This window comes from Amblyomma mixtum, chromosome 6 (genome assembly GCF_055824585.1).
Source record: "Amblyomma mixtum isolate Tamu chromosome 6, ASM5582458v1, whole genome shotgun sequence".
NCBI lineage: Eukaryota > Metazoa > Arthropoda > Arachnida > Ixodida > Ixodidae > Amblyomma > Amblyomma mixtum.
The window spans coordinates 122,524,159-122,589,808 of record NC_143017.1 but is presented as its reverse complement, the minus strand read 5'-3'; the positions used below and the strand labels follow the sequence as shown (position 1 = coordinate 122,589,808).

Genomic DNA, 65,650 nt, shown 5'->3' with positions numbered 1-65,650 from the left:
CATTCGAGCTCGCAAATTTTTAGAGATACTTAAGCGCGCGTGCTAAAATTTGTGCAATGGTGTCGAAGTGAAACTTTCCTGATTTTAAGATTTTAACAGAATGGTCAGCGTCGCTGTTCTCACAGACCGCCTTGCACAGTGGTGTTTGCCACTTGTTGATCACATTTGCTTTCGCGTCGAGGGATACGCGGCGGCGCGCCGCCGCTTCAACGCTCCATGTATCTCGAACCGAGCGTCGCGCCGCCGCGACGTTTTCTGCCGCGCGAATGTCGTCGGAAAAAACGTCGCATGTATCCCGGCCTTTAGACAAAGCGCAAATATCTCCAAATAAGAAAACTCATTCAGGCACATAGCTCTGATTCCGTAAACTGAATAAATCGTTTGGTTTATTGGGGTTTAACGTCCCAAAACAACTCAGGCTATGAGGGACGCTGTATAAATCGTATTACGAAACAAAGGGTACCGTTCATGGCGCTATTCTAACACGGAATGACCCCTGACAAGGCCATAAACAAGTCACGAACTGCTTTCATTCCTAAATATAGAAACTCCTAAATATAGGCCATATAGAAACATTGCCTACATCAGATTCAATATAGTGTCATGCCAGGCATGTGGTTATCACGTACCCCCTTCGCCATAAGTAACCGAGCAAAAGAGTTTGCTTCTCAGTCGTGTTTTGGAGTCATTACGGCGGTCCTGCGTACCAAAAGGTCCCGCACGGTGAGGAACATGGTTCTCCTTACCTTACACCGATTCAAAGTTTAACGGCTAACATAACTGCCCTTCTACACGGCTAAGAAGAAAACCATTTGATCGGTCACTTTTGACACAAGTGGTACTTTTTTAGCCGTTCTTCATTTTTCCATCCTTTCCTGAGAATTGGTAAGCCGACCGTCCGGAAGGTCTGGAATGCTGATATTGTGTAGCTCTTGTTCTAGAGCGCCTACGAAATCATTGGTTGTTTCTATGCTCTTATCCCCAATCGAGTGCAAGTTGTCTAGTACCGCATTGCCGCCACACGCACTTTTTCAGCACGCTGCGGCCGGAAACATCGGCTTTGTAACTTAACATTCCATGTGTTGGAGCTCGCGAGATACATATTTGCTCTTAAATGAGCGGGACCGCGGGCAGGGCAGTTTTTTTCTTATTTTTTAAGCCCAAACTAATATCTGTAACTGGCGCAGGTTGCTTATACATATAAACACAGTCGTGAGGGCGTGTTTTGGTTTGGAAAGGACCAGGCACGCATGTGCTGACTCCGAGGCATGAAGTCGGTAGCAATGGCGGATATCTGTGTCAAGTTGTTTGACGCGGCAACGCACATTAAAGCGATAACTTTTGATTTGCCAATGGTGCGCTTTTACTAGATTTGAAAACCAAAATTTTGAATGATCGGAAAATTGAAAATACCAAACAATGTTTTCTTCTCATAGCTGTGCCTCAGTATATGCATAGATCTTGCTGGAATAGATATGCGGAATAATGCAGATAATCTCTATATTTCCGGTATTATGGGACTTTCCTGGCGCAAATAGGAGAGCCGCAAGCACGAAGCAGAACTGTAAAATATCATGCATCTTTGCTTCATTGAAAGGGTTATTGCCAGAAGGCTGCGAAAGTCCGATCTAAGCGTTTTATAATCTCACCCGAAATTACCTCACGATCTCACGCGAAATTACCTTTAAATGCTTTAGAAGTACGGTGAAATTCTGGCTCGCATCAGCCAGACCTATAGAAGCCGCGCGCGAAGAAACGAACTTGTTCGTGTTCTTACCTTATACCGAAGCTAACAGCCAATAATGACTCAAGTAAAATTAGCAAGCGAGGGGGGAGACTCAGGGAGCTTACATAACGTTTCTACAATAGAACTTTACTTCGTCTGAGCGAAGGCATGAGAGACGAAGACAAGTCTTGTCTGCCCTTCCTTGTTCATTTTGTGTTAAGAAACCCATCAACCTGCCCTCTCTCTACCATAGTATCCACTTATGTAAGAAAATAAAGTATGCTGCGCATTACTCATTCAGTTTTAATGTTCAAAACAAAATGACGCAACACTTCATTGTGACTAGGGAATTACCAGAAACTAGAGGTCTTTCAGAAAAAAAATTAAAGGAAAATCGACGAAGACAGTTTGTTTTTAATTCGGGTCAAAGCTCGCCGTTTTTAGCAATTCTTTCAATTTCCGAAGATGTAAGCACACAATTGACATTGCCCACACAACTGCCACACAATTAGGGCGCTGAGATACTCCCTCAAATCTTGTTGATTTTGTTTGTGTTCACCAAATAAAAACTTTCCCTTATAAAGGTACGCATTTTACCTGACAGGACAGCTGACTACTGAGGAAAAGTACAGCGTCAACGACCTTATTCCATCTTGGCCCCGCCGCGGTGGCTCAGTGGTTACGGCGCTCGGCTGCTGACCCGAAAGACGCCGGTTCGATCCCGGCCGCGGCGGCCGAATTTCGATGGAGGCGAAATTCTGGAGGCCCGTGTGCTGTGCGATGTCAGTGTACGTTAAAGAACCCCAGGTGGACGAAATTTCCGGAGCCCTTCACTACGGCGTCCCTCATAGCCTGAGTTGCTTTAGGACGTTAAACCCCAATAAACCAATAAACCAACCATCTTGGCCCATTATAGTGCTGAAAAGTGACCTTTCTAGAAGGCATAAATAGTTCAACAGCGTTTGCGATTTTTTCATAGCAAAATTCCAAAAGCCAGATGAATTTCTCGCTCTGCTTCAAACAGAAAAATTTCGCATAATTACTGAAAAAACATTTGCGCTCGAAAAAGTTGCAGGTTTCGCTCTGCACGAATGCAAACTTGCAGTGCGAAATCGCAAAAGTGGTGTTTTCCACCTTTTGTGACTTGCGAATTTTTTCGCAGAAAGAGGCAGCGTTTCTTCGAAAACTGACCTTCATTGCTTAGCGCCAACACATCTGCCCATCCCATAAAAAGTTTAACTTGAAGTAAGAAATGGCCACGGTACCTCGATTGCAGTCCTTATCTGGACACACCCACATACAAGGTGTTTCAGTTAAGCCCGCCACCAATTTTTAAAGATCAGTTTTTCAGGTAATAAGATATCTTCTGCGGCATAGTTGAACGAATGTTGGCGGACGCGAGAGAAAAGGTTATTCATATGAACTGATAAATTGATTAGCTAAATTCTAATAGTTAACTTTTCGTATATTACAGGTAGGCATCTGGTTGCAATTCAAAATGTTCAGCTCGCCATTAGCAACAAACATGTAAACGTTTAGAATTTCGCGGCACTGCGGCTCAACAAATTTGGCAGTTTCACGCGCTGGTCTAAAATTGCGCACCGCCGGTATGCGCCCAGCGACGCCGATCTGCGGAGGTCATTCTTGGTACATGCGACCTTCTCTGCACCGCCTCGGCTTGAGAAGCCAGTAGCGACACGCACCATAGCGTGGGAAGAAAAAAGGTGGTCATACAAGGCAGCGCACTACGTCCGTAATCAAACTGAACTCGTTTCAAGGACTAGTCTCTGATAAAGTCAGCAGTAATATTCGCGCCGCCTCTCAGGCTCGACAGCGCGCGCCTAGATGCACCCCATTTCCGCCAGCCTCACTCTTTCTTATCGATGCCCAGCGTGCGTTCGCTCTTTAGCGCAAAGATGGGGGCACGCAAACGTAGCCTTACCATTTATCTCACTTCGACACCGAGAGATATCGCAGCTTGCGACCGATGAGATGGGATCGCTTATACTCCGAGCTACGCACTGTCGCCGGCAACCCGATCGTCGCCGTGATAACAGAGCCTTCGAAGGCTCGCACGGCGAGCTTCCGTTCAGACGGAAAGTTTCGGAAAGCTCGCTTCATGTTTTCTCTATGCTTCATCGCTGTACCCGGATGATGTTCGACTGAGCTCACCGAGAACTGGACCTAAAAGAATTTCATTCTTAAAATTCCACCTTATTTAACATTTAGCAATAAACATGCTTCTGGAAGCCTCGGAATTATTCTTGGTAATTTTACCATAGAAATGTAATCAACCATCACGATTACGTTAACTCTCACGAAGTGACAGAACTTAAGGGGAAGCTTGTTCGACAAGCCAATATCTAGGGGCGCCAAAATATGTCGAACTAAGAAGGTTAAGGCGGCAGAAATCAATAATATCTACTCTTTCGTTTTCATGCATTAATCGCTGTGGCCTGAATGTGCAGTGTTTCTCACTGATAAGTGGGCCCTAGTTATTTCTCACTCGGTTTCAGCAATCGCTGTAAGACACGGGGTGACACTCAGCCTTACCAACACATTACTGCTGCTTGTTTCATATTTCCCAAGAGTTTGCGGCTGACCTCTGTTGAAGGTATGGGCCCATGATAAGAGATTATGTGGTGTAGATATGGGAACCGATGACTGGTCAAACGTCAAAAAGCAAACTTGAAAGTGTGCTTACTTTTAAAGTAATGGGGAAATAACGAAACTGATCCAGACATACTGGACACAAGAAGGTGTGCAGAAGGTTGACCAGAGGAGAGAGAGAGAGAGAGAAGACACTCTTACGCAGCAAGCCCCTACCATGAATGCCTCCCCCAACTAGCCTACCTTTTGATCTCCGCTTCCCGCTTCCTGTCTTTAGGTATAATCTTTAAGGGGAATTAAATGTGCCCTGATTACCCCATGTAGTTACCACCGCCCTCATAAACCAACGACATTGGAGGAGGTGTTCCTTGGAAGGATTGCGACAAAGGCGGCCCTTTCCTCGTCGGTGACATGCCAGTGGGGCTCTCAAGAAGAAACAGTACCGATCATATGCCCAAAATTGTACGTGCCTGCCGCCGATGTAGTCGTTCGCCAACTGCTGTGGATGCGTCCCGGAACAAAGGCTTCAAGACGACTACAGGAAGTTGATCTAGCAGCTACTGTAGAGGAAGAAGTTACTCCGTGACTGATGGACGACACTAGGAGCCTGGAGCCTGGTCAGGTTTCTGGATGAAAATAGCCCCCAGGACCACACTGACAGCTCCATGTTACGCCATGTTACAAAAAGCAGTGAAAGGCAGGCTGCCTTGTAAGTTGTAGAAGACGAGAAAGAAGGCAGACCGTCTACCTGCTCCACAACGCCAGCCGCGTACAGCCCTACAGCAGCGGAGCGTCCAAGATGAATATCTCTGGAACCGGAGTGCAGCCGCAGTTAGCGCAGCAAGAGGGCGAAATTATAGTCAAGTTCACCGGGAGAAGCACTGCTGGTGAGTGTCGTTCCCTTTGTTCAAGGTCGCGCTGCAGATTCTCTGCAAATTAAAAATACAAATAGTTGGGCGGGCCACTTTGAGCTATTAGGTAATACATCAAAATTCTACTTTATTTTCTCTCTTCCGTCTGGTACTTTTAGCTTTTCTAGACTGACAAAGAACGGTAGCGATACCGATCAATAGCCGGTATCGCTATTGAAGTGAGTTTCGCAGTAAGGAAATACACACACAAAATGTGAACGCAATGAAGCAGTAGGATTTGCAGTACGAAATTTATGAGTCTCTGGTTTGCTTCATAAAGGTCCATGCTCATTATTTCAATAATGTAATGCGCTAATGCTGCCCTTAATACCGTTTGCATGGTACAGAACTTAGTTTTTAACATTGCTCGGCGCTCAAGTGACATTATTTTTTTGCAACATGTGAAAATTGTTCAGATCTATCGAACACTGCATGAGCATTATTAAGAATAAAGGTGGCAGCATATAAATAGAAGCGCCGAAGTACATGTCTAAAAAAATATCTTAATCACACACTGCAAGTGATTGCAAAATCTGGATTGAGTACCTGAAGGCTGTGTTAATGCCTTGGAAGTAGTAAAGAACATAAAAGATGTCACAAACCAAGGTGTTATTCATTTACATCCCAGCACGCCCTGTGGTTTTTAAATGTCTTTCAGAATGGCAGTTATACTTTTTACGGTTTGTTCATTCTTGTTTACCATTGTTTAGTGTTTGGTCCTTCTTTTTTTACTATTCTTTACTATTTGTTCATTCTCGCTTCTCAGTGGCATGCAAAAAACATGGACGCACCGGCAGTTACTGATTGTAGCTAATCGGTCTTTGACAACCATACATCAGCAACGCTGCGTTGGCGCCTCTCATTATACTTTTTTTTCCCAAAATACAGGCCAAGATGCATTCGCAGAAATTCACAATAATCTTAGCGCTTTTGTGGATACTGATAATATTCACTCAGAGCCGAACGTTGGCAAAGTGTGCCTTCCACAATGAGAGGCCGGAATGTGGAAATTCAACGATTGGATAAGTCCCATGTCAACATTAAGAATAACTTTACTGTCGATAGCGTCGTTAAAGCGACCACCGAGACCAATAACTTTTCTCTCTACCATTAAATTACGCTCGTCGATGCAGTTAAGCTAACGACCAGGTAAACTGCCCAGTGCCAGTTCATGGTATGAGTTCCTGGCTCAATTTCAGCTAGAGCAGAACGCAGGTCGTTTCGTTCATTTTATTCCTTCACAATAACAAGCAAGAAAAACGATTCAAGGTGGTCGCCATCAATCTGCGGCCTTCCACTGCGATGTGACTCTTGCTTTGATGGAGAAAAGCATTGAGAACGCCATATATGAGCCGTTCGACAGCAAAAGCGAATATTTGCTCTTACAAAGAGGCAATACGGAACGAGCGTCATCCTGTGAAGTTTTCACTGCTTCTCTTCGTTTTTCGAACTGCGCGTGCCACTGTGCCCAGAGGCTGACCTCGGCGAGTTGATCGAGCGGTACTGGTACGACGTGCGCTTCGAGTTCTTCATTGAGGGCCGCAAGTCGACCACGTACTGCATCAGCGCCGAGCAGGCGCCCACCGTCCGCCTTCAGCAGCTCAGGCTCGTCGACATCACCAGGGGGCACTACGAGGTACGTGTGGTCAGTACTGACACTCCGAGAGTGATGCGTGCCTGAAGCGATATACGAGCAAGCGATGAAAATAAACTTCTCAACATAATATTAAATTGAAATAGTTTAGTTTGATTCACAAGCTCATTTCGTGTGGAATGCGCTGCGTGTACTAAACAGATTCATTTCCATACTGTTGCCATCAAATATACTGACACTTGCTTGAGAGAGAGAGAGAGAACAACTTTTATTTAGAAAGCCTGCAGAGTCTAAATAAAAGTTGTTCTCTCTCTCTCTCTCTCTCTCTCTCTCTCTCTCAAGCAAGTGTCAGTATATTTGATGGCAACAGTATGGAAATGAATCTGTTTAGTACACGCAGCGCATTCCACACGAATTGAGATAGTTTATCCTGCCGTAAAGCCAGCAGTCGTGACGATGCAGCATGAGAACTGAGCAGCTGCCACTTAACAAAAACAAAATAAATACGTTCTGTTTTTCGGTTGTAGTACTGTGTCGTATTTTCAGCCGCATGTATCATTCAATTCTAAAGAGGCTGGTCGGCGTAAAGGTGAAAGACTATCCCATCGGTAAATGACGTTACTACCAGCGTCCTAATATTTTGTAGCGGGAAACTCCCGCTTTCACTTACTGCACCGAACGCGCTGTTGCCCAGGTGTTAACGTGGCACAAGGAATATGTGTACTGTCACGTGCTCTTCGGTCACGCGCTCGTAGGCAGGGGCTCTGTGAGCTCATAATGGTTAGCGGGGTTAGCAAAAGCTGACTCGCCTTATGAGCAGCCCCTGCCTCGAGGAAATTAATCTCTGAGTCAACAGTTTCATCCGGAGCCCTCCACTACGGCGTCTCATAGCCTGAGTCGCTTTGGGACGTTAAACCCCATAAACCAAACCAAACTAAACCAAACCAGTTTCATCTTCTCAATTTAGTAGACTCAGAACTCGAATTTCTTCCTGTTTCTGGTGAAAAGGCCAACATGCGCAATCCTGCCAGTTCCATCTTAATAGCGTACTTTACCACACGATGATAAACTTGAAGCGTCGCTATTTATGCTTACAATTCATTCCTACGTCAATTTCTTGCAATCTGACATTTAAACCCATACGCAGGCCTCGCTCCTAATCCTGGTGACCAGTGACCTACCGGAGCTCCAGCTGGAGTCGTGCGAGCAACCCAGGATCTTCCTTACCGTCAAGCTCAGCTGCGTCGCCCGGAGCTGGAGGACACCGCCGCAGAGGATTCGCAAGGGCATCACCTGCATAGGCTACGTCGTCGAAGAGGACGAAGAGCTGCACTACGGCGATATGGAATGACCACCGAGTGCCACGTCAAGAAGTCCATCCGGTGTCGACGATCCATGGTCTACTGTGTTTTCTGCTCAGGAGCTTTTCCAATAAACTGGTGGGGTGTACCGCGTAAGCGTCTACAGGAAAAAATAAGAAGAGATATTTCGTGTCAACTGATTGTTCGGTTTTCAGAAACGTACTTTGTGTAAAAAGGATAAACGCACTGCGACGCAGAACGAAGTCACTAGTTAATCGACCCGGCTGCTGTGAGGAATGTTCGACTCTGTCCCGCTCTTGGTGGGTCCGGTTAATATGCCTGACGACCACTCTAAATGTCAAAATGAATGCAGAAATAAGACAACTCCCCCATTCTGTATGGCAGACGCATTCGCGCTAAGGAATACGCGAAATGCGTCTCGCTAGCGTAACACCGACATCGTTGCGGCGCTCGCATTAAAGAATACGGGCTTAGTTCCATTGTGCATTTTTATACATCTACATAGAAGCATGGCTACAAGCTGGTTTGAGAAACTCTGAAGGTGAAATTCAACTTTTCAATCGCGGATTCTACGCCGCAAACTACACGCACTTTATCTGCAACCCTAGGGAGGCCTTTTGTTTCATAAGTGCCAATTATATTTGCGATGTGGTTAAATTACCCTGGCACTGTGCATAATCATGACGTTTAACCATCGACCTTGTGATAAACGATACCTCCCGCCCTTCGCAGTGTAAGAGCTAGTAGCAATATCCGCCACCGAAGCGCGGCCAGAGTTGAGTTTTGGGCCTTTGTCCACCCTGCAAACGGGGATGATGTATTTTCCAACCTGCCTGATTTAACCTTCGCAGCCGTGGCCGATTTGGAGAAACGTGTTCACAGAGCCTGTGGTTGAGCACCTGCAGCTCTCTAGAACAGTGCAGGCTTCGTGATAGCAAAAACAGCCCAGTGTAACTTTCTGAGCGAAGTTGTCAGGACTTACAGGCATAGAAGTGCGGGCTGGAGGTTTTTCTCGGTAACAGAGCAGCGCAGAGGAGAAATGCCAAAAACATAATGGACTACTTCAGCACTGTGTGCATTCAGTGTGTTCTGCATCCATCATTGCTGCTGTTCTGTTACCGTGGAGAGGGCTTCTTCACATCTGTTTGGTGAAGCTAGCCTACTGTGCCTGCTGATCAGATCCTGTAGGTGGGTAGTGCTGTATCCCTGGCCAATATACGGCGCTATTTTTTACGTTCTGATCTCCGAGACAGCGAGTAAATCGCGGTGGCTGTTTTTGTGCGCCGCTTAGCCTTCGAGGAGTTGCGGCGTGCCTTAAAAAAGTGCGACAAATGGCGAGAGTTGAAGTGTACACCTCAGCTGATTTCCTCCAAGGAGATACGAAGCAGTGGACACCGACATCAGAAGCTTGCTGTTTTCCGGCTTCCCGGCAGTAACTGGCAGCGGATACAGCCGCTTCGCTTATTTCAGCACGAGACATCTCTCTTCCTACGCCTCGGAGCAACTCGCTAGCGACACTTCTCGAAAGCACTGGTAATTTTCACGAAATTGGCGCCATGATGCGGCGCTGGCGTGAAATAGTCTGATCCCGAAGAAACAGCTTTGGCTGATCCAACTGGGCAATAGCAATCAAGGAAGCAAACAATGCCTTGGAATGATGGCAGCAGCCTGACATGGCGTCACAAACCACTAAGACCAACAAAGTTTCTCAGCGTCATCACCTAAGAAAGGTCGGCGCATGCAACCACAACATTTCCTCCGTTGCGTGATTGGTTCGTCTGCACATTCAGACGTTGTTGTTATCTGAGTCTTCAGGTAAATATATATCTTAAAGGCCGCCCTGTTACGGGGATGTTTCCATGCTGACTAGATTGAAGAGGCGGTAAGTGTTCTTGAGCGTGTTTTCTGGGGCCGTATTCTATAAAATGTACATCTTGGCGTTGTTTATTTTGCGTTCATTCAGTCCTCTGTCAGCAGGAGGCGACCGGATCTGACCACTGGCTGCCATTGGCTGCGATATGCGGCCAATGGTGACATCCGGTCACCAACCACCCAATGGCCGTGTCGCTTGCCACAGACGCTTGAAAGCCGCGGGTATATCTGAATGACCACTGACAGAGGACCTAATGGACGCGAAATGAACAACGGAAAATGGACAGCTTACAAAATACGGCTTCTGGTGCCAGCAATACAGAGGGGGCATAGGGACAGAATGTTTGCGCGTTGTGTTGCGGAGTGCTTGCGGGACCATGACAGCGCAGCGCAAGGGATTATCTACGTGGACCCATGTAAATACGAAGAGCCCTTCCATAACAACCATAGCTCAGCACAAGCGACTAAGACAAGCGCGAGGGCTTTTATGCGTGAATGTCCCTGTAATGGTAGGCGTTATGGCGTGCGTGTATGGTGATTTGTTATGACCGGAATAGAAATGGGGGGGGGGGGGGGGGGAATGGGGCGGTGATATTGATTTACTAAATAATAATGCCTTTATTCATGCGACATATTAAATACACGGCACTAGAGGCCAGCTGTCATTAATGACAGCTTGACAGGGCCGCAGGCCCCCATGCACTGGACAATGTCGCAGCGGATTTTTTTTTTAAAGCATATCATACGTGATCATAAACGGAATTTCATTTTCCGATAGTAGATATGACATAGAATTATGGGCGAGTGAAGCAAAAAGAAACAATCACAATTACAAGTTCTCTCGTTCAATATAAATAACAAATACATATGCAATGATAATGAAGTCAGGAAAAAAATGGGATAAAGCAAACATTGTGGCTTGACGCAAAGGAAGACGGTATTAACAGAACTGAGGAAAGACAGTTAAAAACAGTAACAAGCAGCAGACAAGTAATATCATTATGGAATATCAGAGACAACGAAATGATAACAAATGATCCTCCGGACATGTAATATTTCTGACCTCTTCAAACGTATAGTTTTCTAGCATACGTTCTCCTTTTAGATTATGTAATAATCTCGACAACTGATTTTGGCGTGTTAGTAGACCATAAGTCGTGCGGTATGTTTCTGTAGTACACTATTCACTTGAACGGGGGATATGGCTCGGAACGTTTTTTTAGGTGGGTTAACCTTCTCAAGAATGTACTACGAACATTGATTCCCTGTTTAAAAGCCGGTAATAATATATTGTCATTATAGGCTCCGAGGTGTATTTTAAAAATAATTTACGTGAGTGAAAATGACTAAATTTTTTATGGTAGAGAGAGGGTGTGGTAGATGGTCCTTGGCGATCACAAAATGAACAAGGGCTGGCTGAAGATGGCTCGTAGAAACCTCTTCTGCGGTATGTGAAGTTTTTATACATTTTCCTTGCTTCTAGACGCCCAGACTTACTGACAGTAGTTTAACCTTGAGGAAAACAGGACGACATAGATAACCATCATAAACTTTCGTGGCAGAATATTTTGACTGCGCTATATGCCGTCGATTACCTGGGAGAGTTCTGTTGTCAGGAAGTTTACATCGCGATCACATGATAGTGTTTCATAAAAATAACACTAAAGTTTTAAAATTAGAAACAATTTAGTTCAGGACAAAGGTTAAGGTTATATTTATCACCTTTGCTCGGAATAAAATACATTTATTCCGGGATACATTGACAGCTAGGCGATTTTTTCTAGTCTATTTTTCAAGACCTAAAAGTGTGGATTCAACGGAGTCAAATAATTCTTCGATATTCATTGCTGCCAACAAGACGCTTAGAGTCGTTGGCATATATAGCGAATTGTACAAAAGGGGCAATGTTCATATCGTTTGCAAGCACATTAAACTGATAAAGACATAATCGGTACTCCTTCCTGCTTCTGTTCTTTGGCTGTGTACCGTTGCGCTGAAAAACTATGAGTGTAAATCGAGAATACCAACTAGCCCAAGAACTAACTCTACTGAAGTACATAACCCCGTTTTTCCTCAAGTCAAGACAGAGATTTATATTCAAGATCACAGTAGCACACCGTATTGCTAGAGGATCTCGTGTGCGGACAGGAAAAGATAAAAGATAATGTCGAGACTTACCCAATGCCAAAAGTACGAGACTGCAACCAGTCGTCTCTGATAGCTCTCTGAAACATCGCCCTTGATTATTTTTCGCCGAAAATTGCCCTGCATAGTTTCGGCAACTAATAGACTTTTTTTGTCCCATTTTCCCGCTAGTTGAAGCTAGCAGTGGTGGCAGAAATGTGAGCGTACAATGATCCACAGGCTCAGCGTTTTAATCTCTGCGAGCGCCTGTGTTTGAACGTGGCGCGTTCCGTCTGCAGCGCACGTATGCGATGGTGGTGAAAAGTTGTGCGGTGTGTAGCGCCCTCTAAGGATGGCGCTGAAAAGTGAGCTGGTTCGAATCGAAAGGGCGGCACTGAAGGCGGGAGGTTTGAGAATAGTGCCAGTGAAGCATGCTAGCTAATGCGTATCGTACGCTCGTTTCCATACTTGTCAAGCCACCTGGTTCAATGCAAGAACATGTATCGGACGCCTAGTGACACTTCTAACACTTAAAAACTTTTAAGGAATGAGGAAGAATGACCTCCTTGTGGTACTCACGCTCTTGAGATTCACAGCATAAAGGTTCTTGTACCACCTACTAGGATGGCCTGAAGGATGTATTTGCGAGCGAGAAATTTTGCATGGGAAAATCACACTGAGCTCCAGTTTTCTTTTTGCATGAAAGCGCAACAAACTCATTCTTTTTTTTTTCCTTTTAAACGCTTTCGTCGCGTTAAACAAGCTCCCTTCGTAATAGTAGGCAACTACCTAAAATTCTCTTTCCAATTGGCCGGTTGTACTCATCTAGCTTTTAACTACGCTATTGCGTCATCACTTGCTTTTACTTTTTAATGGTGATTGCTGCTGTAGATGTGAAAAGAGTAATTTTCCTAGTTTTATCTTCCAGACTTATTCGTCTTATGCTGAAACTCAGGCCTGAGGTAGAGGCAGCCACGCCGTGTAAGATTATCCGATTAAGATTATTATAATTAAGATTATTATATAATTAAGATTATATAATTAAGATATATAATTAAGATTATTATAATTAAGATTAAGATTATTATAATTTATAAGTTCCCAAAACTTTTTAACAGCCGAATCCGTGCAGCTTTTTCCGCAGTGTCCTGGAGCATAAAAAAAATACATCAATGCTTAAAGTAATGCTGTAATTAATATTTACTACTAAACTGTTTACAGCAAATTATGCTAATTATGCTTTGATTTTATGCAAAAACCTTGAATGCCTAGGAAAGACGCAGTAATTGCGGTTTCGCCAAGAATATATTGTTTTCAGCCCGGATAGTTTCACGCAAAGAAAACCTACGTGAGCGACCCTCTTGTTTTACTTGATAGAGACAGATATCTTTCACAAACTTTGTGAACTGGGTAGTTTTATTTTATAACTCCATGGGAGGGCTTAGAGGATGTTAATGAGTCATTCTTTCCTTGATCCTGCATAAATTAGAAGGCTGTGAATTGAACAGAAAATGGTAGAGAAACGGGTGGCTCGTTATAACGTAGCACATTGGAAGGAAGCCAACAGGAGGGTGGCTTCACTCTCCAGGTGAGGGTATACGCAGCGCAAATACATTCTAAACATGTTGCACAGCGCCAACATAGCTCAGCGCTATAGCGCAGCCACTAACTGACTACTTTGCGAATAATCCCTGTATATAGCTCGCTCCTGTGCATAAACGCGTGCAATAACTACCATACCATAACTAGCTTACTGGCAACATTGTAAGGAAATTTCCCCGCCGCGGTTGCAAACTGCTCGTGTTTCGGACAATCCTGGACATCAGACTTCAAAGAATCGTCACCCTGAATTGTTTGAAAGTCACTGTTTTGCCGAAATTGTACACACGTATCCCCAGTCATGATAACGACCGCATTTTTGAAAGTATTGGCCATCGTTTCGTGTGCTCTGCCTGCAGTAAGGGCAGCCATGTCCAACACTGACTTCAATAACTTTTCTCTAGAAAGTGCAATGCTTTGGAAATTAATAATAGCAGACGCTGAACAGTCTTTCGTTTTGAATACGCTGAGGGAGGACTTGCTTGGCAAGAAACAGGACTTCCCCAACCAACAGAGAAAAAGCAGTCTAGCATCAGGCAGACGGCAGTTAGCCGATTAGCCCCTGCTTAATCCTCCTGCGATAAACCGGTATTATTTACCTTGTTCCTACCTACGTGAAGCTCACCGTTCGTGTCGCGATGCAAACAAGCGTTACCACAATACAAGGAGGAGCTTCTTCTATCGACGACGGCACGGCTGCTCTTGGCGGGTACGATTTCGGTGAGCTCCTTCTTGTAGGCTTCCCGCGTTGTCTGTCTCGCGGAGAACGAATTACCTATACGGATTATATTTACGGAGTTGAGAACGAAAACTACTCTGCGTGATCCTGTATTTTCATGATCGATGAGCTTCAAAAGTTCTAGGACCATGTGCAGCAGATTTTAAAAACTGACCAAAATCAGCAGTTCCTCAGAGACCCACGCCAACTAGGTGATTCACAGACACTTCAGTGCATTCGCCTTCATGCGCCACTTCAGAACACCAGATGTTAGTGTGAACGACAGTACGGGAGTAGCTAAGGGCAGTCATATTCGAACGCTAAGCAATGGTGGAGGAAAAAAAGCCAGGAGACTAACCAGTGACAACCACTAACAATGCAGATGTGGAACAAGTTCCTAAACGGAAGAGTGATGGCTATGGGCCAGTATCGAGGACTGAAAAAAAAAAAAAAAGGAATCAGAAAGGTAAGTTTCGTGACAAAGCATCATACTTATTGTGCCCGAGGCTTTGAACAACCAACCAACGTGAACAACATGACCTCGGGGAGCAACATGAGCACGGCACCTTGATTCACACACCTTGCGTCGGCGGGAATTTCAGTTTCAATGTATTCATCCAATTTCCAAGGGGTGATAGTGACAGCAGGCACTCTTTGAACTCCTTGAAGGCTTCGATCCCTGGTGCTCTCCATCAGAACGGAACGTCTAGTTTCTTCTGGTTTGTCCGGGGCTGAGAACTTTTCTGAACGCCCTTCACAAGCCACCGATAATAACAGCCCAAACCTAAAAATGGTGGGAAAACTTGCTTATCGACAAGCTCCGGAAATCGTGCGATAGTACGTATCTTCTGTTACTCGAGTCGCCGGCGTCCGCGCTAAGGACGTGGTCCATAAATAAGAACTCCTTGCAGGCTACGCGGTTTTTCTTCGACTTGAAGGTGAGTCCAAATTACTTCGATGCTTCGACAACTGTATCAAGGGTTTTTAGTCAGGCGTCGAAGTTTTCGACGAAAGTGACGACGTCTTTAAGGTAGACATGACGGGCATGTACCTCCAGGTTTGCCAACACTGTGCCCTTAGACAAAAGTGGCATTACTTTGAACTCGAACAAGTAGTAAAGTTGATGACAACAGCATTTTCTTGGTCTCTTCTATTCATTTTATTTTTTTAATAATCACACCTGAGTTAAATCAATGAGAAGTTCTTCGCATAGCGAATTAAGTCAGTCCACAGTTTAATCGAGAGGCTTTTTTCGTCATGCCATTCGATCAGCGATCCTGAACTTAAGCAGAGCAAGGTGCCGTCTCTGTTCGCCACCAGGGCAGCTGGTGCCAGGTGATAACGGCTTGGTGATGACATTGCGCATAATTTTTTTTTCTGATTGATCCTGATTGATTCTGATTAATGCAGTCCTGGCGTCCACTTCCGCTTTACGCTTGGGGCAAACAGGTACGTCCCATTCATCGGTTATTATGCGCAATCAGTGATGGCTTTTTTCCGAAATCTGGCGACGAAGTAAACCATTCCTGGTATTGACGAAGGCACTGGAGCTCACCTTGCCCTTGGCATGACCATGGAGGCTCAGTATTGAACTTGACCTAAATATTTCTCAGATAATTCAGAAAGGCCAAAGACATTCCTTACTTCAGCGGTTTCTGAAAAGAAGGCGACGGTTTTGCCTTTGTTGATGTCCCTGTATTCTGTGCATAAGCTCATTACTTGCTGAAAGCTGTGCTTGACCCCTTTCCAGATGTGCAGCTCCGCGCACTATGCAGCTTTGCCATTCAGTTAATAAATTTGTGTTGGCTTTTTTAACGCCTTGCATGTCGGATGTCATACAGGAATGGATGGGACAGAAAGGACCATTTGCGAGAGAAATGAGAAACAGATTAATGGAAAGGCAGGGAGGTCAACTAGCTAATGCCCCGTTTCCTGCCCTATACGTAGAGGGGGGAGGAGTGGGTGGAATAAACGGAGAGAATGATGAAAGTAAGATCAATGGAAGATCAGAGCACAGTATTAAAGGTGTCTCTGGGGACCATTACTCTATGATAACAAACAACGCTCACTGAAAGCCTTTAGTGTGGAGCTCAAGCTTGTGTACCTTGGGTATTTGAAGAGCTTTTTTTTGTCTTTCTTCTCAAAAAAAGGTTAGGGCCAAGTCCCCACGATTTTGGCTTCCGTTAGAGGGTGACTATCCAATCGGCGGAGCATTGCATCTAGGGACACTCGTTCACGATCAATCCGAGAGTAGCCACAAGTACGTGAGCATTGGGCTCTTCGCAGCCCCATTCCTCACATGCTGGAGAGTTTGCCATTGCGATAAGGTGGGAGTAAGCATCTGCAAATACCACTGCTAGCCACAGGTGACACATATTCGCTGCATGTATGTTGCATGATGGCTTGTCGACCCTCCGAGCATATCGCATGCAGCCACTGTCGTGTTGTGGACATTAACTCGTAGGTGCCTTCCAGTGTCAGCTCTTATCAGTGGAACTGGGGCAAAGAGAGAGGAGAAACCTTCTTGGTCTTCCGGGATGAAAACGATCATTGGTTGGGCGATCACTGGGGTCACTAATGGTTTCTTGGCTCGTCGAAACATGCCAGCCTTCAAAGTCAGGTGAAAATGTCATGCTCAGTAGAAAGCCGATGCAGAGCTTACCGCCGCGGAGACACCTATGCAGCACGACCAACATCACAGAGTACATGTTTTTGCTGTGCGAATTTGTACACCGTACGTAATGGTCATCGCTTCCTCGAGATAACTTGAAGATTACAGATAATCGCATTCCCGGTTACCCACTTCAGCGCCAGTGGCTCTGGTCCTCGTGTCGCACGTTGGTTACAGCTCCATCAGGCATTCGAGTCGTTGAAGGCACGCACTGGTATTCAGTTGCTGGTCGTCGTGGTCGTGGCGTTGCTGAGTTGTGTCATTAGCCTGAAGTTGCGTGGCGTCGCCGTCGAGTTCTTCTGAGTTCTGCGTGCTTAGGAGGGAGGTGGCGTCGGTGAAAGGTATTTGTCATTTAGCCGCAAAACAAACCCGCTCCCAAAAGTTTCTCCTGACTGTGCTGGGAGACCTCGCATGACCCTCACGTGACGCGAAGCGTTAGGCTGACGGCGATGGTGACAAATCCCGCTTGAGGCAGGTGGTCCACTGTGTCCTGCAGTCGTTGTCGTAGGCGTGGTAGCAGCGCGTCGATGGGGAAACAAGGAAGAGCCATCCGTTTATATGGTAGCATGCATGGAAGGATGTGGGCGGCCACGCCGCAGGAAATCGCACAAGACAGCTGTGAAGAAGTCTTCATGCGTCGCATAACCTGGGGCCTGCGCTGCGCACCTACATGTGCAAGGGTGGGCTGGTGGTGTTCGAGGACGGCAGATTAATTTCAGTGAGGGCTTTGGACTCCGCGTCAAGGCACAGGAATGCGTTTTGAGGCAAAGCAATGACCTCTGCTTTTTAGGTTGGAGTCATCGATGCGAAGGGGGCCAAGTGTATTTTGGGATTTTTCGCGGAAGACGTCCGTGAGTGTTGTTATTCCATTCCCAGGTGGCAATTTGAATGTCGACGAAGCTGCTCACGGAAAATCTTACGAAAGACCGTCCACAAGTTATCGCTGCCGGTAGTTATGGCATGTAGAAAGTTAGCTGAGAACGCTTGTAATGGTCTCTCCTGTCATGTTGGTCTCGCGTGTGCGGGTCATCTCAATCTCGGGCGCTTTGTTCATGGATTGAGCCGCAATACTTGGTGGGCTGCGTATAAGACCGGCAAAATGTTTTTTGGTTTGGTTTTTGTGGGGTTTAACGTCCCAAAGCGACTAAGGCTATGAGAGACGCCGTAGTGAAGGGCTCCGGAAATTTCGACCACCTGGGGTTCTTTAACGTGCACTGACATCGCACAGTACACGGGCCTCGAGAATTTCTCCTCCAAAGAAATTCTAGCCGCCGCGGCCGGGATCGAACCCGCGTCTTTTGGGCCAGCAGCCGAGCACCATAGCCACTGAGCCACCGCGGCGGCTACCGGCAAAATGTGGTTATTTAACTTATCATATCAAAAAGTTATTTTTTTCTGAGCCACATCAGGGTCGATGCACCGGACAGGCGTTTAAATTCTCCCATGAAAGCAGTCACTCGCTAATTCGGGTTTTAGATATTTGAGCTCATGCGCAGTTCAGTTCTATTCTGGCGACGTGGGACGCATTCAGATGGAGCTATTGAGTATCTTCATAAGCGTAATTTACAAGTGGTTCTTCCTGCACAGTCATGTGGGTGACTTGAACAGGTAGGAGTATATCGGCTCGATGAAGCTCAGCACGTCTCCTTCGCACTGTAAAGCCCTGCATGGACGTGGTACAAGAACTACGAAAAATATAAAGTGCATGGGATGAATTCAGATGCATCTGCTGACTCTTTACTAGCGCAATGCATTTTCATTGTTCTCGCCCTATATCCGTGCGAGGCATTAAAGCGCAAAGTAAGCGTGAATGAAGTTATTTCATTTACCGAAGTTACGTACACGATCTCACTGCTCGAGTGATTTTTCTGTGTCTCCTCCAACGGAATAACGAATTTTTTGAGGGACTCACGCCCACTGCAGGCTAACCGCTGGTGTTACGGCAGGGTATGTGAGAGTTTAAAGCTTCTGGCTTTCGGCATTTCTTATCTGGCCAAGGCCCAAATTCAGAGTCGCCGCACTGCCGGCAGCGGGTGGCTCGACAGAACGGCGCAATCTTTTCTGCAGTCGAACTGACCAAGCATGGACTGACCAGGGACATGCGTTGTATGGGCGGCTACCAACCACTTTCAACAAATGCCACGTTGCGCTGGCAAAGATCACATACACAGAGTGGAAAGCAAATGAAGGCGCCTGTCCTGTGGTATCTTCTCTGTGTTTTGTTTGTTCGAGCCCACAAATTCCATCATGAAATGATCAAAGTTTCCGAAGCAAACTCCTTATTAAACGAACTTAAGGACTCAAAGTAAACGAAGCTTGGCGGCAGTTATCATTGCAAGTGACCGACCATGGCAACCATCGGGTGACAATGACCATGGTCGCTCGCAATGCTCTGTTTAAGCATGGCGCTGACCTTTAAAGATAACGCAGTTAAAACGTCGCGAGTAGTCCCTAACGCTGTATGCGTAAATTCATCAGAGCTTGTTCGTCTCCTGCACATGCAGTCTAGTCCACATCCACAAAACATGACCAGTATAATAGCACGTCCCGTACGGCATAACCAGAAACTTATAAGGCCGCTTGGCGGATGTGGTAAACAAAGACCAGTCCTTAAAAAGTTTGGTTTATGGTTTGGTTTATAGGGGCTTAACATTCCAAAGCGACTCAGGCTATGAGGGACGGCGTAGTGAAGGGCTTAGGAAATTTCGACCACTTGGGGTTCTTTAACGAGCACTGCCATCGCACAGTACATGGGTCAATTTCACCTCCATCGAAATTCGACCACCGCGGCCGGGATCGAACCCGCGTATTTCCGGTCAGCAGCCGAGCGCCATAAACACTGAGCCACCGCGGCGGCCCAGTCGTTAAGAAGTAAGAAGTAAACGTAACAAAACGCGACCACAATATCAAGCGTCATTGATGGCAGCCTCCTCAAAAGATCTTGTTATGAACTGTTTAATTGTTGATATGCATAATAAAACTTTGCTCCTACACTTTTCTAATATATTTTCTTGTTTACAGTACTACAGGTCTTTCTTCTCCTTGCCCTATTCTTGAGAAATTAGCAGCTATTTCTGCTGTAGCAACAACAGGTGTTCAGCTCCTCACCCGAAGATCATCGCTGGGTCGCTACTGCTTTATAGGAATAAGCATTGTTCATGCCAGTGCGGTTACTCGGGCTAATGGGAAGCCCGTGTGAACATTACTCGCGCAACAAACACACGCGGACGTAGAAGAGAATACAAGTGAAACAGAGGTGCTTGTGCACTTTTGTATTCTTTTAGCCACTTCCGCGTGTGTTTGTTCACATTGTTCATGCGGCTTCTTCTCGTTAAGATCAGTTAGTTTCTCACGAAAGCATTGATATCAGTAAGATAGATAGTCAAGTCAGCAGACTCTGAGTGACCGTGACAGTGACCGCTAAAACATCGAGCCTCGCCAGAGGAGCGGCGAAGGCCGGTACACGCTCTTGGCCGATAATACTGGGAGCTAAAAGAGAAAAAGGAAAAAAAAAACGTTTTCGCGCGTGCTCTTAAGTATGTTATTTTGTAATTTTGTTTTTAATACGAAGGAGAGAGAGAGAGAAAGAGAGAACACTTTCACTGGCTACCCTGAGATTCAGGTCATGTATACTGAGAAGGAGACGCACTGAGCCAATCTCAAGGGTAGCGCGCGTATATATAGGAACTAACCTAGATAGCTCTTCGCTTTTTTTTTTTTTTCGGCCAGCCGCGTGGCCGGGCGACCGCACTGGCGGCCCATAGGTATGCGCGCGTCGTCCTTGAACGGGCCTCGAGGGACGCTCTTTTCTCTCAGAGGGACCACAGGTGAGCCATAGTGCCCACTCGTCCTCATTAGCGTCGTCGTCATGATCACCATGACCGCGATCATCTTCCATGTTAGGTTCACTACAGGATAAACGCCAATATCGATGACCTGCAGGTGATCTGGTTTCCATGAGCCGTAGGAGCTACGGTGTTCGAGCAGAATTGCAGAGCTCGTCACTTCATCTGACGCTCTGTCATTGCTGACTACGCTTTCATTTGTTTGGCGTTCACTTTGACATTTGGTGTTTGGTTTCCACTCGATCATTTTTTGCAACTGCATATCCTGCCCATTTCCTAGTCCTATTTTCCCTCAATATATCCTCAACTCGAGCCAGCTCTATAACCTGCGATGCCTCTTATAACTGGCGCGTTGGCACATCTCATAAAGGACGTTAAAGTCGATTTCCCACAACTTCCATTTGCTGCTAAGAGCAAGTTTTGGCGGTCTCCAGACCATGCTGACTGCTTTTCTATCACTTTTAAACGCATTTTTGCACCGGGGTTTCAGTGAATTTATCTATATTTCCTGCTCTTTCAAGAGCAACTTTTGACGTCATTCGTGACCTCAATAGTTTAGTTCTGATTGGAGATTTTGCTGAAGTCGCCAGGAGCTCCGCGATACTTTTTAAGGCCCGTTCGGCTAATAGAGGACGCAACTCGTTGAAGAAGAAGATACTGAGGTGTAGTCAGCACATGTAATGCTCGCTAATCAAGTACATTCATACTTCGCCATGATGTGTCGGTATATTCACTGTTTTTTTACAGCATGCTTGCGATGTGGTCTTTCCTTTCTTTCAAAAGAAACCAGCCAACGGTGGAATTATTTTTAAAGGAACAGTAGCGAAAAACACACTCTGGCTTATATCGGTAGGGCACCGCGTTGTAATAAAAAAGAGACCCCTTACCGAGAACGGAGCCTTTTCAGCTACAAAAGACCAAAACCATAATACAGGTGTTTCAGAGTCGGCCGATTTCACACGTGAAATCGGCCGATGATGGAACCACGTGAAATGCGTGCGTCGGCATCCATTTTGACTCGGATCTCAGAGGCTGCGCTACACAGCCGTTCACTTCAAAATGCAGGCAATCACTCCTTTTCGGTAAAGAAGTCACGAGTTTGAATAGACTGGCGGGTCTAAATCCGTTTTTGGCGGCGATAAATGCGTTTTTTTTTTTTGCCAGCCGGGCAAACTTCAATATAGTCAGAAAGAGCCAGACGACCAATTTTTACTGAGAACAATCATTGAATAAAATTTTTCTGAGTGCATCTTTACTTTATAAAAGAGGAAATGCGTCCCTGGCAAAACGTACGGCACATTAGATAACAATAGATTGAAAAAAAGAAACAGGCGGACAGGAATGCTTCGGAAGTTCTTATTGTGTACAGATCACATGAACCCGTTGAAACTTAGGAAAGGTTTGTAAAATACGCTAATATGCAATATGAAACTGCTGCACATGGTTTACAGCTCTGCGCAAAAAAGCGAGCATACATAAGCTTTATTTGGAAGTGTACTGAAGTTTCGAATGAATGAATGAATGAATGAATGAATGAATGAATGAATGAATGAATGAATGAATGAATGAATGAATGAATGAATGAATGAATGAATGAATGAATGAATGAATTTTTTTAATCAATTTGAAAGATTGGCAGAGAATTACGCCGGCGTTTTACACCATTCAGTTGTTAAATTAATGTTAAAAAACATGAGCGGTAATTATGCCCTCAATTTAGCAACACAAGCAGGCAGGTAGATAGAAAACACCCGCTTAGTTATACATGCGCGGACATACGAAGGTCTAAAGATACGCGTCACTTATATGGAATATTTCAAGGGCTATATAATCGAAACGAACGCTTGCAAGGAAGGATGTAAGAAAAATAGGTGCTACTGAATCAAAAAATGACTCATATGTGTTTCAAATCTAAACGAACGCTTGCAAAGAAGGATACAAGAAAAATAGGTGCAAGGAATCAAAGAATGACACTAAGAAATATATTTGTGCTTCCATTTCAGATTTTCTCGTCGCCATGGGCAAGGTTGCTGTATTGCTACTTCTGTATCCGGTCTTCTCTTCTTGTGTGCGTCAAGAACAGCCATCTGAAGACGTGCTGGCCTACACGAAGTCGGGCATCCTGCGTGGAAGCACACAGATGGTCATGGGTAGACCTATCGACACCTTCTTCGGAATACCGTTCGCCGAGCCCCCCGTGGGAGAGCTGCGTTTTAAAAAGCCTGTCCCTGTAAAACCATGGAACGGAGTCCGGAACGCGACCCAGCTTCCGCCACCGTGCCTACAGTCGGAACTACCTTTTCCGGTATCTTGGGCCGAAAGCAAGCGGCCAGCGTCCGAGGACTGCCTCTACGTGAACGTGTGGACACCACCCTGCTCTCAGGAGGATTGTAACTGCTCTCTGAAGAACATTATGATAAACATCTACGGAGGCGGATACAGTGTGGGTTCCAGCGACTGGGACGTCTACGATGGCGCTGTCATTGCATCCCGCGGTGACCTGGTCTACGCGAGCATGAACTACAGGGTTGGCGCGTTCGGCTTCTTCAACGGGAAGGTGCCCGATGCTCCAGGTAACCAGGGGCTTCACGACACTCTCCTCGCCGTCAAGTGGATCAAGGAGAACGCCATGGCATTCGGCGGAGACCCCGACAAGATTACGCTCTTCGGCGAGAGCGCCGGTGCGGTGTCCGTGGGCTACTTCCTCGTGTCGCCACTCGCCAGAGGCATCGCAAGCAGAGTTATCATGCAGAGCGGCAGTCCGTACTGGAGAATCGGTGACAACACCGACAGCGGACCCCAGAAGATAGTGGACATAGCGAAGCAAGTCGGCTGCACCGAACCAACGTGGAACTTCCAGCAGGACTATAAGGTTATCTTGCAATGCTTACGAAACAACGTTTCCGGAGAGGCGATTTTGGAAGTTGTTCAACAAATCTATGGCAAGAAGCACACAACCATGTTCTTTCCCAGCTACGGCGATGAATTTCTGCCCCAGGACCCCGTCAAAAACTTCGAGAGCGGTGATTTTGACAGCATCACGCCAGTGCTGGTGGGCACCAACAGGGACGAGGGCTCCATCTTTCTCAGCACCACACTCCCTGAGATATTCCCGCACGGTGGAGTCGCAGAGATGTCGAAGGATGAAGCCAGCTTCTACCTCATCTTCATGTTTCAGCACCTCATGGGCAAGGCACCAACGGAAGTGAGGGGTTTTTATTTTAACCACCTGCAAAACCCGAACACATCGGTAGTGTTGACAACGGCGTCGGACGCCGTCGGTGACTATGCTTTCACCTGCCCCGTGAACTACTTCGCCAAGGCCGTGTCTCGCAGGGGTGGAGATGTTTTCCACTACTACTTCACGTTCCGCTCCGCTCGCAGTACCATGGGGCAGTGGATGGGCGTAGCCCATTTCGAGGAGTTCCCATTTGTTGTGGGCCTGCCGTTCTGGTGCGACTACCACTACCCCAGTGAAGAAATCAACTTCAGCAAGCAGGTGATGGACATCTGGATAACGTTCGCCAAAAACGGGTGAGCCATAGAATGATGTATTTCGACTTTGCACCACGATGACACATTTAGTGGACCTTCAAAGAATATCCATTCACCCCGATTTCGATTCGGGTTTGGAAGCTACATTGTTTATTTAGGTTATTAGATATTCTTTTCTGAGAGTAACTTCATGCTAGATGTTCCAGCAGGTCCTCGATACCCCCATAAGCTCATGAAAGGACTTCTGCCTTTTTATTTAATTCAGTGACAGCCCAGCGGAATGTACTAAACAGAAGAAAATGATAGGAACGAAAGGCTGTTACGGTAATATGACGCATAAGTATTGCAGATGAACTGCTATTAAAGAAGAGAGTTTGCCTCTGGCCTTCATAGCCACGCCTTCCGACATGAGACTGGCCCGCATCGAAAATCAAGGCTTCCACACCTACTTCCTCACCAATAACAGCTCAAAAACATACTAAAATAGGGGAACGCACAGTGAAGTGTCGTTGACAACGACAAGCACGCTCTTTCCTTTGTTCTGCCCTTGCCAACAGTGTGAGGTGTTGAACCTCTTGCAGTCCCGTCTTTAGGATAGGCGCCTCCTTTAGAAACTTCTGTTGCGTTACTGCACGAAACGTCACACTACGGATTTGAACGCGATAGCGTCAGAGGCCTCGTTGTCCAGATAATCCGGTGTCGGCGTTGTTGGCGTCGGCGTTGTGAGCGAAAAATGATGAGCATGTCTCTGGCAGGTGGTGCCCAGACAGAACCTAGGAAGCAGGTTGGCCAGCTAGGTCACGTGAACTTGAGGCGTCATCTCAGCCTTCCGCCAGATAGTGAGCAAATTGCCCACCGTGGCAGGTGGCAGTTAAATTAATGATTGGTCGCTCGGAAAGAGCAACCTGGGCCGCAAAAGCCCACCGCTGAGAGCACCTGCCATCGCAGGGCAGTAGCGCATCACTTAACCGCGCCAGGAGGGTAGGACTCCCAGGGATCTATGAATGTAATGTAGAGAATGGAATTCTGCATATATGGAAATTAACCTATTACGCTATCGTGTCATACCCTTAAGGCGGAGCCTAAGTGCCCCCTCCAATTTTTTTCCCTCTATCTCTGCCTATCACTGCCAGGAGAGAGAGGGAGATAAAAACTTTCATTATAAACAGATGTTGGAGAGGGGCCTAGAGCATGGAACTTTTTCCAGGACCCCATTAGAGTGGAAACTTTAGTTCCTAAATCCTCAGTCTCTACATGCCGGTATTCTCTACGGGCCGGCAAACATCTCTGCCCTTCAGTGAAGAGCTTAGTGCCTCCTTCTCTCTACCCTTCTGTCTCGCTCGGATTGCTACCGGCTCAGGGTGAAGGGACGCATTTTTACCAACAAAGTCCAAATTTTGTGCGCCCCTTGATTTCAAGCACAAGAAAAATTAACCAAAAAACTGCCCTGAAATGTAAGTGAATTTTGCATATTTAAATATGCAATTTTTTTTAATAATATGTAAAAAAAAACGGAGACTTGTGCCGTGTTGGTGAAAATAACCAAACTCAAAGAAACCTGGGAATCGAACTTAAAATTAATACGCGCCAACGGATAACATTCCTATGCGCAACATCGCCCTTCTTTTTTTCTCTTAACATAATAGCGCCCGGTCACGCCTCCTGCGTGACCGAGAACAGTGGGGCACTAATTCTGCATCTCCCTCCTTCTTGCATAATAGCAAGAAAGATGTCCAAGAATCGTCTGCGCAGAAAACTGCTAGCGCCCCAGACGTCCCAACGCTGCAGAGGTCGAGCGTATCGATGGGCTGTGCCTGTGCCGGCGCCAATGGCAACACAAACCGACATGAACCATCCTCTTCCTTTGCACCGTAATTGTTAATAAGCGGCTGATAAACGAAAACTAGACCGCTTTCCCATATTATAGGGTCTTCATTTCGTTAAAAACTTATGGCTAACTTAAAATTATTGTGCGCAGAACTGGGGCCGTATTCTGTAACGATCCATTGCGATTCCATTCCATACGGTCTTTGCCATCGGTCGACGCTCCCACTTGCGTAGGGCGACAGAGAAGACGTCACGCTGGTGGCCACAGAAACACTCCCATGATGCCGCCTGCTTGGATAAACAGGTCTCCAGCCCGCCTCCCACACGCAAAGCAGCGCCTACGAATGACAGAGTTAGACGGCGAGTTTGGCGTTTGGCATGCCTTACGAGATTTATCGCTTCTAACACAATCGCAGCAAAGAAACGGCGTCGTTTGTGCGCTGAATTGGCTGCGTGTGGTTCGTGCGGCTCAACCTGACTGGACAATGCCAGAGGAGACTGGCTAACTGCGGCGCCGCGACCAAGGCGGCTGCGTCTCTTTTTGACTGGCCGTTAGCTTTCCTACATGTTGGTGCTTTGGTCGCATTGACGTCACGGTTAAATGGAAAGAAAAATGGAATGGATAATTACAGGATGTGGTCCCTGATCGATATTTTCTTCTCTTTATGACAGAAAACGGTTCGATGCTATCGAAATTATGAAACGAAGTCTAAGTATTTCGCTTATTTTTTCCGTGCATCTGCCAAAACGTAAAATGGGAGGCGTGAAATGTCGCGACTTCCGTCGACATCTGCACGTTTGCGCGGTTAGCAATTAGAGGCATTACAGGACGTTTAAGTCTGTGTTAGCGCGCGATTTTCTCGTAGCTGCTCTTTGTTCCTTTAAACGCAGCTTAATCTACTACCTTCGAAATTGCCCAGTTTGAGTTTTAGCGAATCGCACTAGCGCGACAAGTCGAAGCGTGCACACCAGCCACGTTCGAGCGATATCAGCGTTCCCTGTCCCAACAGTTCCCGGGCCGCTCAGCGAATATTTTGCAAACTTTCCCCGCGGCAATTGTGGAGCAGGTTGGGCGCTATCTGCGAGCGCTCCACGCGTGCCGTGGCGTCGATGACACGTAGTACCGCGATCACCTGCGACGCCCCATTCCGTTCGTTGCGTCGACGCCTTCCCGTCGGTGACGCAAACACGTGTTTCGACAGAGTGCGCACTTGTTGGGACACATAGACGCATGGGTGGTCTCGATTCTCGGTTTCCGACTTTTTCCGTCTGTTCCGGGACGATAACTGTCGTGATGTGGATATTGCGCAGTGTTTTTTTTTATTTTTTTTACGGAGACAGCGTTAAAGCGGACGTAAGGAAGTAAAGCCCCGCACGCTGTAGCACTGATTCAGGAGTGGTCGAGATGGCTGTGACGTCGCACGTCAAGTTGGGGATTAAAATCGAGTAAATAAAACGAGAGTTAAATTGTGTCTGTGAGGTAGTCGCGCGACCGAAATGTCCTTACAGTACATAAGGATGCGAAGTAAAGTTGTTACCCTGAAAAGAAAGTTAGGATAATTAGTTGGGAATCCAACCCAAGACCCCTTGTTGCCCGTGAAACGCGCTACCCCTACGCCCCTGAAGCAAGTTAGTATTGATTAAAGGGAGACATTGGGTGTCTTGTGGCGTATCACGTGGTTTAGTATGCATCCTGTGTGTGTGTGTGTGTGAGTGTGCGCGTGTGCGCGTGAGCGCGCGCGCGCGCGTGTGTGTGTGTGTGTGTGTGTGTGTGTGTGTGTGTGTGTGTGTGTGTGTGTGTGTGTGTGTGTGTGTGAGCGCGCGCGCGCGCGTGTGTGTGTGTGTGTGTGTGTGTGTGTGTGTGTGTGTGTGCGTGTGTGTGTGTGTGTGTGTGTGTGCGTGTGCGTGTGCGTGTGCGTGTGCGTGTGCGTGTGCGTGTGTGTGTGTGTGTGTGTGTGTGTGTGCGTGTGCGTGTGCGTGTGCGTGTGTGTGTGTGTGTGTGTGTGTGTGTGTGTGTGTGTGTGTGTGTGTGTGTGCGCGCGTGCGCGCGCGCGCGCGTGTGTGCGCGCGCGCGTGTGTGTGTGTGTGTGTGTGTGTGTGTGTGTGTGTGTGTGTGTGTGTGTAATTCGAATGAGGTACTAATTAAGGAAAAAAGTAGCAAATAACCATCAACGTTGTCGTGTCATACTCTTAAGTGCCCCTTCAGCTTTTCACGTCTACGGCGGTGATGATACGAGATAGAGGAAAGACATGACTTCTGCTGAAAGTGTCAACGGATTTTTACGCGTGCGCTCGTTATCGTTTTCATTTTCGCAATCAACAAATAGGTGTACTTTTTGTTCCGTCACAGGTCCACGAACAGATTGAACTAGGCATGAGGATAACATAGCAGTATGAACCCTAATAGTACGTTACCAAGCGACGGATGTTACACACATCCAGCGATGAAGTTTGCCCTGTCGTCTGCAGGGCCGTGAGAGCCTGGTGAGAGGAGCACGCATTTTTCATACAGAACTGTAGTAGGTTAACTAGAAGTTTTGCCGCTGCACTAACCCGTAGCACTCGCAATGCTTTTCCACGACATCTGTCGGCGTGTATAGGCATGAGCTTCCGCGATCTGCCGAAGCCACGTGCGTCAACTAACTGGGTTGCGTCGATAGTATGATAGTACTCACGCAAGGAATGGTATCGGTCACACGCGCGCCTTTACTATCTCAGACTGTGATCTCGCGTCTGTCGCGGCCCAAGCGGCTGACGGGAGCAGTTTTTAGGCGCATATTGGAAAAATTGTAGCGCTGCCTGGACACTTTCCGAATAGCGCCGCTAGTGGAAAAGGCAAAGAAATGGAAGTGGTAAAGAAACGCTCAGCAAAACTGGTAATGTTCCTCGTGTCCGTTTGTTTGAAATCTAGTTTTTGCCGAGCATCAGAACGCAGAATTCCAAGCAATTGTTACTTACGCAGTCCATAATACTGGTCGTTGTTGAAGTTACAAAGATGATGATGACGATGAATTTTTATGGCGTGAGGGCATCCGTGGCCAAAGAGCGCCATAGCACAAGGTGTTTTTGTCTTCTCAAGGTGGGATCAGAGACTCATTTCCCAAGCATTTCACCCTAAAGAAGCCGAGCACTAGGCAGGGGAAAGCTTGTACCCATTGTATCACTGGTAGGTACCCGACGGCACAGGGTATCGAACTCCGCTCCTAAGTTACAAAAAAATGTCAAAGCAGATTTTTGGGCACCCATGGCCATTCGTCTGGGTACGTTATTCTCGCCCAAGCATCAGTACATAGAATAATGAGCGACAGTTTTCGCATTGCAGAGGGTCAGACTTTGTTTCTACCCATGATTGAAAGGAAGTCAGAGACAAAATACGCAGTTTTAAACTCCTCAAAATGAGTTTTTCTCGGTCTGAAATAGACCTGTTTATGGTCGTGCACTGGCTGCGCTTACACTGCGTCTCTAAGGGTTCCTTAGGTATCCGAGGGACGTGGTGCTGAAAGGTGACGCAATATCCATAATCTCCATCCTGTGCCGCTTCGTTGCTTCTCAGATGTGTGGCAATACGGCTTGTCGCATCACATAAAGTATACACGACCGAGCCAGCCAGGCGTTTCTAAGCAATGGCTATAAACCCAACAACTACTGCGTAATGCCTACCGATTCATGCGACTACGCCGTAACGTTGTTACGTAAGTCTCAGCGTTTCTGAAAGCCACTATGCGATCATGCAACCCATACTGGAAAGCGTTTCCGCTAAGATACGCTTCAATTTTCTTGTTTTTTAATCGTATCTATTTTTTATTAATATTGGAAGTACCTGCCATCTACTGCTTAATCTGACTTTCAAGGGAGCCTCGAAGCAACGTCTTGCTAAAGAGTTCGCATTCGCTTTATAAGAATCAGCGTGCCGGTGTTTCCAATGCTGCACATGACAGCATTCGGCTTTTTTTTTTTTTCCTCTCTATTCTGCAGAAGCCCGCCAAGTGTGAACGGCACGGCGTGGCCCAAGTATTCGGAAGGAGCCCCGTTCTACATGGAGCTGAACCCGAGACACTACCGGATCGGCAAGGGCATCCACGAGCACAGCTGTCGGTACTGGAGAAAGCACATCATCCGCGACGGGCAACAACAAAAATAAAGCTAAAACAGAACGGCCCGCTCACGCGTCTTTATGCTCGTGAAATATAATTAGTGCCTTCCAAACTTTTACTGTGACTCTTTCAAGAATGCTAGTTTTGAAGCACGACTGTCCCACTACAGTGCAACCGATGAAAGCGATATGAGAACCGCTTGGCATAAAAAGGACACACTTAGTACTTGTTTTCTTTTGTTTATGAAACGTGACATATTTCAGAAGTTCAACAAAGCAATTAGCAACTCTGGACATCAAGCAGACAGAGCGATCGGTAATGCGATGGCGTAGATACCAAATATTCTTACGGAATATACTGTTTTTAGCCTCTTACGCTAGAATATAAAAACAGCCTACTTTTCTCCGTATAGGCAGTCTGAGCGCTGTACACTGCACAACCGATCATTAGTTGGTGATTCCTCATCGCAGCCCTAGGTATATTTGCATTGCGTAAATGGAAACGTCCCCTTCTTAGCTCAGCCATCAAGTGCTAGCCAGCAATGCAATATTCAACACCAAAAACTAAAACCAATGAAATATTGCATTGCTGGCTAACTCTTGAAGGAGGAGCTGAAGAGGAAGTATTTCCGTTAACGCAATGCAAATCCTTTTTCTCTTTGCAGAAATCAAAGCAACCCCCTTCCCCCTCTTTCCATGCCAATGACGATAGCGTCAAAAGCCAAAAAAAAAGGAAACTGGGCTCTTCATTATTACTAACCTTATTAAAAACGAAAAGGTTAGCCAAAGCGTCAGCTCATGTCCTGTTTGCTTCCCTCAAACCGTTTCGCTGAAAAAGCACCTTATGATTAGCATAATTATTATTGTATTAAGTATAAAATTGCGAACCTGTCGTGCCTTTTTTTTAAGCGATATTTTATCAGCGATAAGACCTATTTCTCAATGTTCTTATGAAAGGATGAGTGCCGAAGATTTTGCAGTGTACAACACTGAACTTGCTCCTCACAGACGAGATTATCTCAGCTCTATACATTATATGAATTAACTAATGCGATCGTTGAGTGCTCCAGATCTGGTCTACATAGCTACAAACCTGGCAAGAGGCATTCTAGCCTAGGCTTTCTAGAAGTATTCAAAGGAGCATAGGCCAAAAACCAATATTTAACACATTTCCTATCAAACAACAAACTGATATGTCTTCATACAATTGCGCACTCCATGGTGGACGCTTGCTCCTGACAACGAAAAACACCATGAATATATATTTGCGCCTCGCTTTTCTTTCTCCATTAAAGAAAAGCGCTACTTTCTTTTCTTATCCTTTTTTTTTCCATAAATATACCTCTGTTTCAGCACGTGTTTTAGCAATCTCAGATCAGTTCACTCAAGTCATTAACTTCAAATGCACCGAACCCCCCCCCCCCCCCCCCCCCCCCTTGTTTATTACCGTCACTTATGCGCAGTACATTATCTTCTTTCCTTTTTCTCCCCTTTGAATGCTTCATCCAAGGACAACTAGGATACTTCACCAAAACGCCTCGTTTCCTTGACTCTTCCGCCCGAATGTCGGCGCAATATGCCTGCCCAACAAGAGTCATCAAACTGCCGCTACGGGATCGTCTGCAGAAAGAAACGCGGACGGACCTGCCTATATATAGCAGCAAAACAACCTTTCGAGTGCACTTACGGCGCGAAGGTGGCATGCGAGGCACAAATGCGCTGCCCTCGCAACTTCACGGTCGCGCTTAAGGAAAAACTGCGCCACCTCTATCGTGTACACTTTGTGCCTCCGCGTTTCCTCTGTCCTCCTCGCTGCTTCACACGCCCACTGCTTCCTTTCAGGAGGAACGCAATGCTCGTTGTGGGGCACAGCCTCGTCTACGAGGCGAGCAAGACAATGCAATCTGACCACTCCTTCTCATAGTCTGCAGAGATGACCATCGCGACAAATCCAAAGCATACACAGGCTCATTAACAATGCATTCACTGCCTGCCAGAAACGTACTATGAGACGGCCTCCAAATTGCGCGCGCACTTTTTGCCCGGATGTTTGTCGGCGTGCGAAAACTTTTTTCCTCTAAGTCTACTTCAGCAGATAGACACGCAAAAAAAGAGATCTCCTTGCCAGCAGAAACAAAAAAAAAGGCCTACTGAAGTCCCAAGGACCTTGGTTGCATGCGGGCTAATTTTTGGCGTTGGTTACGTAGCCGGCAATTCAAGGCCGTCCGCTACGATGCGGTAGTTAATTTATGCAGATCAAAAGTACAAGCGGATACCCCATGACACTGGCTGCTCCAGCTGTCCTTACCTGAGTAGAAGACCGATGCAAGAATTTATGCGCGAGCGCTTGTAACGTGCTAACATCAAACGTGTCTTGAGTTGTATTTTGTGTTTAGCATGAAGATTAATATTTGCCATCCGCGAGTGGCGATGCTCTGAACTAATCGTTTCGAAACCGGTTCGAAAAGTACTTCCAAATGTTCTCTGGGCACTCAAGGTGCTGAAGCCTGCTCTTTGACGCCACCTGCAAGACATATGAGTACGCCAAAGAAACGAGGTTGTGGCGCCCTTCTTTGCGGCATGCATTACTTACACGTGATTTATTTGGAGAGAAAAGTTCTGACTCTTGACAGTGCAGTGTTGTCGTTTAAGCTGCTGCAGTCGTGAGCGAACGAGTGAGTGAGTAGCGAGTGAGCGAGCGAATAAGTAGGGGAAGGAGGGAGACAGTCATCAAGAGAGTCACTGGATGGGGGAGTGAGCGAGTGAGGTGTCCCCATATAAAAGTAGTTTTACCGTCTTCATTTACTTCCACGGAATTAGCATGGTATTGATGCTTCAGTACTGAAACTCGCTCGGTTTTAAATAAATATTTGCTCTCTCCTGTAGACTGCACGCTTTCTTGCTGCCACCTTCGGCAGTGTAAAAAAGGTGAAGAAATAAAAAGCCGACTAGAAAAAGCAAACCTACTGGGCGGAGTACAGAAAAAGAAATAACAAAATGCAATTGCTCGCGCGTCTCGAGGTCTGCTCAGCAAATAAAGCGAAAGAAAAACGTGCCACTTCGTGACCGCAGAGTGTATAGGTGAAAGGCGTTTCGAAATAACAGTACCGCTGACCGCTGCAAAGTTGCTGGGAATGCGCGTAGCCAGAAAACTTGCTTCTTGTCCCGCCTTACTCTGGGTGCAATAGAGAGCGCTTGTCTTTAAGCGCACCGCCAAGGAAACGAGCCGTTAACCCTGCCCTAATTGTCAAGATCTGTTTTTATTTCCTTGGACGACCTCGGCAGCAACGCACCGCCGATTCCATCGAGCCAGTCGATACAGGTGTGCATTCCGATAAAACAACGGCAAGGGCGCTCGGCTGTCTGCTCTTGATAAGCGAGGCGAAGTTGCGTATAGGGGCCCCTATATCTGACTGCTGTCAGACGCGAACGGGGCGTTGCGCTCAAACCTGTACGTCACGCAGCGCGCTGTATAGGCTGATATATGCACGACGCTTCGTCACAGGTTCTTCGGATATCGCTCCGTTTCTACCCGCGATCTCTTTGCGAAGGACGATTCGCGCATTTGACGCGAAGATTTCAGAATACTGAAGAAAAGCTTTTTACCGGCACATTCAGCCGCGTCTGCTCGCGAGGTGAATACGTAATGCCTAGACGAAAAAAAGTAGTCTGAAAAGGCTCCGCTGTGTCTCGCTAATATAGCGAATCATAATGAAAACCATGGGACCTGGATAGCTAACGCTAACGCTGGATAGCTAGCGCTGGATAGCTAACGCTGGATAGCTAACGCTGGATAGCTAAAGCTATCCAGGTAGCCTGCTGCACTAACCTGTCTGTTTGCAAAATCGCTTCATGACTGGTCTCCGCCAGTCTGTTGACTAATCACAATATACGCAGATAAGATGCAGTCACAGCGCTGGTCAATGGCGAAGCATTCTTAAGGGCGAGTTCCTTTCTAAATCTAATCGTCCATTAGCTGACGCCAACTCCAAACATCCATAACACAGCATGGCGTCAATGTACAGTTTGAAGTAGGCGGGGCTTTTTAACACCATTTTTGCTGCGAGAAAAGCAGTTGGTTAAGGCAGAGTATTAAACCCTAACTACTTTTCTTGCATCTTTAAAAGTAAAACTTCATGAACTCAAGAGATTGTGCGAATTTTCTACACAAGTACAGTGATTCTTTCGTGTTTTTTCATACATCGCTGATTGAAACTTGTCGAGAATTTTTGGTGCTATCAACTTGTTATCGCACTCACCTGTGCCTCAACTGTTGACACTTCTGGTCAAGAACGTTTTCAAAGGGCAGCCACCGGGCTGGAGTCCTACCGGAACGTGGTCGCCGTTGTACAAAGGACGCTATCCTAGGAGCGGACGCAACGTTCAAAAGACGAGCCGCGCAGTACGCTCTCTCTCCCACTCCCGTGTGTGTATAGCTGTATGATACAATGGTGAAAGCTGGAGATTCCACGTCAATGCCCCTAACTTCCTCTCTACCGCTGCTTCTTATAAAACAGGCGTCTACTGGTGCCGGTAAGTGCGCGAGAGGGCGGGAGCGCTTCGGCTTTGAGAAAAAACCATGCTAGCGTACAATGACTTTTCTGGCCAATGTACGTACATCAGTTTCCGCAGTGAAAGCAAAGACAGGCTCTACCTACGGCCAATCTTAGTTTCGTTCGCTCGGTGTTCAATAGGAAATCGTTAAACTTAGCATTCCCTGTTTTTCACACTGTCCCGGTCACCTAGATGAGTAAAACTTACTCTACCCTGTTCAGCTTCTCAGTTACCTGTTTGAAAGACGCGAAAACGTAATTTCGTCAATATCTGCCTTTCTAACGCTCATGGTAAAAACCAAGAAAGATTGCTGCTGGCCGAGTTTTGTAAGAACTTCCTTTGTCACTCACTCATTTCCTTCCCAGCGTTAGTTTCTACCACTTCTGACTTTAAGGCTCAAAGCTGGAAAGAAACATCACCGGCATTACTGTCAAATGCAGCATTGCCAAATAAGTGACGCGTGCACGCCAGTTAATGAATAATAAGACAATTGTTGCATAACGGGCTTCCGGTTGTAAATCTTTCCCCGATACTTCTCCCGACACTAATAAGCCTCGGACCATTCTTGTTGAGAACAGATTCATTTCTGCAGCTGTTTTCTTCGGAAACAAATAGGACTAACGGGGCTATGCCTAGCGGCTAACCTTTGCCGCAGAGAGCCTTCAAGCCAACTTCTTTCAGCGAATTCCTATTTAATAAGATTCAAAGCGGTAACGCGGAAAAAGAAAATGTATGCCTGGGCGATTTCACGCAAAAAAATCGCGCTAACCCCCGTGACCGCCGGCAAAAAGGCAGAGTTCCAACTTCCGTACCTGCCGTTGCGAATTCTAGCTGGTTGGTTAAATCTTGAATGTATATTCATGCGCTATGTAGTCAAGCATAATGTAACACTTAAAAAAGTGTTGCTATGCAGCGCATCAGTATGCAGCTAGTATTCGACGAGGGAGTCTAAACGTGTTGTTCGCCCCTTCCTAACCTTTGCGGTAGATGTGCTACTATGCAGCGCACGAACATACGTCCATCCTTTGCGAGAGCAAGTGAAATTTCGCGTTTGTCACACAGCGCGGAGAGATCATCTAGGCGGTGATGAGTTGGCGATTAGATGGTGTTGCACTTAAAGCGCAACGCTACGAGTTTGCCAACCGGGCTTTTTACATGATCAGACCACCGTGTCCGTGAATGTCGAATGATTGCAAATTCAAGACGAAAAAGCTGTCCAACCAGGAAGTGCTTACGGGACACAGCTTTCGCTTGGTACAGATAAAGAGACCTTGTAGCCTTGATAGTCTCGCTTCACGAACTTGCACTAGCAAGAATTGTTACCAGGCAGGAACATGTGATGGTTAAAGAGCGCGAGTTAATATTTGCTTGTTCTCAGGAGAGTGGCGCCAAATTACTGTATGATCTGCAACCTACCGACAGCGACTTCGGTGCGATTCGAGCTTCACGGGAATTTAATTCGTCATGGTACCAATATCAGAAAGCTACACCCCTTCGATTCGGAGCTCCATGCTTAAACTGTGAATACCGCCAGGCTCCCGTTTTCTCGCCGGTTTGTAGAGGAGTTCTTACTAATTCTTGTTTGTTGAAAGTGATACCGAGTGCGACTGCGAGTCCTCAGAAGAGCCGTGCATGCCGACTTATAACAGTGATTCACACGAACAGCAGTGGCGCCTTAAGCTAGATGCGGGACAAGCTGAAATGGGAGGGTTGAAGGAACATAGAGTGCGCTTCTATTGCTTCACCGCTTTAAAGCAACAATACCTCGTTTAACGCTTTCTGTCATCCTATTCATCATATGTAAACATAGTCAAGTGAGAACAGTCAGGCGTCCTGTCCGCTTCCAATTGTACAGAGGGTTCCGGGCCTCGCTACGTGCACGTACATTTTAGCCTACGCGCAACACGATTGAAGAGCGAAAACCGATGGGGCCGAAATATGGTATTGTAGGATGAGTACCGAGTGGGCGATGAAAGGCGCAAAATAGCGCACGTTCCAATACGACTGACTACGTTAAAGAGAAAACTAACGCTTAAAACGACGACACCATTTTATAATCGTTACGTCAGTCTCCAAGACGCCTCGCTCCTAAAAAGTTTTTCCTTTGTTGTTTTCTATAGTTTGAATGCGCCATAGTTTCCTCCGGGTAAAAGCTACTTTTCACGCTTTTCCTATAGAGCAGTTTCGCTGCCCGAGAACAAAATTCTGCAGTACTCGCTTGAAAGAAACAGCTTTGTGGTGTGCCGGAATGAAACGGGCGCTTACACTGGCAAAACGAGCGCCCCTATTGGCACGGCGCTCTACAAACGCCACACACGCATGACTAATGTGCCCAGCCGCCGCCACAATTACCGCGGTCCCATTCTTTGTCTTCGTTCTAAACACATATCCTGCTTTCACTTCGTGACGCCGTCGCTTACGACTTGAATCGCGATCCGACCTTACTTATGTGCAGCGCTTGTGGCTCACCGCCTAAGAATTATCTTTTTTTTTCTGTACTGTGATGCACTGCATGCTTAGTACAGAGCATGATGCACAGAACAAAGCGACGCGCAGTGCGTAGCTTGTGGTAATTAGCTGCGCAGATACTGGTTACAAATTGCTCTTCGTCACCGCGAATTGTCGCGTCATACTGTTCTTCACTCTCAACACTTTTTTAAAAATTCTTTTCTCTTAATTTGCTAGCGATATTGTGCTCCTGTCTAAAACAAACTATTCGTGTACATGATAATCTACTCACGGTGAAACCACCTTTTCTATTAATATATATTGCAAACAACAGAGCAGCTGATTGATTGATTGATTGATTGATTGATTGATTGATTGATTGATTGATTGATTGATTGATTGATTGATTGATTGATTGATTGATTGATTGATTGATTGATTGATTGATTGATTGATTGATTGATTGATTGATTGATTGATTGATTGATTGATTGATTGATTGATTGATTTGGCGCACAAGGAGAGGTAGGAGTAATGCATGAGGCAGTATCCTGTAGCGGTTTCACTTCCTATTCATTCTTTGAAGTCTTTAATGGCTGCCGCTTCTGATATTCGAGGCGGCTGCACTGCTAATGGTGTTGAGGTTCGAAATCAACAGAAAAAGTAAATGTTAGAAAATACACGTCTCTATGGTTGCTAACATCGGTTGTTTCACAGACGCCAACCCAAGCGTAGATAGGTAGCATGAGTTTTACCTGCCGAAAAAAATTATGCAGCCCCAAAATTTGTCTGCCACAAGACAAAGCAGAAAACGAACACTACAACAGACAGAAACTGTAGACACGCAACTTACTCCGAGCATCTGGTTCATTCGATGCGTTCCATGACGTGAGCAAGAAAATCGAAGAGGCTGCTCATTTTTCTTCTCTCTGTGAGTTCTATTTTCGTTTCAATTTTTGTTTCTACATTACTCAATTTGTAAAGGCAATCGATACTATTGCCTCGCAGCAGTGATGAACTCCTCCCCACACGCCTCCCAGAGCGTCCCTAGCTAACTATGTGCATTCCCCAGCGCTCAGAGCGTCTCACCTCAGCTCCTTTCTCCCCACTGCTCAATTAGACCTCCGCCTAACAGTCCGCAAGGAGTGACGCAATCGGAGGGCGTGTACCACAAGACAGCATGCACCCTTGTCTTTAATCCGCCCCTACTGACGGCATATAAGGCAAGCCAGACCAGCCTCAGGGCACGGAACGAAAGCCGGGGGAGATGTAAGAGGGGGGGGGGGGGGGGGGGGTCAGTGTTGCCATCACACGGGTATATTCGCATCGGCAGCGACTGCGAAAGCGTTACACACCAACACACGCACGGATTCGATGAGAAAGAGGAGGGTGGGGGAGACGCGTTCCACTTTCACCATCGGTGTCGCACTCCTCAGTGCTCGCTCTCACTTTCTCTGCACTCGGTGGCGACGGCGACGCCGGTTTGTAGAAGAGAGGGCAAAACGCGGAAAGAAAAGAAGAAAGTTGAGGAGGGCCGCAATAAGGGTAGCGGCGGAAAGTGCGCGCGCGGTTGCGTCGGAACAGTGCCCGCTAGGAGCGAGCGAATCCGGAAGCGGTGGCGGCTGCCTTTGCGTCGGCTTCGCCACCATCGGCCTCGAAACAGAGCAGCACTGCGCGTTGGTGGTGGTGGTGGTGGAAGAGGCCAGTCGGAGGCCACAGCATCGAGGAGTCCCGTACACTGAATCGATCAGACTGGCTCCCCGCAGGCGCAAGGATCGCACTGCAGGGGTCGACACAGGCTCGTCAGTCTGCCCACGTTCTGAGTGCGGACGGTGGTTAGCCGGTCGTGCAGCCGGCTCTCGCTGACTGGGGCAGCCGGCACAGTTGAGCAGCCGAGCCCTGACTGTGGACTGTTTTGTGTGCGACGGTATCCGCACGTAGCCGTGTTCTCTCTCCAACGTCATCTCCTGCTCATCACTCCAGAAAAGCAACAGAAGTGACAGGTGAGTGGCATCTTGTTCGCAGGCAGCCAGCCAGTCAAGTGCCGGAAAGAGACAGACGAGCGCCCTATAATCCTTTCCCTGTGCTAGCATCGCCCACTTTATCTTTACTTTTTGGATATGATTATGCATCTAGACCAAACAAAACTGAGCAAATGAAAGCGCTCTTGAGCCGGTTACCACTGCATTTGTAGAGCACATTCATTTAACGGCGCAGGGCTCCTACGAAGCACGAATTTGGACCGCTGATGAAGGCACGCCTGTGGCATTTCATGAAGATTGTTTGTAGAGTAATAGGTTCATGTATTTACAGTTTATATCCTAAGAAAAAGCACTGAGAGATAGGCTGCGTACTCCTCGCTTTCAACGATAGGACAGCTTACCCACGAAAGCCAACAAGAACGGTTCCCCAGGCAGCCAATTACTAACTGCGCCTGCGTAAAGTGTGTTCCGTGTATATTACAGATATTCATATTTTCTGCAAGCAGGAATATTGCGGCAATTACTCGCATCATCAAGGAGCCACAATTAGCTGAAAGGCGCAGTACACAAACGTAACCAAGTCAAGCAAACGTAGTACGAAGTAATCATGGCCATAAAAGCTTTCACCCTCTGACATCAATAGCAGTTCAGCCACGCAAAACTAAAACAGCTGGAGTTGGAAAAAAAAAAAAAAAAGATACAGCCAGCTCTGTCCTCGAAACAGCAGAAGGCCAAATGAAGGGGAATTTGAATGCCTTCGCTCTAGCCTTCAGCTCGACAGTTCATTAGAAGACTGAAAAAAAGGACTTTTTGTGTTTTTTTTACTTACGAAGAGTAAGAGCTAGCAAGAGAGAAAAGAAACACGGTGATGGGACACTGAAGGGCGCCTGTCCTTTTTGTGCAGCCATGTTAAATAAAGGTCGGCCCTTAGCGTTGCGAGCAGCGCGTGTGCTCCAGCGTTGTACGAGTAACAGTGAGAATTATACTTTTGCTGATCGCGGAGCTTCGGTATTCCGTGACATACTTCACGTTACCGACAGGAACATGAGATAGCTATCCTGCGTGTATTGCTTCATCGCCCAAACATTCGTATTTCTTTTCCTTTTTCCTTGCATCAGCATATTTTCTTTTCTCTATTTAATTTCCGGCTGGCGCGATAAGTGGTTACAAGGTGTTACTAGTTTTGCAAGGCCATCAATCGCGGAAGCCTTCGGTGTAGTGTCGGGTCGCCAGCTGCATCGTGTGCGCTATTTTGTTTCACCTCTTTTTTGCACGCGCGGTACTGAACTTGCACCGCTATTCCCATTCCACTCGGACTTCAAATACTCAGTATGCTACGTGCGACGTGTTGCGCGGAAGAAACACGTTTAGAAAGGAAGCATTGATTATTTACGACTGAATCAATCCTCGATTGCATTGCGCACGAAGCTGCCGGTTGAAAGTCCATCCTTCGAAGGGAGGGGGAGCGAACGTGCTCTTGTGATTGTACCATATGCCGTTCTCTTAAATGTTGAAAGAACCTGCTCACATGGTAGATGTGGTTTCACATGAATCAGCCCTGCCAGAATGCAATCATCGAGAGAAGTAAGCTGCAGGTCTTTTAGATGGCATCGTTCAGAACACATTTCGAATTACAAATCGTATAACTACCCCGATTCGGTGCTTATTTCGCATAGCTGCTTGGTAAACACAGCAAGCATGGCCTCTCATACGTCACACTTTCGTGAATTCATCCAGCTTTTTAAAGGCCTCCGTAAATAAGGCTCCTCTGGAGACATGCCCCTATTCACTCTGCCCGATGCGTGCGAGATGAATCTATTGTATCATACGCTTTTTATCCCCCATGCGGTGGGTGCCGTTATTTAACAGCTTCACGGCAGCAAGCAGGCAAATTCAGCAACAGTCGGAGCCATACTAGGTACACCAAGCGGGGTCTCTGCTGAAAGTTCTTGTTGCTGAGCGTCGCTGCCCGAACCCAGGCACAGTGGTTTGCGATAAGCGCGACCAAAGACGTTGCTTTTCCCAGGGGTCTCCAATCTGAGAACAGCGGAGTCACTTATCTGTTTGTATACATTATACGCCTACGCCAGATGCAAATTTGCTTTTGCGGAGATACGGGCCGGGTGTTTGCATAGCGAGTGTTAATACTCGCTTGAATTATTAAAACGGACGTACCCCGCCTACTGGCGTTACCTTTCTTGTCTTCTGCTCAGACAGTGTGGGCCCATAAAGCAAGGTGTTCTGTCCATGGTCGGCCCTTTGACATTAATGTTCCTCGCTTGGCGTTCGGCATACACTAACATTTAAGATCACTACGCCCTTTGCACCAAAAAGGAAAAACAGGTGCGTGTTGTTCCTGAAACAACCAGTCCATCGGGGCGAGCGTATCTAGCAAAACATAGCTTTTGTTTGTTTTTTTCTCTTGTTCTATCTTTTCTTCACGCGCAGGCACCTCGAGCGTCATGCGGTTAGCTGCTTTCCTGGGCGTCGCTGCTGGTCTAGCTGCCGTCGCCTCTGCGGCGAAGATATACCGCCCTGCCGTGTACACAAGCTCCGGAAAGCTCGTGGGGCTGAAAAAAGAGGCATTCGGCCGGCCTATCGACGTCTTCTACGGGATACCCTACGCCCAGCCACCTCTGGACGAGCTTCGTTTCCAGAAGCCTCTGCCAGTGACGCCCTGGAAGGGACTTCGCGATGCTTCGACGCCACCGTTCCCGTGCAAGCAGCCGGACTTTTTCGTCCACCAAAACTACACTATACTGACACGAAACTCCACTGAAGATTGCCTCTACCTGAACGTGTGGACGCCCGCGAGGTACTGTCGAGATGTCAAGACCTGTGGTCCGAAGGCCGTCATGGTCTTCATCTACGGCGGGGCGTTCACGTACGGCAGCAGCAGCTGGTCCTTCTACGACGGCATCCACTTCGCCGCCGCTGGAGATGTGGTCGTGGTCACGCTTAACTACCGGGTCGGGCCATTCGGCTTCTTCAGCTCAGGACTGGATGGCCTCAACGGGAACCAGGGAATGTACGACCAGATCCTCGCGCTCACCTGGGTCAAGTCCAACATCAAGCATTTCGGTGGCGACTCCGAGTTGATCACCGTGTTCGGCCAAAGTGCGGGAGCCATCTCAGTAGGCTACCTGCTAGTGTCGCCGCTGAGTCGAGGTCTATTCCGGAGAGCCATCATGGAGAGCGGCAGCCCCTTCTGGATGCTGCACGACAGCCGAGACACTGCACTTCAGAAAAGCTACTCTCTCGCTAATGCCTTGGGCTGCACCAAGGGATTCGACAAGAGCATCGAGGACCCGCAGGTGATGTCCTGTCTCCGCTCAAAGGACGCCAACGAGATCGTGAGCGTCGCCACGGAAGTCCTAGGAACTCAAGCTGAAACTTTTTTTCCCAGCCGTGACGGCGAGCTCTTCCCTGATGACGCCAATGTTCTCATGGATGCCATGAAGACTTCTGGCGTGGAACTGCTCATAGGAAACAACAAGAACGAAGGCACCTACTTTGTCTACAACTTCCTCGCCAAGGGGCTCAAATTCCACAACCTGGGGCATATCACAAAAGATGAGCTAGGTTTCTACATGGTGCTGTTCTTTAGGACTATGCTGCAGACTGGAGTGAACGAAATCCGCGAGTTCTATCTGGGCAAATTGAACAGCACCGACCCCAATGTGGTGCTGCAGCGCGGATCGGATGCTGTGGGTGATTTCCTGATTACCTGCCCCAGTCGCTATTTCGCGGAGAAGTACCAGCGAAAGGGACAACCGGTGTACTACTATCAGTTCTCGCATCGACCCAGCTTCAGCGTGTGGCCCACGTGGATGGGCGCGACGCACTTCGACGAGTTCCCCTTCGTGTTTGCGCACGCCATGGCCTTCCCCGAGATCGTGACTCCTGAAGAAGTCACGCTCAGCAGGCAAATGGTGGACATCTGGACAACGTTCGCCAAATTCGGGTGAGTAAGGACGGCCGTAGTAGATCGCACATTCTTCATTTTGAGGAGAAATGCGATACACCATTGGTCTTTGGGAAGCGCTTACTTACTTTGCTTTTTTTATTATGTTAAATAATCTGCCGTACAGAGCCCAAGGTATACATCGTGCTTATGCTACTCCGTTTCTCCGTGCATATTCGGCATTCCCGCTCAGCGTTCGGCGCTTGCAGCTTTGCGTGAAAGTACAAGCTTTACGGTCCTCTCTCTCCTTCTCCAGGCGCACACGCAAACGCGAGTGCAACCTTAACTGAAATTACATATGCGCGTGCGCACACAAAGAATGTTCCTAAAAACAAAGTAATTCTCAGCAGGCACTACAGGGAAGTTTAGAGTCCTGTTCATATTGTTACGTAAAAACAATGCCCCATTCAGCGTCGTTTCACCTCGAATCACACATGGCCCCGGCATTCTTCAACCTTTCTTTTGTGTCTAACGGACTTACAGCTTTAGTAACTAAAGCGCTTTTGTGTGGGGCGCAAGGCCGTGGTTTACATTACGGGCGAGACCGAGGTGCCAAGGCCAGCCGTGCAGTCAACTACCTTGGGTTCTATACAGCCTCCAGCCGCGCACTTAGTTAATCTAGATTCCTCCTCCGCATCATTTTTTATTGTCGTTATGTTGCTTTGGAAAGCTGAACCATATGGGCGAGGGCTGTTAATATTGATGTCGATGTACATATCCTATGCGTCCAACGCGTTGGAGGTAGTAATCTTTCACTCGGAGCCAGACACGGCCACCGAAAGAAATGCATCTGTTCTCCTGCACTCGCCTACACCTCGACCTCATTTTCTTTTTGCGTCAGTTCATTGGCTTTCTTCTGCCTGCACCCTTTCTCGCTTAGGATATTAATCTGTTCCCTTACATCTATTGTATTCTACCTTTTGCTTAGAGAAACATGTCGTTATATGCTTTAAGTTCCTAAAAATATGCAGCGCTTCATAAGTTACAGGTTGTCATCGGGTAGTCAGCCACCCACTCCACAGGGCGAATCTTTCGCGTGAAGAAAAAATATTGCTTTATTGCTGTAGTGTAGGTTTGGAGTACTGGTTATAGCGCATACAGGTGGTGTAAACACACAGCAGACTGACTGTAGTCCGCTGGTCATCAACTATTGCCTGCTAGAAACAGCTATGTGGATCCGGCCCTTGACTGGCTGACAGCTTCCACAACACTGCGTGGTATTAGTGTGGCACAGTAACTCAGCGCCACCGATTGAGCCAAGCGGTTCGCAGCTCTAGGCCCTTTCTCCCCGGCATCATTGCAGTCAACAACTCCGCGTTCCTAACTCGCCCTAACAAGCATGCCTCGAACGTGAGCTGTTTCAGAGAGAGTGGGCCGGCGTGGTGAACTTCATTTCTCCGCGCATACAGACGAGGTACTTCACCATGTTGGCGATTCGTGCCGTTCGTGTCGTACACCTTGCCCCGAAGAAAACGCTGCTTTCTCGCCCCGCTACCTGCTTACATAAACGAGGGACCTTATCCATTTGCTCTCGTTTACAGCGCGCAGGCTTGTGGAGAGATAACTGAAAAAGAAAGCGGGCGAAGCGGTATCGCCTAATTTTTCGATCTCGCTGGGAGAGGTTTTTGTTCTTCGCGTGATGCTTCAGTTGAAGCGGGAGTAGAGTGAAGGCCCTATCCAACGTCTCTGACGCAATCCAGCGCAGCAACGCCGTATATTATCTTCACTCTGTGAGGGCTATACGGTGTGCTGAATGCGACCGAAGTCGGGCAGGATGTTTCGCAAAGGAACAATTCCATGCACTCAAAACGATCAGTTTCGGCTTCTCCTCGAACCAGGAGTGTGCTCCGAAGATACCCGCGCGCAGCGCAGATGCGGTATCCAATTTTATTGTGGTTCCCAGCCATTCAGCACCTGCAAGAGTGCCGAAGCCGGCTTCAAAAGTAGCGCTCATTGCGTCTTGAAAATTATACAGATCTCGACTACCGTTTTGTTTGTTCCACTAATGGCACGATAGCTGCGAATGATGTGCCCTCCGCCTCCGTCGCTTTGGACGAGGTGTTATATTACACCGTTGTGAATGCATTTGATTATTTATTTATCATATCTTACTTATCTTCGCTGCAGATGAACGAACTACATGAAATATAGAATTAATTAGAAACTACCGCCGCAAAGTGGCACTTTGGTCATTCGCAATTTCTGCTTTAGGTTTTATTATCTGAAGCTCCAGGACAAGCACCTTTAATGTGCGAATGAGATGAACCCTCACCTTTCGTAGAAACGTTGTTTGCAATATATCCTGTGGACGATCAAGAGCTCCTAACACTGCCGTAATCGCAGCTCGGACCGGAGCTGCCAGCAAAGGTTATGCGCTGTCTCTCTTCCTATCTGCACAATCGTGTTCACGTAGTATAAATATAAACAAAAACGGGTTGCAGTGACGTCACGGCTCATTCAGCCACGTATTTAAGCACACCCCCGTTTTGTCGGGCCCTAGACCGGGCGTCACCTTTACCCCAATATCGGCAGAGTTTGCTCAATGCATAAAGGAGAGGATCTACCGCTCTCAGACGGCAGCCCCTAACCCTTGCGCCGGCAGAGACCTCCGGTGCTCCTGAGAAAACCATCGCATAAAGTACTCTCTATAGGTTACCGACTAAGCACAGTCTGGACTACGAGTATCAAAGGTCGAGAACCGCGCCTTTTCGTAGATAGCCCGACGTATGCGAGTGCAGGCCTGGCAGCGACGGCGAGATTTGTCGAGACATGAGACTGGCAATTATGGGTGAGCCGAACATAGGCAAGGTTCACTGAGTGAGTGAATGGCGGCCGGGTCGGCTGATGACAGCAAGTTTCAAGGATGCGCACGCACAGTTCGTGCCTCCGGCACCCAGTAATTTCGTTCGGGGTTCAGAGCTGCATTGAGAGCTGTTATACTCTAACCGGAGCGGCGCCCCAGGCAGTTACTCTGAAGTATTGAGAACAGAGACAAAGCTGTTGTTCTTTGTCTACGAGCGTCAGCGTTCCCCGAAGCGACAACGCACCAACGTTCGCCGGAGAAGATCGCAATGCGTCATGAGCAATAAGAAACGGAGGACAAAAAACGGGGGCATATATAAGAAATTTATTTTTGGACTGAAAGTTTCGCTGGCAGCCCATAAACTTAAGAAAAGCCGGCCTATGACCTGCGCGTCCACTTCATTTTCCCTTCACTGACTGCACGGTCAGCTGACACGCTCGCCCTCTCAGCACACACATCGGCTACAGTAAAATTGGACAGTTTACGAATACTCCGCGTTTCGCAGGGTATTTCACGAGTTGTTCCACTAGTGAATTTTAGGCATAGACTTGTTCCTGTCACTGAGTGCGTTCAGTGGCGATTTCCGCAGGCTGAATGCCTTCTTACGAGCGATGTTAGGCAGGCCTCTCTAAAGAATGCAGAATTTCATATTCCTTGCCCTTCCCCTTTCGCTTTTTTAGTGCACTACTTAACACAACCCAACCAAGAATCTTGTGTGAAGCGTTGGAGTAAGTCGGGTAAGTTCGGGTTAATTCGGAGGAGCGTTACGCGAGCTGCAGCCAATGGAGGAAGCTCGGGTAAGTTTAAAGGAGCACCGCGCCAGCTGTACACAACGAGAGATCTGCTTAAACTGGATCAGAGCTTAACCTAATTTTAATATTGCCGCCGGACGTGCTGAAGACCCAGCAAAGCAAAACCATGAGCCAACCAGGCTAAACACATGCTTGGGCACGTCTACTCGGTTTAACTACGTTAAAGTCCTACCAGCTTTTTTTTTTAGTCATTAATATTTCCATTCCTTTTCACGAAAAGTTTGGTATTAGATACGTAAATAATCCATTTTTGTAGAAAACCGCCGCCAGCTATTAGTGAAAAGAACGCACTTCAAATCATGTCTCTCTCTCTCTCTCTCTCTCTCCTCTCTCTCTCTCTCTTGCACGCTGCTAGTTCTTGCTGCAGCATAGATTTAGACGTAAGGCTTCTTCAGAACCACCATGGTCAAGAACAGGCACTTATGTATATGTAGTATTCCATGGCTCAATGCTCGTTAGTTTGCCACATATTAAAGACGTGTATTGTTCTCAAAGTGTAACCCTGTGGACACCGGATGCCCTTACTGCAAGAGTTGAATATTTGTGCCCTTGGCTGCAGAAACCACAACATGTCTGGTGTGGCATCGACGATTCTGAGTTAGCAAAGTAGTGGCTTTCAAGGAAAAGAAGATTAGTTGTGTCAAATCATCTATGCACATCTCAAATTAGGAATCAACTGTGCCTCAGTATTGAGAGAAAAGCCACATTGGATTTTTTGCGCAAGAACTACCGTCATTGCGCCTTCGAACCTCCGGCTTCTGACAGAAGGTGAACTCTTCAAGGCCAGTAAGTTGCGCAGCTATACACAGATCTAGACACGCGAGTGCTCACGTTTACGCGGGCGGCAACCGCTTTGGCAAGTTGTCAAGACTGCCGCAGGCTGCTTCGGTGTCCAACTGAAGCAGCTGAATGGACAGGTTTTTAGCATACTATGAAGTGGCTTCTTCCGTCGGGTAGAGCACCGGGGTTACGCGGTTGCAACATCATACGTGGACTGACATTTACCTTGGAACATTACTTTCGTGAGATGGTGACGCGATTGGCGTTTATGGTGCGTGACAGAAGTATTCGCTACGTGATATTGCCGCTACCCGGAACTGCAATAACTTCGGTGGAAGTCAGTCAGCCGGAGCCAGGGCGTCAAGATGCCGTCACGGGCCACTGCATATGTGTCGAGCTATCCTTTGCTCGTTTCCGTGTAGGAGTTCCAGCGCTGTGAGACGATGCTAGTAACGAGGAATAAAACACGTGACAACGGGAGAGTGACGTCCTTCTTCGCATAGCCTTAGCACCAATTCAGCAAGCAGGAAAGCGTACACCGTGGTTAGGTGTGGCGCTGGTTAGCCCTAGGCAAGGCTACAAGCTTAAACAGTAGGCGGACGAATTCTACAGCTCATTTGGGGAGCACTCTGTGCGGCGAGCGGAGGCCTTGAGTTTACAGTCGGCACCAGCAGTACATCTTTTTTCTACTTTTTTAAATTTTAGTTTCTACAAGGAACAAATTTCTACCGAAGACAGGTTACAGTTTTCACTTCTAACGGCAGTTTGAATTTAAATTGTACAATTCACTCGTGCTTTTTAAATTTCCGCATTCCACATTCCGTTCGTAAATAATTGTGATTCCTTCTGTATTTTAGGATATCACGATCTAAAATCTACAAATGGCACCGGTTTGAAAGTGAGCGCTTTATCAGAAGGCAGTCGATGATTACTACCGAGTCATGGTCGTAAATAGCAAATTTCAATTTTTTTCCTCAGTGTATTTCTTCATGGCGCAGAATTTTCTTAATACCTTTTCAAAGTCAACGCTTAATAAAAATAAGGCAGGATCACCGGAGTAAATAAATATTCCCTTTTTTATTGCTTATTCCCGAACTAATGTGGCAGTGGTCTTATTGTTCTTTCTTAAATACACTCAGAAAGTGGCCTTTTACTGGTCTCCTCGTAGAGGATTCGCACGATGGGTATGTCAGGGCTAGCATGTTACACTACTGCATTTAGAGAGATATAACTATAGGCAAATGGACAAGAACACGAGACAGAGATGGTGAAGAATACTTGGTAAAAGACGAAACAGTGGAGAAACGAACTTCCAGTGCTCGTGGGCGTCTTTTCACAGCGCTCGTAATCATTTCTGTGCGCTGAATTTTCCGTCAGAAAACAAGCATTAAGTCACCAGAAATTATTTTGCTTCGTGTCTTATAGTGGCTCTAAAACAACTATCGGCGATGCCCCGTTATTTCGGCATGCCATTGCGATGGTCATGCATGCACAAAGTCGTCGTTCAATGAAGCATCAATCCCCAGTTTCTGTTTCTGTCTTTATTTCTAAAATTATGCTCGAAAACGTGCTACGCTGTCTTCTCGTCAAACAGGGCACTTCATTTTGGTAAAGCACCACAGCAGTTCTGGTAGTATATAAAAGGCTCAAGATTGCTGCCGACTGGAAGAAACACAGTCGTAATCACTCTGGGAGTTAAATGCCTCCAGCGATACTTCTGTACATAGCCGATATTTTTATTTTACCTGCCAGTCTTTAAAGTAATGAATGGTAACCGTTGAGCGCGTTCGAACTCTCTCCTCTGCAATTTTTTTTTCCCCCAGGCGCATGACAACGCTGGGAAAGATAGCGTGGCCTCGGTACTCGGCGGCGGGACCCTACATGGTGGACATCGCACTGAAAAGCCTCACGATCAAGAAGGGACCTCAGGAGGAGAACTGCAACTTCTGGAGGCGCTATTTCTCCCTCGACGGCTGAGGATCGCTGCCTGCCCCGTTGCAGACTGCACAAGTGCCAAAGTAGAGCGCACAAGACATCGAAATCCAGTGCGTGCGGCCGCCTGTAGAAAGAGGCCCGCATCTCATAAGAGTGACAGTCCGTGCATCGCTTTTGCGACACGCGTAAGGTGACGAAGTGAAAAACCACTGCAATAAGTGGAGAATCCTGTACCACGGCTAACGACAGATAGCTAGGAAGTGACACCTTGAGAGTCCTCACTAAGCAATCGAGGTGTATCTGACGATATTGCGCTGTTCTTCAGTCGCATTGTTCAGCGCCGTCTTTGTGTCACTTTTTGCTCGTTGTCCTCGTTGTGTAGTGCTGTTGCAAAAATTATGAATCAGTACCAACTCGCCCAGACTTCCATTCTTCTGCATTGTTCGCCCCTCATTACGTCGAGAGGCAGTTTATTTAGACTATTGCTGGTATAAAAAGATCCTAAGCTAATGTAATTTCTTATCTTTACAAATTCTCAAGTAAACTAAAGTAGCTGGGTCTTACGTTCGCGCACTCACGAGAGGCTACTGTTACTGTTGCGATTGTTGCCGCCAAACTCTGTTCGCAGTCAGAATAACCTCAGACAGCTCGTAGCAGTTTCAAAACGCAGAATAAGTATGTAAGTTCCCTTAATGTTATGCGCCCGCACAATCGGAATGAACACGTTTTTATTTTTTTAATTGGGGCCCTCGCTCTTTACCGAAGGGCATGTTTAGCCTCCCGTCAATGCAGGCACAGTTCGACACTGCCTCGAAGGTGTGTGTGTGTGTGTGTGCATGATTCTTTAGTGAACATTTGTAAACATTTAAGAGTACTAATGGCACGCAATACGACATAAACTAAATGTTTACTGTAAAAAATTAATTCAGAAGCGTTCGAGAACCACTGCACCCTCATTGTTCCGAGTAAGGAGTCTGCAGCCATATACCACATCACTTCATTTTCTGCATCTAACACGTAAAGAAAGCGCTTAATTGATCCTCATCTCATTCTGAAATAAAAACGCCTTCCCCAGTCGGGGAAACTGAGCAGCAGAGAATCACGGCTCGCTTCCCTGCACCGGGGGAGGGGGGATGGAAGGAGGATAATAGGAGAAAGAGAAGCGCGAAGTAAGAATGAATTAAATACAAAAATGCCGCACTCGAAAAGCCTGCGGCATTGTTGCAGCCTGTCGCGCGAGCACGACGCTCTCAGGAAGCTTAGTAGTGCATAGGAAGACTTCAGGGACGATGACCGCTGTTCAGGACACGGCTTGAGTGGCCTATTGGGCGTCCCTTTGTTGAAACGCAGGCACCTAACTGAACAGTCAACTCCTTTCTTCGTCTTGTCATTAGTCTGAGAATTCGTGTCCCCGTGTCCCCCCCCCCCCCCCCTTTCGAGTAACTTTACAGCCTAAGCAACTTTAGGGTAGGGTTCACGGTGGCTGCCTGCGACAATTTTATCCACACTGCCAACACGCTGAAACAAAGCCCTGTTTTCAGCAGTGAGTCGAGTCTGTCTCGGCGCGCAGGTGCCTTGCTGAATCCCTAGTCGTCTATCGCGCTAGAATCACGAATCAGCTTATGTGTATTGAGTGTACTAATTGTTGTGTGAGTATTTGTTGCGACCATTTTGTTCACTGCGCAATGTTGTCATTTGGAATAAAGCGCGAAAGATGTTGCACTTACAGATGCGCAACTGTTGTGTCGTTCATCTAGCATTTCCTTGCTTCTGCCGGCAAGTATATCGCCTTTCTGCACAAAAGCGTAGCAGGAAAGCGTTCGGTATCTGGTCGAACATAAGGCAGGTGCATCTGCCGTTTTAAGACGTGGTTAGCTGCGGCTCCACAGACCCAGGCACAAGTGGCTGGAACTGGACCGCGAACGCGCTACACCGTGAGTGGCATTTACCGGCATTTTTTTATCTCTCCTACTCTCCAACTTTTCACCCCCTTCCCTTACGATGCGGGGGTTCTGGTATGTATACGCACTGAGACTGTTATCGCGCCTTTTCTTTCTTTATAAGCTTCACCTCCTCCTCTAAATATGAGTAAGAAGTGAGCGAGTGTTCAGAACAGGCACTCCTTTGGTAGCTGTTTCCCCTGCTCACTTGCACCAGATGCACGATTTGTCAGCTGAGAAAGCATTTAGTAATCGGACAAAGATAACTAACTTGAAGTGGATAATAACTGCATAGGTTATTTACAGCACTACTTCTAGATCCGTGTACCAGCTGAGAAAGAATTTAGGAATCGGGTAAAGCTCACTAGTTTAAAGTGGATAATAACCCTCTACAAGCGCATATTTTATTTATAGCACTACTTGTAGCAAGAAATTTCGAACCCTTTTAAGTAAATAATGGTCTGAAATAAATGCGAGATTCTCCTCTAGAAGCTACGAAATATTTTCCATGCCTAATAGCAATTTTAATTGAAATAGAAAGGAAAAGTAACTGAGAATCTTTTCATAAGAAGTAGAGTTAGTTCATGACTGTTGTTCTAAGTTGCATTGTCCTGAAGTTCGGCAAGTGAAAACTTCGAAATATGAGAGAAATGGCAAAGTCCAGTTTATGCGACTGAAGCTCGATGAAAGCTCATCACTCAAGTCTACGTCACGGACCTCTTACATTCACGTGGAGTGCAGATCGTATTCAGTGTTTTTAATCCCGTTGAACGTTAAAAAGTGTATTATTCCGCGGTTAGACTCCATTCTTACTGCTAGTCACTGTCTCCTTTCAAAAAAGAAGTTCTTAACGGGCCCTCATCACAGGAAGGAGCCCTAGCACATTCGCACGTCTTGTGAGGCGGCTTTGATCTCGGCCCGAAAACGAGGGGGATGATGCCCTCGTACCTCTCGTCAGGACACGAGTACAAACTCCCCATACAAGCACAAGTTGTCCATAAGGTATAAATATTCGCACAGCCTTAACTACGGTCAGGAAAAGCCGGTCGCTTCATACTTCAGCCATCCGCATGCAAACGGCGCAGAAATCATCTGTCGGTTTATATCATTTAATCATACAGTGTTCGAATATTTAAAAATGTCGTCCAGGTACACGAAAGGTTCAAAAATAAATACATCTGATTTTACTGAGGATCACCATGTTAATACGCCATCATTGCGTGCGATGGAAATCGTTGTTTGTCATTTAAATTGAATGTGCAAACTAGGGTAGTTTTTGCGGATTGCGAAATTATTCTCGACCGATGCCCTTACAGGCAAGTTGCGCTCGTTATAAGAGAATGCTGACTAAAATGTGCAGTGGCCATGCCCATTATTAATCAAGGCGCCGGCGCTAGAACTGACGTTAAAAGATATTCAGCCAGTTCCACTTAAAAGCCATATCCCAATAATCCACAAGGCCCTCGTTGATTCACTATTGGCCAATGCATTCACCAATTAAAATTTCATATTGCATTCAAAAACTTAGTAACTACAGCCCTTTACATTGAAAATGTGGTTCGTAGGGAATGTGAAGAGGAAGATTTTGCGCGCGCCGTGAAACAAGCCAGATGAAGAAGCTGTGAAGAAGAAAGAAGCTGTCGTTTTTCATGAATACATTTTTCAAAATTCACGTTTGGCTCCGATATTTTGTCGTAATCCTATGAAAATTTCCTTATGTATACCACTATGCCTTGGCCAATCCCCTCACGTGGGTATGTGCCATTATAAAGAGGTGAAGAAGAAGAAGAAGAAGAGAGAGCGGTTCCAACACATATCAGCCAGGTTACGCGATCCCCTACTAAATACTGCTGATTATCAGCACTTAGCGTATAAATGGAACGTCCGTTCGTGTAAAACCAGGCAGTGTGAGGTAGCAATGACGTGACTGCGGTGCAGGATTCCCAGTTTAAATTTATACCTATGCAGATGTGGGTGGTCTCCGACAAACCTATGTGACTCATGCGGGGACGTTGAATCTGTGGACCATTTCCTGCTCTACTGTCCAAAGTTCGCACTTCAGAGAAAGATTTACCTGGAGGTCCCTCTCTCCAGGTTAGGGCTCCCGTTATCTATGCCAGTGTTGTTATCGTTCGGAGCGAGCGCCAAAGGATTTGCATTGAGTTCAATTTGTGGGAATCTCCATGATTACATAATTGCAACTGGTAGGTTGATTTGCTAACTCCTTTAAAAGTCTCGGAGTTTTTTTTTTTAATTACTATTATTCTCGCCAAAATGTTCTTTGTTATTTCACTTCAAATATTCTTCTGTCGTTTTTCATGAATACATTTTTCAAAATTCACGTTTGGCTCCGATATTTTGTCGTAATCCTATGAAAATTTCCTTATGTATACCACTATACCTTGGCCAATCCTCCCACGTGGGTATGTGCCATTATAAAGAGGTGAAGAAGAAGAAGAAAGAAGCACAGGCCCGCTCTTATGGCATTTACCTCGGACACGGTCGCCCCAGTTTTTCTGATGGTCCTCTACGGGTCCGTGTTGGTCGTGGCCATTCGAGCCAAGAACAAATCTAGCCGTGGCCGAACCGCCGACCCTGCTGGCGGTGCGGCTGATGACGATAGCCAAGTCGGAACGGCTCAGTTCATGATCGCCGACCGCGACGTTGGATTGTACACCTGCACTTGCTCCATGACAGGTCTGTCCCCGTTTTTCGAACATCTTTGAACCATCGGCAGGCGGTAATAGGCTGCTTCTCTCGGCGGTAATGGCTTAGCCGCTCAGAGGTGTATGCGTTGTCAGGCGTGACGCCGTGAAACGAATCCGTTCCACCGCGGTTCGAAGAGCCATGCGGACACTTTAATAGCAGGTTCGGCTCTGTATGGTACCCGTTGCACAAATCGAACCCAATTAACTTCGCGCAGGTGACCTCAGGAGTGTTTTGGACATCAAAGGCATGTCCACTGAACTGGAAAAGAGCGCAATGACGTCTGCTCTTTTCCCTTAATTATACATTGAATCATAATTAAAACCTTTTCTCTTACTCATGCTGCAAATATAAATTACGCTGATCAACGTAATGGTCATAGACGTCATGGTCCCATCAGCATGCTGCCTTCGTGTACCAGTACGTTTGATAACTAAGCCGAATCGCAATAACAAAAGGGCCTTCACCGAACCTTCGCAAACATCCCCGTTCAGTATGTTTATAATTTCTAGTCCTCTCCAAAGCATCTCTGACCCCGCGTTTTATTGGTGTTGTGAAAACGGCATAAATAAATTATTCAGAGCACTGAACTAGCAGTAGCTTCACATCGAGAGCACCCCACGTAGCGTGGGCCAGTAATTTAAGGAGTACTAGGACGTGTCAGTGTGGTACTGAAGCAATAATCTTGGCTGCCGCCAAGCACAGACAGACGTTTTCCCGCTTCATATCTAAAGTATTTAGGTTTCTAAACTACCAGTGGTCTGTGAAGGTATCAACCAACCTTAGCTGTACAGCTCAAACAAAGCGATAACAAAATGGTGGAAACATTGAAACGACGGCTTTTCCTTGGAGGTGCTCTTCACGCTCTTAGCCCAGCATGACAAATCCCGAAAGCGCATAAGATTCGGTTTGTCGTTCTTTATGACGACAACAACGGTTGGACCTACCCCTTACAGAACTGTAAGGAGTAAAACTGATCTAGTACCTGAAAACTTGAAATTGCTTCTCACCATTTCTTATGACTGACAGCATTTTTGAGTACGCAAAATATAGCGTTGCCGCGAACAGCCTCAAGCATATATCCTTCTAAATAAATTACCTCAAAAACACCTGTAAGCGGGGAACACGGCGCGTTCGCGCAGTTTCATTTTTGTTTTTCTCTTGCTGAGCCAGATGGCGTTTCACTTATGACTGTTTGTTGTTTTTATCGGATCATTTCATCCTCCTAAACTGCCACGTTCGTTGCAGCGACATGGGTAGGCGGCTCGTACTTGAACGCCACCACGGAGGCCGCCTTCAAGTACGGACTTCTCGGATGCCAGGCGCCGCTCTGCTACGCTTGTAGTCTTCTCGTCGGTAAGCAACACGCTCGGCGATGCAGGCACCTTAGAACTATCGAAGCACCGAAGATGGTATGGTATGGTATGGTATGGTATGGTATGGTATGGTATGGTATGGTATGGTATGGTATGGTATGGTATGGTATGGTATGGTATGGTATGGTATGGTATGGTATGGTATGGTATGGTAAGGCGCGGCGCGGCACGGCACGGCACGGCACGCCATGACATGGCATGACATGACATGGCATGGTACGGTATGGTATGGTAAGGTATGGTACGGTATGGTACGGTATGGTACGGTATGGCATAGCATGACATGACATTTCATAACATGGTATGAAACCGTATATGGGGTTTAACATCACAAAACAACACGGGTTATGAAGGACGCCGCAATGGAGAGCTCCGGATTAATTTCGATCCCTTAGGGTTCTTTATATGCACTGACATCGCACTCGGGCGCCTTGCGCTTCACCTCGATCGAAACACGGCCGTCCCGACCGGGATCGAACCCGCGTCCTGGAGCTTAACACCCGGCCTCCCTAACCTCTGACCCACAGCGGCGGGGTGGGAAGCACCGAAGAGTGCTTTGGCAACTCTGGTACCTAAATACACATTTTTTCTATAAGATACGAAATGTTTTATTCTTTGAACGCAACGAATGTCGTCTATGTCAAGTGCTAGGCTTCTCGACGAGAGCAACTTGTCCTTTCCCGCAGACGTTAAACAGAGACGCCGTGGATCTAAAGCTTCCTGTAAAGATACGATAGTAACAGAAGAGATTGTCGCCACGTATATGCTACGCACCTTACGCAGCAAGTAGGCGGTGCACCTAAGCACGTTTCTGTGCACACATCCTAACATTTACGGCTCCTTCTATAAAATGCACTCTAGCTTGCAAAACTGACAACCAAGCTTTTTTCCTAGCACACCCGATTACACTTTGCTAGAACCTGTCCGCAAAACTTAGATCTTTGTAATTTCGTCAGTGTTGACTACGTACTGAGCGGAATTGTGCTTTGAGAAAGCAAGCGCGGTGCGTGAACGAGGACTACTCCCCCTTCTTGCCGCAGGAGGTCGACTGTTTGCGGCCAAGATGCGTTCTGCCGGCTACAGGACCATGCTGGACCCGTTCCAGGAGCACTTCAGCCCATTCGTGGGGGCGTTGCTATTCCTGCCGGCATTCTTCGCAGAAGTACTATGGATGACCGTCGTCTGCTCGGCGCTACGTGAGCCTCAGTCTCGCACTCAGTCTCACAATATGCGACACACTGAACTGAAAGCTATAGTCATCAACTCAGGAGCGCAATTCGCGAAGTGGTTCGTGCGTTATGAGTCTACGAACGATTGGCGCCTTGATAAGCTGGATTGCCACAGCTGCTGAAATAAAAGGCTTGCACCAGCCATGAACAGTCGTAGTGTGCGCAGTGTTTTAAGCATTCGGCCTCTGATTTGGCGCCGTCAACTGTGAACATTCCACTTCAATGCGAGCAAACTCTGGGGCGTAGAGGACATCTTCGGACGCCCGGAGAACTACGAATACATCCTACTTTGCAGCTTTGTAATTCAAATATAGCTGCGAGTGTTCCAAAAAACAAGAAAAAAATGCTCAACACAATAATTTAACGTCACTAATGTAGCAAAAAGGATGGTAAAAGACCACGACTCATTGGCAGTTATTCTAATCTGCTATTTTTGTCTGTTCCGGTAGAACTGGTACTTCGACTGAATACACCCAGGAAAGATTACATATTTAAAAAGATATAAACCTGCAAGACTGTCCGGGAGGTAAATGGAAGAATGGTGGCAAAGTTTACCCCTTTCCTCGCGTTTATTTGACTGTTTGGATTCTCAAAACATGGTTTGGTAAGTCATGATAGTACAGGGCGCGCGTTGGGAAGAAACAGATTATGGCATTCACGACGGAAATTTCACAATTATTTGTTTCGACCACAATGAAAACACGCTATGAGGGCAGTGCGCTACTTTGACATTAATATTTTCCTCCACGTAGTACCAAACAACCAGCTGGGGAACACCAACGCAAGTTGTGACAAAAAAAAAAAAAAAACTCTTAGGACAGTTACCAACTGTGTAATGCAAGATTTAGTGACAGCTGTTTTCAGTGGCGAATATGACAACGTTTATTCGTTATTAGTATCTCTCTTCTCTGGCAGAGTGCGTCTGATGCCATATTATCCTGTCACTCGTGACGACACTGTGTTCAGACCACTCAACGTGGAGCGTTGTCATGGCGCGTTGCAGGGACGCCATTTATGACGTCACTGCATGCGGGCTAATAAGCGTGGCACGTTGCGTTGACGTCACGCGTGACGCCGTTACATTTTCTGGCCAATCAGCGTGCGCGGTGTAGTGCAGACGACGTCAATACTGCAAAACCGGGAACTCTCTTGGCAGCTGTCGCTGTAAAAAAAAAAAAAGTCAGTCTATTAAAAACAATCAACAGAGAGAGAGAGAGAGAGAGAGGGAAAACTTCGGCAGCAGTCCCAGGTCTGGATCGATTTTTCAGGTGGGTGGGTGACGTTGAAGTTCGGCGTGGTATGTTGGCCCCCCAATCACATAGGTGATACGGACCCCCGGGAGCGGTCATGGTGTTAGTTGGAGTGCAAGAGTGGTTTGGTTTATTGGGTTTAACGTCCCAAAGCGACTCACGCTATGAGGGACACCGTAGTGAAGGGCTTCGGAAATTTCGACCACCTGGGGTTCTTTAACGTGCACTGAAATCGCACAGTACACGGGCCTCTAGAATTTCGCCTCCGTCTAAATTCGGCCGCCGCGGCTGGGATTGAACCCGCGTACCTGTATTTCGGGCCAGCAGCCGAGCGCCGTAACCACTGAGCCACCGCGGCGGGGCGGAGTGCAAGAGTAGAAGCGTGTCAGGTAGCCCATGCAAAGGGAACGTACGAGTGACCGTGGAGAATATCTGACCGAAACAGTCTAACTGCTCGCAGCTTTTAGAGAAGTAAGTGGACACCACAGTTTAAGTATTATTTTAGCTGCCTTCATTTCCAGTGTCATTAGCAGCAGAGTGACGAAACGATCAAGTAGAACCGCCTGTTAGCACAAGGTTTTCTCTCTGATACTAACTGGTATAAGGAAAGACCACTGTGCGAGCTTCTACGGGGCCTTGTCATCATTGCAGGGTCCGCTGCCGAGGTGTTACTGCGGGTCTCCGGCAGCGACGCCATCATGGGCCCAGCCTTTCTGCTCATGTTCACCACCTTCATGGGCGGCCTCACCGCGATGATCCACGCCGACGCTGTCCAGCTCACCGTTATGTTCCTCGGCATGGTGGGGCTTTTCTGTTATCATTAGAAAACCGTAATAGGTCACAAAGTTACCAATGTCCGCATCTAACAGTAAATGTTCGTAGCTAGGTAGTTGTCACTATGCAACGCAATACAGTGACAGCCTGCTCTGGCTTGTCTGCTTTGCTTTTTGCAGTGGTTTTGCGTTCCATTCGTGTACTTCAATCAGCACGTGGTAACGGCGACTTACTCGACCGGAGTTTGGCTGGGCAGCTTCACCACGGCGGAGCTTTCTGTATCCTACTTGGACAACCTGCTCGCGCTGGTCTTTGGAGGTGTGCCTTGGCAGGTAGTGCAAATACCAGCTCTTTCTGCGGAATAATAGGGGCACCATGGTTTACTGTGAAAGTGTTCAGTGTTGCCGTTAATCACATGATCGGCAGTGGCCTTTGTGTGTTTTCGAGACTGCAGTATTTTGTAAATGTTCCTGGAGCCACCAACAAATTTTCATGTATTCCAAAGTTAAGAAGTAAATTGAAGTTGGCAGAAAGCTTCGAGGATTTTCTTTTCAACAGCCGAGTGTACTAAGGCCTCTGAGGGCAAATACGTCAATGTGCCCCTTAGAACAGATTGTTCTAGCTCATTTTCCCAGGCCTGACTGTGACTAGAAGCTGAATGTCTAAAAAGCAGGGTAAGAACAACAATAAATTATACACGTTGTCCACTAAAAGCAGAAAACTCCACTAACTGCTGAAAATCACGCAAAATCACTTTGAAGCAAAAACTAAATTCTAACTTCACGTCCGCTCCAGCGTCAAATTGGCAGGGAGAGGTCAACCGCACGTACAGGCCCCTCAAACATGAAATGAAACTACCAGGTAGCGCAAAAATGGCGAATTTCTTGGTTATTTCTGTACTAAAGTGTAAAATGACGTATGGATTTTATACGCCAAGAGGAAAGCTAATTAAAAAACCGCAAAAAGTGTGCTTGTCACACAACAACATGAATTGATCACTACCTCAATGCTCAAGTTTTTTTCCCTTTCATATTGAAGGTACCTGCACCATCAGGTACAGCTACGTCCAAGCTCACAATCGTCACAGGTGCATAGAACGCCCATTCTCGACCCCCAGAGAGAGAGGTGTTCCGTACGCCTCAGACGTACAACTTTTGCCTCAGGCGTGGTACATTCAACACTGGCACTGCCTTACCCCATAGGAGGTCAAGAAATTTGGGAGTTTCGCTCCAAATCTCCGCGAATCAAACGGTAAACGTGTGTTCGAGCCGATCGACCGGCCGTGTGGCGCCGTTTGCAAAGTTCCCTTGCTCCTTCAAATGGCGTCGAGCAGAACGGTCCTTTCCCGATGACATGAACCTTGCTTGACGCTCAGCTTTTGAGATCATTGGGAATGGGTCTGCTAAACACACGGCAGTTATTTGGTCACGGCTTATTTGATCAAATTCGTTTATCTAAGAGTTAAAGTCTTCGGCAGAGTGTAAGTCAAGAAAGGCATCTCATTCGTCTGATCATGCATTGCTTTTTTCTTTCCTGTGGGCGGGTCGATCTACACGTTTGTAGGTCTACTTTCAGCGGGTGCTAGCTTGCCGAATGCCCCAAGAGGCAGAGCAAGCCTCCTACATAACTGCACTGGGCTGCATCCTTGCGGCGATACCTGCGATAATCATCGGTGCCGTCGCCAAAGCTGCAGGTGAGTTAGCAGTTCCTCCCCTGCGTCAAGCGAATGATGGGTGATGTCACAAGCAAAGTCATCATGCACCTTTCCACATTACATTATTCAGATTTCAAGAAATTCAGAATTCCTTTTTTTTTTGTTATCTTTGTCATCTTTACTCAATGATTTGTCGCAGCGGCTCAATAGGGACGCCTCTAGTGACCATTCGCGAACTAATATGCGCAAGGCGCACGGCGGTAAACAATGGGCAGTGAACGCATCTCGATACGTTATTACCTTACTGCAGTATAAATGAATCACAGGTGCAACTCGACGCTGCGAAATTGTCAAATGTGTACAAAGAATTTTGACGGGCTTCTCGCACGCTCACAGAATCATCCATGAGAGGCAACGAGACCCAGGCGCTCCTCTTTCAAAACAAAAGCATCTCAATGCTCCTCCCGCTGACGCTGCGGTACATGAGTCCACCAGCCGTCTCTGCCGTGGGACTCACGGCTGTGTCGGCTGCCGCAATGTCGACCGTCGGTTCCTCCACTCTGAGTGTGGCCTCCATGTTCGCTTGGAACGTATACAAGGTCTTCAGGAACACGGTTAGTATCGTCGTTCATGCGAGGGTCTTACGAGAATGACAGGTGTGGTCACTACACCTGTTGGATTCACACTCCCTTTCTCTCGTCGATTCGTTATGTTCGAGAATACTGCGGAGCTGTCTCCCTCTGTTCATAAAAACTAAACTAGCATCCTTATTAAATCGCTGTAATTACGGTTGAAAAGGCTCGGAATTAGTCTCCAAGCGGCCTACACGATCAGTTTAAGCCCCCTGCAACGTATCTACAATGAGCTGACTGTAAGCCGACGAAACAACTACGGAACTGCCGGTACTTTGTAGTCTGAGCAGGCGAACTGCAGAGAGCAAGTACTGCAACAGGACCAACTCGTGTCTAATTCCTGCAGCCTCGTCACGTAGTCATGGACAACGAATATTCTACGCATCGTTCAGCACGTGTACCGAAAATGCGTACCCAAAAAGTGATCAAACATGCTTTCGCTAGGAAGACTTATTACGCCTGTTGTCAGCTCGGTTCCAGCACATCCTAAGAACGCAACAGATGCGTGAAGAGTATGAGGAACGCTTTTTTTCTCACCTTCTCTTGCGCGTTAAGGTGGCCTGAAATCGTACCAAAATAACTCTTAAAACTCGCTACTTTTGTAACTCAGCAAGTTGTTAGGTCGCTGGCCTCCATGTCAAGATTTTACTTCACGGGCCAGCGGTTATGTTGTGACGTCTTGCTCTCAAACCTGGTTTCTCAAACAGGCCTCCGACTACGAGGTGGACTTCGTAATGCGCCTGAGCGTAGTGGTGGTCGGCATAAGCGCCGTATACCTGGCCAGCGCCGATGCCACCGCATTGCGCGCGCTGTGGTCTCTGTCGGCCGACATGGTTTACGTGGTCCTCTTCCCGCACCTGCTATCGGTCTTCTACTTGCGTGACCACTGCAACACCTACGGAGCCCTGACTGGATACGTCGTCGGAGTCGCACTCAGGGCAAACAGCTTCGACAGCAGCTGGACGTCGGATCCACTCAGGTATATGAACTAATCCATTGTACCGAACCATCCATAGCACCTTCGTTGGCTCTTTATTCCTTCACCCCCTGGCTGCATCAGATGAACACCTATATGGCTCCCTTTGGGTAAGGCACTTGTACAGAAAAAAGTGGCGGAAAGAGATCAGTCTTCTAACCGAGTACATTACCCACCTCTCTATTTCACTACTTCTATCAGTCGTAGGTGAGTATGGTGGACTCAATGTGCACTGTCCGTGTCCTTCCTCGACAAAAAAAAAATCCCTGAACTATAGCGTCGTTTATTTTCTCCAAATGGTTCTTTGAGAAAATCAGGTCTCAGTAGTGCTTTAAAATATAGGAAATCCAGATTGCATTCCTTTATTATAGGGTAAACTGTTCTTCGCTCGTTCCTCAAAAATGTGCCGTCGGCGACACCGTCCGCACATCTCTTCGGGGACCTTGGGTAGCACCCTTCCCGGAGGTGCAGAGTGCTCCTTAACCACCCGCAACCATACTGTGACTTTTTTCCTTTTTTTTTTTCAGCGACAACAGGCAGGTGCTCCCTCTAGAGATGGCAGGACAACGCTACCCTGTTCGGACTATGGCCATGATGACCTGCTTTGCTACTATCATCGGAACTTCTCTCTTCTCCAAGTGGCTCTTCGCTTACGTGGTAAACAAACGTGTACACGCCCATACATTACTATTTAATCTATTGATTCAGGAAGCAGTAAACAAAGCATCCGTGCGCCTGGCAGCTCAGGAAAAGTTTGAAAACTCAGAAAAAAAAAGTAACAGACTTCGTGATCTCACGTGGGCCTGAGAAGATACAAAGATAGATGCCCAATATATCTGCTCCTTTCCACCATATGGGCTCACAAGGAACATTTTTCATGTAGTTTTCACTATGCGAAAGGAAAGTTCACGCTGAGCAGTAAGGAGACTAAACTGATCTGGTATTGCCTCTACGTGCCCAGCGGATTCCTCCCAAGTACGACATCTTCGACTGCTTCTCGGCCTCGAGATCTGCCCCGGTTCGACACCGGCCGAGCGACTACACTGTCCGGGTCTCCTCAGGAGCTTCGTTCCTGCCATACTGGGCGCCTCGGTTGCTGCGCGATAGCGAAAGGAAGGCACGAGGCAGTCCGGAAGTGCGACCGCTCTTTGAAGCCGGCCGTGACCACGCCTCCGATTGTGCAGAGCCAGGTCAGTGCGCCTTGGCCTGCTGGCCTTCGTGCCCACGTTTCTTCCATCTTTTCTTCCAGTGACACTTGCAAAAAAAAAAAAATACTATACAGTACGCTGTATACGGGTTATACTGCAGTACGGCTTCCGTCATCACTTCCTTGCCACGAAGGAAAGACAGAAAGTTTAAGGGTTTCTCCTTCCGCCTTTTATTTTTTTATTAACCAAATTCACACTTATCTCATGACGAGGACAAAGAATTCTGAATGACTGCGAGATGACGCGCTAGAAGTGCCAGGAAAACTTCGCGATGTCAATCGTAGATCAGTCACGCAGCATATCTGCTGCTTGCTGTTCAAAATTAAACTGAATTTTGTGTAATACGTGGGAATAGTTGCGCTAAGTATCATTTTCAGAAAGCGAAGTACCTCACCTGAATCGTCTGTCGCAGCCCTCGACGGAACCTTGTCCCTGGCCCGCGAAGGTGACGGATTCCGTGAGCGCCGTTACTACAGCGCTCCAGAGCTGACGGTGCCGTCGATGCGCCAGTGGGACGTCGGTCAGGAGGCTGACCCGTCTATTATGGCGCTCAGAAGAGAAGTCGATGAAGGTGCAGTACCTCCCGACATTATCCCACCCCACAAAATTGTCGTGCCTTGCGAACTATGTAGATTACAACTCATACTGGTCGTAGGAGTTAAATAAAACAGGTTACTGCAGGACATTAAAAGATAAGACTGCGTGAATAAGACAAGGACAGTATACTATACTCTCCTTGTCTTATTCGCGCAGTCCTACCCTTTTAACGAAATGAACCATATATAGCCCGCAAGAATGTGTTTTACTACTGCAGGACATTCCGATATCCCAACAGTTGAGTTTCCCCTTCAGGTGGTAACGAGAGGAAACACTTGATGATGATGAATTGATGGCTCGGAGTCGCAAACAGTCACGTTACTCGATGGCGAGACAAGAAGGTTAACTATTTATTAACAATTGAATAAACGAGAAGAAACAAGCAAGGAGAAAACTATTTACAACATGACTGAACCATTGATTACACGAAATCAGCGCCACTTAACTGGGAGCGTTCCATTTTAAGCCTTCTGTCTCCGCTGTTGGCGGGGACAGCAACTAATTATAAAAAAGGCGACACTTCTCCCCAATCGACGCCCACGGAAAGGACAACAAAGCCTCCGTCAGCCAATCAAATACCTCGGAAAGGAGAGGTTCCGAGCATCAGAAGCTCACATACCCATCGGCGCCGCATCGCGCACCGATCGCCCACCGTAGACCCGCGTCCTCATAGTAATCGGCAGGGACGCGAGAAGGTTAAAAAAAAGCATCCATTGGCCACAAACACGACGACCACAGGCATACAAAACACTCCACTGTAGAACGCTGTGTGCTAGAAAGTATTTGTGGTGGGGAGGCAAACCGGAGAGAGAACAACCGTCCTGGCGACGGCGCCGCCAGCAACAGCAGCACCCACCGACACGCGTCGCGCCGAGCGTCCGCGGTGCGTCCGTCGTGCGTCCGCGGTTCCATGTACTGCGCTGGAGGCTGGATGGCACCGCAAAAAGTTCAGAGACCTTAACGCCAACTTTTCGATATCCGAGATATAGCGATATCCTGACTTTTCGAAAATGCTGCGTGTTCTCCTCGGCTTGCCATGCAGCCATTTTTTTTAACAGCCAGTTGCTCCCTGAATTAAAAGATCATTATTTAACAGCATAATTTGGGGCTCACCTGAAATGTGTCAGCAACATCGAACTCTTTTAACTGTGGACAGGCGGTCACACGTGCGTTTCCCTGCTTGGCAGTAAACTAGTTTGGAACTATATAGTATGACAATGCATGCCGCTGGACATAGTGACTAGCCGTCATGGTGGCTCAGTGGTTACGGCGCTCGGATGTTTGCCCGAAAGACGCGGGTTCGAGCTCGCCCGCGGCGGTCGAATTTCGATGGAGGAGAAATTCTAGAGCTTCGTGTACTGTGCGATGTCAGTTACAGAACCCCACGTGGTCGGAATTTCCGGAGCCTTTCACTACGGCGTCTGTAATCGTCTGAGTCTCTTTGGGACGTTAAACCTGTTACTAAGGAAAATCGCCTGTTACTAAGGAAAATCCACCCCAAAACCGCCAGTCATGGTCGAACAGTTTCTTCCAGGGGCCAAATCGACGCCTGGAATCCTAGTGAAGCCAGTGGTCCGACTTTAATAGTTGGTTCGGTGCACACTGGAAAATCGTGCCACATTA

At 47.1% G+C, this 65,650-nt stretch overlaps 3 protein-coding genes and 1 pseudogene across 3 annotated transcripts; all 4 read left to right on the top strand.

The window, feature by feature from the left end:
* Positions 1–5,135: 5,135 nt before the first annotated feature.
* On the top strand, positions 5,136–8,192 carry LOC149340248 (uncharacterized). Its single transcript, XM_089550697.1, has 3 exons — positions 5,136–5,223; positions 6,720–6,883; positions 7,989–8,192. The coding sequence occupies exons 1-3, from the start codon at positions 5,136–5,138 to the stop codon at positions 8,190–8,192; spliced, it is 456 nt and encodes a 151-aa protein (XP_089406823.1).
* Positions 8,193–13,331: 5,139 nt separating this feature from the next.
* On the top strand, positions 13,332–32,331 carry LOC149340247 (acetylcholinesterase-1-like). The gene is made up of 5 exons (XM_089551081.1): positions 13,332–13,348; positions 19,113–19,180; positions 22,996–24,526; positions 30,290–30,409; positions 32,250–32,331. Exons 1-5 carry the CDS (start codon positions 13,332–13,334, stop codon positions 32,329–32,331), a joined length of 1,818 nt encoding a protein of 605 aa, XP_089407207.1.
* A 6,785-nt stretch (positions 32,332–39,116) lies between these two features.
* On the top strand, positions 39,117–50,930 carry LOC149340246 (acetylcholinesterase-1-like). Its single transcript, XM_089550696.1, has 3 exons — positions 39,117–39,412; positions 41,840–43,355; positions 49,574–50,930. The coding sequence occupies exons 2-3, from the start codon at positions 41,854–41,856 to the stop codon at positions 49,725–49,727; spliced, it is 1,656 nt and encodes a 551-aa protein (XP_089406822.1). The 5' UTR covers positions 39,117–39,412; positions 41,840–41,853; the 3' UTR covers positions 49,728–50,930.
* A 5,925-nt stretch (positions 50,931–56,855) lies between these two features.
* LOC149340245 (high-affinity choline transporter 1-like) lies at positions 56,856–63,137 on the top strand (annotated as a pseudogene).
* The last annotated feature ends 2,513 nt before the right edge of the window (positions 63,138–65,650 follow it).

Coding starts and splice junctions, on each gene's coding strand:
- LOC149340248 (XM_089550697.1), top strand. CDS start 5,136: ATGAATATCTCTGGAACCGGAGTGCAGCCGCAGTTAGCGCAGCAAGAG. Junction 5,224..6,719: donor CACCGGGAGAAGCACTGCTG/GTGAGTGTCGTT, acceptor CACTGTGCCCAG/AGGCTGACCTCGGCGAGTTG. Junction 6,884..7,988: donor TCACCAGGGGGCACTACGAG/GTACGTGTGGTC, acceptor ACCCATACGCAG/GCCTCGCTCCTAATCCTGGT.
- LOC149340247 (XM_089551081.1), top strand. Junction 24,527..30,289: donor ATAACGTTCGCCAAAAACGG/GTGAGCCATAGA, acceptor TCTATTCTGCAG/AAGCCCGCCAAGTGTGAACG. Junction 30,410..32,249: donor ATCCACGAGCACAGCTGTCG/GTACTGGAGAAA, acceptor GCTTCCTTTCAG/GAGGAACGCAATGCTCGTTG.
- LOC149340246 (XM_089550696.1), top strand. CDS start 41,854: ATGCGGTTAGCTGCTTTCCTGGGCGTCGCTGCTGGTCTAGCTGCCGTC. Junction 43,356..49,573: donor ACAACGTTCGCCAAATTCGG/GTGAGTAAGGAC, acceptor TTTTTCCCCCAG/GCGCATGACAACGCTGGGAA.